At 34.6% G+C, this 72,089-nt stretch overlaps 3 protein-coding genes and 1 pseudogene across 3 annotated transcripts; 2 read left to right on the top strand and 2 right to left on the bottom strand.

Moving 5' to 3' along the window:
• Window positions 1-23,989: 23,989 nt before the first annotated feature.
• Window positions 23,990-31,542, bottom strand: LOC130949127 (uncharacterized). Its single transcript, XM_057877944.1, has 5 exons — window positions 31,450-31,542; window positions 26,489-26,809; window positions 26,346-26,402; window positions 24,757-24,858; window positions 23,990-24,643 (listed from the first exon to the last, which is right to left on the bottom strand). Exons 1-5 carry the CDS (start codon window positions 31,540-31,542, stop codon window positions 24,131-24,133), a joined length of 1,086 nt encoding a protein of 361 aa, XP_057733927.1. The 3' UTR covers window positions 23,990-24,130.
• Window positions 31,543-34,182: 2,640 nt separating this feature from the next.
• On the top strand, window positions 34,183-36,275 carry LOC130951204 (cytochrome P450 CYP82J17-like). The gene is made up of 2 exons (XM_057879839.1): window positions 34,183-35,151; window positions 35,270-36,275. The coding sequence occupies exons 1-2, from the start codon at window positions 34,210-34,212 to the stop codon at window positions 35,888-35,890; spliced, it is 1,563 nt and encodes a 520-aa protein (XP_057735822.1). The 5' UTR covers window positions 34,183-34,209; the 3' UTR covers window positions 35,891-36,275.
• Window positions 36,276-38,645: 2,370 nt separating this feature from the next.
• LOC130949129 (nematode resistance protein-like HSPRO2) lies at window positions 38,646-39,811 on the top strand (annotated as a pseudogene).
• Window positions 39,812-40,936: 1,125 nt separating this feature from the next.
• On the bottom strand, window positions 40,937-45,653 carry LOC130947806 (phenylacetaldehyde oxime monooxygenase CYP71AN24-like). Its single transcript, XM_057876516.1, has 3 exons — window positions 44,657-45,653; window positions 41,688-41,975; window positions 40,937-41,444 (listed from the first exon to the last, which is right to left on the bottom strand). The coding sequence occupies exons 1-3, from the start codon at window positions 45,596-45,598 to the stop codon at window positions 41,106-41,108; spliced, it is 1,569 nt and encodes a 522-aa protein (XP_057732499.1). The 5' UTR covers window positions 45,599-45,653; the 3' UTR covers window positions 40,937-41,105.
• Between the last annotated feature and the right edge of the window lie 26,436 nt (window positions 45,654-72,089).

Consider the following 72,089-nt stretch of genomic DNA (forward strand, 5'->3'; position numbering starts at 1 on the left):
CCGACCATGATGAAAACCAAATTCATCGTTTGATTTTGACAAAGGTCGACAAAGTGAAAACCAAATTCACTGCTCTACAAGTTCTCAAGACGCATTAATCTGAAGCATTCATCGTCTGATTATAAAGCAACAGATCAACAAAAAGTGAAGAACAGATTCACTGTACGATCTCGATAGGAATGACCGTCCGACAAAGGTGAAAATGCGATTCACCTAAAGGACGATCAAACCGGGACAGAAACCACCATCTACAAATCGGCAAAGATGAACACAGAATAATGCAAGAAGTTATCGAAAGTGTTCCCAAAAAGAACCTGACGAGGTCTTATGGATTGCTATATAATAACTTAAAAAGACTGGCCGACACTAAAAAGTCGGACCAAGTCAACCCAAGTTATCAGCAAATCCCTTGAAAGAGGTCTGGTCAACCCTATTAAAAAGGAATTGCTATAACTTAGAAGAGATCGACCTAACGAAGTCGGTCTCCTACAAAACAAGTTATAAAAGTAATCCCTGAAAGAGACCTAACAAAGGTCCAAGAAAGAGGATTACAAAATAACTTAGAAGAGATCGACCTAACGAAGTCGGTCTCCTACAAGACAAGAGTTATAAAGTAATCCCTGAAAGAGACCTGAACAAGGTCCAAGAAAGAGGATTACATAAATAACTTAGAAGAGCCCGACAAGACGAAGTCGGCCCACTATGCAAAAGTTATAAAAGTAATCCCTCAAGAGACCTGATAAGGGTCCAAGAAAGAGGATTACTAGAAATAACTTAGAAGAATCCGACAAGAAGAAGTCGGGCCAACGAAAGCTACAGCTTGGACCGACAAGAAGAAGTCAGACCAACAAAAGCTACAGCTTGGACCGACAAGAAGAAGTCGGACCAACGAAAGTTACAGCTTGGACCGACAAGAAGAAGTCGGACCAACAAAAGCTACAGCTTGGACCGACAAGAAGAAATCGGACCAACAAAAGCTACAGCTTGGACCGACAAGAAGAAGTCGGACCAACAAAAGCTACAGCTTGGACTGACAAGAAGAAGTCGGACCAACAAAGCTAAAGAAAGATCGACAAAAGAAATCGGCCCAAGCCGACCAAAAGCGACAAAGTTATAAAAAGTAAATCCAAGGGATTACTAAAAATAACTCAAGACGAAAGGCGTGCGCTAGAGGAGACATAGCTCTACCCAAAAAGCCACGGCTCCACGACAAGGCTATCAAAATTGTTCAGATTGACTAAAAAGTGTTCTACACAAAAAAGTTGTCGGACAAGTTAGCCCCAAGGACCACCTCGACCAAGTAGAAAGGGGACAAAATCAAAAGTGATCAAAAGAGGTCGGACAACAAAGTACCGACACTCTACAAAGATCCACAAAAAGGGACAAAGACATCTCGCAAACGGCCAGAGGAAGGCCAGGAATGCTTCGCTGAAAAGTATGAAGTCTTGAAAAAAGACACTACTTAAAAAGCGAAAAACACGGTCTCAAAGACGGAGCTAAAAAGTCATCCAAATAAACTATAAAAAGGTTCCTCACCGGAACACTACCTAAAAAGTTGTTGGATTATGACTAAAAAGCCCGAGCAGTGAAGACAAACAAGTCGGAAGAAAGGCTGAAAAGCCATCTCAACAAACTAAAAAAGGGCAATACCAGACTCGCACAAGGAGAAACTACTCAAGATCGACCAAAGTCAGGATGCTTGAGCACGACTTCCCCAAAAGAGATCGAAACTCTGAAAGCACGATCTCACGGAAAAGTCCGAACTCAAGCAGGGGCAAAGTCATACAGGTCGACGTCAACTAAAGAAGAGGCGCAAATACGACTTCAAAAAAGAACAAGCCAAAAGGTGGGGAACCAACTTAAGGCTCAAATGTGCTTAGCCAAAAGGGATACAACTCCACTCAAAGAAGGCACAATCTCAAACAGGGCTACGAACGTCATCCGAGACCAAAAAAAGCTTCTATATAAAGAACACGAAAAAGTCATTGGACAAAAAGCCCAGATATCAAGCCGCAAGGACAACTTCACCAAAGCAGAGGGTTGTCAACACAAACTTAAAGCAAGGCGTGATCCAGAAAGGCAAGGGTAGAAAACCCACACTACCACTCAAAAGAGGTTGGACTGTGAAGTACCAAACATCTGCAAAAATTGCAAAAGCAATGAAGAAACAAGCCAGAAAGATGCTTGAGAACGACTTCCAAAGAGATCAAAGCTCTGAAAAGCACGATCTCACGGAAAGATCAAACTCAAGCAAGGACACTGTTCATACCCTGGGTCAAGCTGTCTGACCCGGGATGTTTAGCGACAAGCCGACCGACCTCTTCAGGTCATACTATCCGACCTTGGTGCGCGAAATTGTGATCACTACAACTTCACACAACTAACCAGCAAGTGCACTGGGTCGTCCAAGTAATACCTTACGTGAGTAAGGGTCGATCCCACGGAGATTGTTGGTATGAAGCAAGCTATGGTCACCTTGTAAATCTCAGTCAGGCAAACTCAAATGTATAATGGTGATGAACGAAAATAACATAAAGATAAAGATAGAGATACTTATGTATATCATTGGTGTAAGAGCTTCAGACAAGCGTATGAAGATGCCTTCCCTTCCGTCTCTCTGCTTTCCTACTGTCTTCATCCAATCCTTCTTACTCCTTTCCATGGCAAGCTCGTGTAGGGTTTCACTGTTGTCAGCAGCTACCTCCCATCCGCGCAGTGAAAGCTAATGCACGCACTCTGTCACAGTACTGCCAATCACCGGTTTGGTTCCCTCCCCTACCGGAATAGAATCACTCTTTTGCGTCTGTCACTAACGCCCAGTAGGTTACAGGTTTGAAGCACGTCACAGTCATTCAATCATTGAATCCTACTCAGAATACCACAGACAAGGTTAGACCTTCCGGATTCTCTTGAATGCTGCCATCAGGTCCTGCCTATACCACGAAGATTCCGATTAAAGAATCCAAGAGATATTCACTAAGCCTCAGATGCTTGTAGAACAAGAATGGTTGTCGGTCACCTTGTTCATGGGTGAGAATGGTGATGGGCGTCAATCATCACCTTCATCATGTTGAAGAACAAGTGATATCTTGGATAAAGAACAAGCGGAATTGAATGGAAGAACAATAGTAATTGCATTAATACTCGAGGTACAGCAGAGCTCCACACCTTAATCTATGGTGTGTAGAAACTCCACCGTTGAAAATACATAAGAACAAGGTCTAGGCATGGCCGTGAGGCCAGCCTCCCATTGATCTAAGAACTAGATGTCCAAAGATGAAAATACAATAGAAAAAGGTCCTATATATAGAAAACTAGTAGCCTAGGGTGTACAGAGATGAGTAAATGACATAAAAATCCACTTCCGGGCCCACTTGGTGTGTGCTTGGGCTGAGCAATGAAGCATTTTTCGTGTAGAGACTCTTCTTGGCGTTTAACTCCCGTTTTGGTGCCAGTTTGGGCGTTTAACTCCCATTCTTGTGCCAGTTTGGGCGTTTAACGCTGGGAATTCTGAGGGTAACTTTGAACGCCGGTTTGGGCCATCAAATCTTGGGCAAAGTATGGACTATCATATATTGCTGGAAAGCCCAGGATATCTACTTTCCAACGCCGTTGAGAGCGCGCCAATTGGGCTTCTGTAGCTCCAGAAAATCCACTTCGAGTGCAGGGAGGTCAGAATCCAACAGCATCTGCAGTCCTTTTGAGTCTCTGGATCAGATTTTTGCTCAGATCCCTCAATTTCAGCCAGAAAATACCTGAAATCACAGAAAAACATACAAACTCATAGTAAAGTCCAGAAAAGTGAATTTTAACTAAAAACTAATAAAAATATAATAAAAACTCAACTAAAACTACCAAAAACATACTAAAAACAATGCCAAAAAGCGTACAAATTATCCGCTCATCACAACACCAAACTTAAATTGTTGCTTGTCCTCAAGCAACTGAAAATCAAATAAGATAAAAAGAAGAGAATATACTATAGACTCCAAATTATCAATGAAACTAAGCTCCAAATTAGATGAGCGGGACTAGTAGCTTTTTGCCTCCGAATAGTTTTGGCATCTCACTTTATCCTTTGAAATTCAGAATGATTGGCTTCTTTAGGAACTCCGAATCCAGATAGTGTTATTGACTCTCCTAGTTAAGTATGATGATTCTTGAACACAGCTACTTATGGAGTCTTGGCCGTGGCCCAAAGCACTCTGTCTTCCAGTATTACCACCGGATACATACATGCCACAGACACATAATTGGGTGAACCTTTTCAGATTGTGACTCAGCTTTGCTAAAGTCCCCAATTAGAGGTGTCCAGGGTTCTTAAGCACACTCTTATTGCCTTGGATCACAACTTTATTTCTTTCTTTTTCTTTCTTTTTCTCTTTCTCCCCTTTTTTTTTCGTTTTTCTCCTTCTTTTTCTCTATATTTTTTTTTTGTATTCACTGCTTTTTCTTGCTTCAAGAATCATTTTTATGATTTTTCAGATCCTCAGTAACATGTCTCCTTTTTCATCATTCTTTCAAGAGCCAACAATTTTTAACATTCATGAACCACAAGTTCAAAAGACATATGCACTGTTCAAGCATACATTCAGAGAACAAAAGTGTTGCCACCACATCAAATTAATTAAACTACTATAAAATTCAGAATTCATGCAATTCTTTCCTTTTCAATTAAGCACGTTTTTATTAAGAGAGGTGATGGATTCATAGGACATTCATAACTTTAAGGCATAGACACTAAGACACTAATGATCACAAGACACAAACATGGATAAACATAAGCATAAAAATCGAAAAACAGAAGAATAAAGAACAAGGAAATCAAGGAACGGGTCCACCTTAGTGATGGCGGCTCTTTCTTGCTCTTGAAGATCCTATGGAGTGCTTGAGCTCCTCAATGTCTCTTCCTTGTCTTTGTTGCTCCTCCCTCATGATTCTTTGGTCTTCTCTAATATCATGGAGGAGAATGGAGTGTTCTTGATGCTCCACCCTTAGTTGTCCCATGTTGGAACTCAACTCTCCTAGGGAGGTGTTTAATTGCTCCCAATAATTTTGTGGAGGAAAGTGCATCCCTTGAGGAATCTCAGGGATCTCATGGTGAGAGGGGTCTCTTGTGTACTCCATCCTTTTCTTGGTGATGGGCTTGTCCTCATCAATGGGGGTATCTCCCTCTATGTCAACTCCAACTGAATAACAGAGGTGACAGATGAGATGAGGAAAGGCTAACCTTGCCAAGGTGGAGGTCTTGTCCGCCACCTTGTAGAGTTCTTGGGCTATAACCTCATGAACCTCTATTTCTTCTCCAATCATGATGCTATGGATCATGATGGCCCGGTCTATGGTAACTTCTGACCGGTTGCTAGTGGGAATGATTGAGCGTTGTATGAACTCTAACCATCCTCTAGCCACGGGCTTGAGGTCATGCCTTCTTAATTGAACCGGTTTTCCTCTTGAATCTTGCTTCCATTGTGCGCCCTCTTCACATATGGTTGTGAGGACTTGGTCCAACCTTTGATCAAAGTTGACCCTTCTAGTGTAAGGGTGCTCATCTCCTTGCATCACAGGCAAGTTGAACGCCACCCTCACACTCTCCGGACTAAAATCCAAGTATTTCCCCCGAACCATAGTGAGATAATTCTTTGGATTCGGGTTCACACTTTGGTCATGGTTCTTGGTGATCCATGCATTGGCATAGAACTCTTGAACCATCAAGATTCCGACTTGTTGAATGGGGTTGGTAAGCACTTCCCAACCTCTTCTTCGGATCTCATGGCGGATCTCCGGATATTCACCCTTTTTGAGTGAAAAGGGGACTTCGGGGATCACCTTCTTCAAGGCCACAACTTCATAGAAGTGGACTTGATGCACCCTTGAGAGGAATCTATCCATCTCCCATGACTCGGAGGTGGAAGCTTTTGCCTTCCCTTTCCTCTTTTTAGAGGTTTCTCCGGCCTTGGATGCCATAAATGGTTATGAAAAAGCAACGCTTTTACCACACCAAACTTAAAATGTTTGCTCGTCCTCGAGCAAAAGAAGAAAGAAGAGAGTAGAAGAAGAAGAAATGAGGAAGAGGGGGAATGTGGTGTGTTCGGCCAAGAAGGGAAAGAAGGGGTGTTTAGGTTGTGTGAAAATGAAGGGTTGAAGAAGGGTATATATAGGAGAGAGGGGTGTAATGGTTCGGCCATTATGGGTGGGTTTGGGAGGGAAAGTGGTTTGAATTTGAAGGGTGAGGTTGGTGGGGATTTATGAAGGATGGATGTGAGTGGTGAAGAGAAAGATGGGTGGTGCGCGAAATTGTGATCACTACAACTTCACACAACTAACCAGCAAGTGCACTGGGTCGTCCAAGTAATACCTTACGTGAGTAAGGGTCGATCCCACGGAGATTGTTGGTATGAAGCAAGCTATGGTCACCTTGTAAATCTCAGTCAGGCAGACTCAAATGTATGATGGTGATGAACGAAAATAACATAAAGATAAAGATAGAGATACTTATGTAATTCATTGGTAGGAACTTCAGATAAGCGCATGAAGATGCCTTCCCTTCCGTCTCTCTGCTTTCCTACTGTCTTCATCCAATCCTTCTTACTCCTTTCCATGGCAAGCTCGTGTAGGGTTTCACTGTTGTCAGCAGCTACCTCCCATCCGCGCAGTGAAAGCTAATGCACGCACTCTGTCACAGTACTGCCAATCACCGGTTTGGTTCCCTCCCCTATCGGAATAGAATCACTCTTTTGCGTCTGTCACTAACGCCCAGTAGGTTACAGGTTTGAAGCACGTCACAGTCATTCAATCATTGAATCCTACTCAGAATACCACAGACAAGGTTAGACCTTCCGGATTCTCTTGAATGCTGCCATCAGGTCCTGCCTATACCACGAAGATTCCGATTAAAGAATCCAAGAGATATTCACTAAGCCTCGGATGCTTGTAGAACAAGAGTGGTTGTCAGTCACCTTGTTCATGGGTGAGAATGGTGATGGGCGTCAATCATCACCTTCATCAAGTTGAAGAACAAGTGATATCTTGGACAAAGAACAAGCGGAATTGAATAGAAGAACAATAGTAATTGCATTAATACTCGAGGTACAGCAGAGCTCCACACCTTAATCTATGGTGTGTAGAAACTCCACCGTTGAAAATACATAAGAACAAAAGTGATCATTGGTTTCGGCCCCAGAGAGGGAACCAGAAGAACCAAGATGAAAATACAATAGTAAAAGGTCCTACTTATAGAGAACTAGTAGCCTAGGGTGTACAGAGATGAGTAAATGACATAAAAATCCACTTCCGGGCCCACTTGGTGTGTGCTTGGGCTGAGAAATGAAGCATTTTTCGTGTAGAGACTCTTCTTGGCGTTTAACTCCCGTTTTGGTGCCAGTTTGGGCGTTTAACTCCCATTCTTGTGCCAGTTTGGGCGTTTAACGCTGGGAATTCTGAGGGTGACTTTGAACGCCGGTTTGGGCCATCAAATCTTGAGCAAAGTATGGACTATTATATATTGCTGGAAAGCCCAGGATGTCTACTTTCCAACGCCATTGAGAGCGCGCCAATTGGGCTTCTGTAGCTCCAGAAAATCCACTTCGAATGCAGGGAGGTCAGAATCCAACAGCATCTGCAGTCCTTTTTAGTCTCTGAATCAGATTTTTGCTCAGGTCCCTCAATTTCAGCCAGAAAATACCTGAAATCACAGAAAAACACACAAACTCATAGTAAAGTCCAGAAAAGTGAATTTTAACTAAAAACTAATAAAAATATACTAAAAACTCAACTCAAACTACTAAAAACATACTAAAAACAATGCCAAAAAGCGTACAAATTATCCGCTCATCACAACACCAAACTTAAATTGTTGCTTGTCCCCAAGCAACTGAAAATCAAATAAGATAAAAAGAAGAGAATATACTATAGACTCCAAATTATCAATGAAACTAAGCTCCAAATTAGATGAGCGGGACTAGTAGCTTTTTCCCTCCGAACAGTTTTGGCATCTCACTTTATCCTTTGAAATTCAGAATGATTGGCTTCTTTAGGAACTCCGAATCCAGATAGTGTTATTGATTCTCCTAGTTAAGTATGATGATTCTTGAACACAGCTACTTATTGAGTCTTGGCCGTGGCCCAAAGCACTCTGTCTTCCAGTATTACCACCGGATACATACATGCCACAGACACATAATTGGGTGAACCTTTTCAGATTGTGACTCAGCTTTGCTAAAGTCCCCAATTAGAGGTGTCCAGGGTTCTTAAGCACACTCTTTTTGCCTTGGATCACAACTTTATTTCTTTCTTTTTTTTTTCTTTTTCTCCCTTTTTTTTCGTTTTTCTCCTTCTTTTTTCTCTTTTTTTTTTTGTGTTCACTGCTTTTTCTTGCTTCAAGAATCATTTTTATGATTTTTCAGATCCTCAGTAACATGTCTCCTTTTTCATCATTCTTTCAAGAGCCAACAATTTTAACATTCATGAACCACAAATTCAAAATACATATGCACTGTTTAAGCATACATTCAGAAAACAACAAGTATTGTCACCACATCAAGCTAATTAAGCTAGTTTTAAAGATGAATTTGAAATCCTGTACTTCTTGTTCTTTTGTGATAAAAACCGTTTTCATTTAAGAAAGGTGATGGATTCATATTCATAGCTTTAAGGCATAGACACTAAGACACTAATGATCATAAGACACAAACATGGATAAACATAAAGCACTAAAATTCGAAAAACAGAAGAATAAAGAACAAGGAGATTAAAGAACGGGTCCACCTTAGTGATGGCGGCTCTTTCTTTCTCTTGAAGATCCTATGGAGTGCTTGAGCTCCTCAATGTCTCTTCCTTGTCTTTGTTGCTCCTCTCTCATGATTCTTTGATCTTCTCTAATTTCATGGAGGATGATGGAGTGTTCTTGGTGCTCCACCCTTAGTTGTCCCATGTTGGAACTTAATTTTCCTAGGGAGGTGTTAATTTGCTCCCAGTAGTCTTGTGGAGGAAAGTGCATCCCTTGAGGTATCTCAGGGATTTCTTGATGAGAGGGGTCTCTTGTTTGCTCCATCTTTCTCTTGGTGATGGGCTTGAGGTCATGCTTTCTCAGTTGAACCGGCTTTGGATGCCATAGATGGTTATGGAAAAACAAAAAGCAATGCTTTTACCACACCAAACTTAAAAGGTTTGCTCGTCCTCGAGCAAAAGAAGAAAGAAGAGAGTAGAAGAAGAAGAAATGGAGGAGATGGAGGTGGTGAAGAGGTATTGAGGTGAATGGTGAATGGGTGAAGAAGAAGAGAGAGTGGTGGGGTTGGTGGGGATCCTGTGGGGTCCACAGATCCTGAGGTGTCAAGGAAAAGTCATCCCTGCACCAAATGGCATCAAAAATCACGTTTTGAGCCATTTCTGGCGTTAAACGCCGGGCTGGTGCCCATTCCTGGCGTTTAACGCCAGGTTCTTGCCCTTTTCTGGCGTTTAACGCCAGTCTGGTGCCCCTTTCTGGCGTTAAACGCCCAGAATGGTGCCAGACTGGGCGTTAAACGCCCAACTGCTAGGCTTACTGGCGTTTAAACGCCAGCAGCATCTTCCTCCAGGGTGTGCTATTTTTCTTCCTGTTTTTCATTCTGTTTTTGCTTTTTTCATTGTTTTTGTGACTTATTATGATCATCAACCTACAAAAAAGATAAAATAACAAAAGAAAATAGTTAACTATAAAACATTGGGTTGCCTCCCAACAAGCGCTTCTTTAATGTCAGTAGCTTGACAGAGGACTCTCATGGAGCCTCATAAATGATCAGAGCAATGTTGGAACCTCCCAACACCAAACTTAGAGTTTGAATGTGGGGGTTCAACACCAAACTTAGAGTTTGGTTGTGGCCTCCCAACACCAAACTTAGAGTTTGACTGTGGGGGCTCTGTTTGTCTCTGATTTGGGAGAAGCTCTTCATGCTTCTTCTCCATGGTGACAGAGGGATATCCTTGAGCCTTAAACACATAGGATTCTTCATTCACTTGAATGATCAGTTTACCTCCATCAACATCAATCACAGCCTTTGCTGTGGCTAGGAAGGGTCTGCCAAGGATGATGGATTCATCCATGCACTTCCCAGGATCTTGTCTCTTTTGAGGTAATTTCTGCCTAGACAAGTCATCCAGTTCTTTGGTGAGCAAGGGAGGTTCATCTTCCCAAGTCTCATTTCCAAATAACTTGTCATTTAGCTTCATGATTGCTCCAAGGTATTTAGCAACTTGCTCTTCAGTGATATACTCATCCTCTTCAGAGGAAGAATACTCATCAGAGCTCATGAAAGGCAGAAGTGAGTCCAATGGAATCTCTATGGTCTCATTTTGAGCCTCAGATTCCCATGGTTCCTCATTGGGGAACTCAGAGGAGATTGGTGCACGCCCATTGAGGTCTTCCTCAGTGGCGTCCACCTCCTTTCTTTCCTCTCCATATTCGGCCATGGTTATGGCTTTGCACTCTCCTTTTAGATTTTCTTCTGTATTACTTGGGAGAGTACTAGGAGGGAGTTCAGTAATTTTCTTGCTCAGCTGACCCACTTGTCCTTCCAAATTCCTGATGGAGGACCTTGTTTCATTCATGAAACTTTGAGTGGTTTTGATTAGATCAGAGACCATTGTTGCTAAGTCAGAGGTATTCTGCTTAGAACTCTCTGTCTGTTGCTGAGAAGATGATGGAAAAGGCTTGCCATTGCTAAACCTATTTCTTTCACCATTATTGTTGTTGAGACCTTGTTGAGGTCTCTCTTGATTCTTCCATGAGAAATTTGGGTGATTCTTCATGAAGAATTATAGGTGTTTCCATAGGGTTCTCCTAGGTAATTCACCTCTTCCATTGAAGGGTTCTCAGGATCATAGGCTTCTTCCTCAGATGAAGAGATCCTCCAGCAGAGCTATCCAAAGACATCTTGGACAGTTCAGAGAGACCATCATAGAAAATACCTATGATGCTCCATTCAGAAAGCATGTCTGAAGGACATCTTCTGATTAATTGTTTGTATCTTTCCCAAGCTTAATAGAGGGATTCTCCATCCTTCTGTCTGAAGGTTTGGACTTCCACTCTAAGCTTACTCCATCTTTGAGGTGGAAAGAACTTTGCCAAGAAGGCATTGACTAGCTTTTCCCAAGAGTCCAGGCTTTCTTTAGGTTGTGAGTCCAACCATGTCCTAGCTCTGTCTTTTACAACAAAAGGGAATAGCATCAGTCTGTAGACCTCAGGGTCAACCCCATTAGTCTTGACTGTGTCACAGATTTGCAAGAATTCAGCTAAGAACTGATGAGGATCTTCCAATGGAAGTCCATGGAACTTGCAATTCTGTTGCATTAGAGAAACTAATTGAGGCTTAAGCTCAAAGTTGTTTGCTCCAATGGCAGGGATAGAGATGCTTCTCCCATAGAAATTGGGAGTAGGTGCAGTAAAGTCACCCAGCACCTTCCTTGCATTGTTTGCATTGTTGTTGTTTTCGGCTGCCATGTGTTCTTCTTCTTTGAAGAATTCGGTCAGGTCCTCTAAAGAGAGTTGTGCTTTAGCTTCTCTTAGCTTTCGCTTCAAGGTCCTCTCAGGTTCAGGGTCAGCTTCAACAAGAATGCCTTTGTCTTTGTTCCTGCTCATATGAAAGAGAAGAAAACAAGAAAATGTGGAATCCTCTATGTCATAGTATAGAGATTCCTTTAATTGTCAGAGGAAAAGAAGAGTAGAAGACAGAAGTAGAAAATTCGAACTTATCAAAGAAGATGGAGTTCAAATTTTGCATTAAGGGATAGTGTTAGTCCAAAAGTAGAAGGATGTGAGAAGAAGGGAAGTAATTTTCGAAAATTAAGTAAAAGATTTTGAAAACATTTTGAAAAACACTAATTGATTTTCGAAAACAAAAGTGGGAAAGAAGTAAAGTGATTTTTGAAAAAGATTTTGAAATTAGAAATTAAAAAGATTTGATTGAAAACTATTTGAAAAAGATGGTTAAGAAGATAGATTGGTTTCAAAAAGATGTGATTGAGAAGATATGATTTGAAAACAATTTAAAAAGATTTGATTTGAAAATAATTTTAAAAGATATGATTTGAAAACAATTTTAAAAGATATGATTTTAAAAATTAATGACTTGCCTAACAAGAAAAGATATGATTCAACATAAACCTTTCTCAACAGAAAGGCAAAAAATGTTCAATCAAATCATTAATTGTTAGTAAGTATCTTTGAAAAAGGAAAGAATTGATTTTGAAACATTTGATTGAAAAGATATGATTTGAAAAAGATTTGATTTTGAAAAACTTTGAAAACTTGAAAAAAAATTGATTTTGAAAACAAAATCCTCCCCCTTGTGCCATCCTGGCGTTAAACGCCCAGAATGTGCACATTCTGGCGTTTAACGCCCAAACTACTACCCTTTTGGGCGTTAAACGCCCAGCCAGGCACCCTGGGCGTTAAACGCCCAACGCAGTCTGTCTTCTTCAATCAATAACAATGCATGCAAGACACCAAACTTAGCAGTTTGTATATGGGAAACAACAAAACACTCAAGTCAATAGAATTCAAAGATCAAACAAGAAAATCATCAAGAACAACTTGAAGATTAATGAAGACACATGCATGAATGCAGTAAGAACAAACATGCAATTGACACTAACTTAAGATGAGACTCTAGACTCAAACAAAAATATTTTTGGATTTTATGATTTATAATTTTTTTGTGCTTTTTCGAAAATTAAGTGAAAAGGAAAATAAAGGTATCAAAATTCTTAATTAGAATTCCAGGAATCATGCAATGTTAGTCTAAAGCTTTAGTCTAAAGGAATTAGACATAGCTAGCTAAGCTTCAGCAGGACATTGCATTCAAGAGCTAAATTGATGATGATCAATCAGCTTTGGTGATGATAAGAACATCACCTTGAAACACTAGAATTCATTCTTAAGAACTCTGAAGAAAAAATACCTAATCTAAGCAACAAGATGAACCGTCAGTTGTCCATACTCAAACAATCCCCGGCAACGGCGCCAAAAACTTGGTGCGCAAAATTGTGATCACTACAACTTCACACAACTAACCAGCAAGTGCACTGGGTCGTCCAAGTAATACCTTACGTGAGTAAGGGTCGATCCCACGGAGATTGTTGGTATGAAGCAAGCTATGGTCACCTTGTAAATCTCAGTCAGGCAGACTCAAATGTATGATGGTGATGAACGAAAATAACATAAAGATAAAGATAGAGATACTTATGTAATTCATTGGTAGGAACTTCAGATAAGCGCATGAAGATGCCTTCCCTTCCGTCTCTCTGCTTTCCTACTGTCTTCATCCAGTCCTTCTTACTCCTTTCCATGGCAAGCTCGTGTAGGGTTTCACTGTTGTCAGCAGCTACCTCCCATCCGCGCAGTGAAAGCTAATGCACGCACTCTGTCACAGTACTGCCAATCACCGGTTTGGTTCCCTCCCCTACCGGAATAGAATCACTCTTTTGCGTCTGTCACTAACGCCCAGTAGGTTACAGGTTTGAAGCACGTCACAGTCATTCAATCATTGAATCCTACTCAGAATACCACAGACAAGGTTAGACCTTCCGGATTCTCTTGAATGCTGCCATCAGGTCCTGCCTATACCACGAAGATTCCGATTAAAGAATCCAAGAGATATTCACTAAGCCTCGGATGCTTGTAGAACAAGAGTGGTTGTCAGTCACCTTATTCATGGGTGAGAATGGTGATGGGCGTCAATCATCACCTTCATCAAGTTGAAGAACAAGTGATATCTTGGACAAAGAACAAGCGGAATTGAATAGAAGAACAATAGTAATTGCATTAATACTCGAGGTACAGCAGAGCTCCACACCTTAATCTATGGTGTGTAGAAACTCCACCGTTGAAATACATAAGAACAAAAGTGATCATTGGTTTCGGCCCAGAGGGAACCAGAAGAACCAAGATGAAAATACAATAGTAAAAGGTACTTATAGAGAACTAGTAGCCTAGGGTGTACAGAGATGAGTAAATGACATAAAATCCACTTCGGGCCCACTTGGTGTGTGCTTGGGCTGAGCAATGAGCATTTTTCGTGTAGAGACTCTTCTTGGCGTTTAACTCCCGTTTTGGTGCCAGTTTGGGCGTTTAACTCCCATTCTTGTGCCAGTTTGGGCGTTTAACGCTGGGAATTCTGAGGGTGACTTTGAACGCCGGTTTGGGCCATCAAATCTTGGGCAAAGTATGGACTATTATATATTGCTGGAAAGCCCAGGATGTCTACTTTCCAACGCCGTTGAGAGCGCGCCAATTGGGCTTCTGTAGCTCCAGAAAATCCACTTCGAATGCAGAGAGGTCAGAATCCAACAGCATCTGCAGTCCTTTTTAGTCTCTGAATCAGATTTTTGCTCAGGTCCCTCAATTTCAGCCAGAAAATACCTGAAATCACAGAAAAACACACAAACTCATAGTAAAGTCCAGAAAAGTGAATTTTAACTAAAAACTAATAAAAATATACTAAAAACTCAACTCAAACTACTAAAAACATACTAAAAACAATGCCAAAAAGCGTACAAATTATCCGCTCATCAATGGGATTTGATAGGTGAAGGGTTTTTGGGGAAGAGGTATTGAGGTGATTGGTGAATGGGGGAAGAAGAGAGAGAGTGATGGTGGGGTCCTGTGGGGTCCACAGATCCTGTGGTGTCAAGGAAAAGTCATCCCTGCACCAAATGTTGCTCAAAATCACGTTTTGAGCCTTTTCTGGCGTTAAACGCCGAGCTGGTGCCCATTCCTGGCGTTTAACGCCAGGTTGTTGCCCTTTACTGGCGTTTAACGCCAGTCTGGTGCCCCTTTCTGGCGTTAAACGCCCAGAATGGTGCCAGACTGGGCGTTAAACGCCCAACAGCTAGCATTACTGGCGTTTGAACGCCAGCTTCTTCTCCTCCAGGGTGTGCTGTTTTTCTTCCTGTTTTTCATTCTGTTTTTGCTTTTTTCATTGTTTTTGTGACTTCTTATGATCATCAACCTACAAAAAAGATAAAATAACAAAAGAAAATAGTTAACTATAAAACATTGGGTTGCCTCCCAACAAGCGCTTCTTTAATGTCATTAGCTTGACAGAGGACTCTCATGGAGCCTCAGAAATACTCAGAGCAATGTGGGAACCTCCCAACACCAAACTTAGAGTTTGAATGTGGGGGTTCAACACCAAACTTAGAGTTTGGTTGTGGCCTCCCAACACCAAACTTAGAGTTTGACTGTGGGGGCTCTGTTTGACTCTGATTTGAGAGAAGCTCTTCATGCTTCCTCTCCATGATGATAGAGGGATGTCCTTGGGCCTTAAACACCAAGGATTCTCCATTCACTTGAATGATCAACCCTCCTCTATCAACATCAATCACAGCCTTTGCTGTGGCTAGGAAGGGTCTGCCAAGGATGATGGATTCATCCATGCACTTCCCAGTCTCTAGGACTATGAAATCAGTAGGGATGTAATGGTCTTCAATCTTCACCAAAACATTCTCTACAAGTCCATGAGCTTGTTTGCTGTGGCTAGGAAGGGTCTGCCAAGGATGATGGATTCATCCATGCACTTCCCAGTCTCTAGGACTATGAAATCAGTAGGGATGTAATGGTCTTCAATCTTCACCAAAACATTCTCTACAAGTCCATGAGCTGTTTTCTTGAATTGTGCCATCTCTAATGAGATTTTTGCAGCTTGCACCTCAAAGATCCCTAATTTCTCCATTACAGAGAGGGGCATGAGGTTTACACTTGACCCTAAGTCACACAAGGCCTTTTTGAAGGTCATGGTGCCTATGGTACAAGGTATAGAAAACTTCCCAGTATCCTGCCTCTTTTGAGGCAGTTTCTGCCTAGACAAGTCATCCAGTTCTTTGGTGAGCAAAGGTGGTTCATCCTCCCCAGTCTCATTTCCAAATAACTTGTCATTCAGTTTCATGATTGCTCCAAGGTATTTAGCAACTTGCTCTTCAGTGACATACTCATCCTCTTCAGAGAATACTCATCAGAGCTCATGAATGGCAGAAGTAAGTCCAATGGAATCTCTATGGTCTCAATTTGAGCCTCAGATTCCCATGGTTCCTCATTGAGGAACTCAGAGGAGATTGGTACACCCACTGAGGTCTTCCTCAGTGGCGTCCTCCCTCCTCTTTCCTCTCCATATTCGGCCATGTTTATGGCTTTGCACTCTCCTTTTGGATTTTCTTCTGTATTACTTGGAAGAGCACTAGGAGGGAGTTCAGTAATTTTCTTGCTCAGCTGTCCCACTTGTCCTTCCAAATTTCTGATGGAGGACCTTGTTTCATTCATGAAACTTTGAGTGGTTTTTATTAGATCAGAGACCATTGTTGCTAAGTTAGAAGTATTCTGCTTAGAACTCTCTGTTGTTGCTGAGAAGATGAGGAAAGGCTTGCTATTGCTAAACCTGTTTCTTCCACCATATTGTTATTGAAACCTTGTTGAGGTCTCTCTTGATTCTTCCATGAGAAATTTGGGTGATTTCTCCATGAGAATTATAGGTGTTTCCAAAGGGTTCTCCTAGGTATTCACCTCTTCCATTGAAGGGTTCTCAGGATCATAAGCTTCTTCCTCATGAAGCATCCTAGTACTGTTTGGGCATGCATTCAGACAGACTTTGAGAAATCAAATGACTTGATGAGTCAATATCTTGTTCTGAGCCAATATGGCATTCAGAGTATCAATCTCAAGAACTCCTTCTTGACTAGTCCCATTGTTCACAGGATCCTTTCAGAAGTGTACATGAATTGGTTATTTGCAACCATTTCAATCAATTCTTGAGCTTCTGCAGGCGTCTTCTTCAGATGAAGAGATCCTCCACAGAGCTATCCAAGGACATCTTGGATAGTTCAGAGAGACCATCATAGAAAATACCTATGATGCTTCTTTAGGTTGAGAATCCAACCATATCTAGCTCTGTCTCTTACAGCAAAGGGAATAGCATCAGTCTGTAGACCTCAGGGTTAACCCCTTAGTCTTGACTGTGTCACAGATTTGCAAGAATTCAGCTAAGAACTGATGAGATCTTCCATTGGAAGTCCATGGAACTTGCAATTCTGTTGCATTAGAGAAACTAATTGAGGCTTAAGCTCAAAGTTGTTTGCTCCAATGGAGGGATAGAGATGCTTCTCCCATAGAAATCAGGAGTAGGTGCAGTAAAGTCACCCAGCACCTTCCTTGCATTGTTGGCATTGTTTGTTGTTTTCGGCTGCCATGTGTTCTTCTTCCTTGAAGAATTCGGTCAGGTCCTCTAAAGAGAGTTGCTTTAGCTTCTCTTAGCTTTCTCTTCAAGGTCCTTTCGGGTTCAGGATCAGCTTCAACAAGAATGCCTTTGTCTCTGCTCCTGCTCATATGAATGAGAAGAGAAAAAGAAAATGTGGAATCCTCTATGTCACAGTATAGAGATTCCTTGAAGTGTCAGAGGAAAAGAGAAATAGTAAGAAGAAGGAGAAGAAGAATTCGAACTTTAATTAGATAAGGTTCGAATTGTGCATTAAGAAGGAGTAGTACTCCATAAATAGAAGGATGTGGGAAGGAGGGAAGAGAATTTTCGAAAATTCAATTAAAAGATTTTGAAAACATTTTGGAAATTTGATTGATAATTTTCGAAAATTAAAAGTGAAAAAGAAATCAAGTGATTTTTGAAAAAGTTTTTGAGATTAGAAGTTAAAAAGATTTGATTGAAAACTATTTTGAAAAAGATGTGATTAAAAAGATTTGATTGAAAAGTTATGGTTTTAAAAAGATGTGATTGAGAAGATATGATTTGAAAACAATTTTAAAAGATATGATTTGAAAACAATTTGAAAAGATATGATTTAAAAAAATTGATGACTTGCCTAACAAGAAAAGATATGATTTAAACATAAAACCTTCCTCAACAGAAAAAGGCAAAAAATGTTCAATCAAATCATTAATTGTTAGTAAGTATCTTTGAAAAAGGAAAGAAATTGATTTTGAAAACATTTGATTGAAAAGATATGATTTGAAAAAGATTTGATTTTGAAAAACTTTGAAAACTTGAAAAAAAATTGATTTGAAAACAAAATCTTCCCCCTTTGCCATTCTGGCGTTAAACGCCCAGAATGGTATACATTCTGGCGTTTAACGCCCAAAATGCTACCTCTTTGGGCGTTAAACGCCCAACCAGGTACCCTGACTGGCGTTTAAACGCCAGTCTGCCTTCTTCACTGGGCATTTTTGAATGCTCAGCTTTTTCTGTATAATTCCTCTGCAGCATGTTCTGAATCTTCAATTCTTTGTATTATTGACTTGAGAAGACACAAATTAAAAATATTTTTGGATTTTTAATAATCACAATGCAACAAGAATCAAATAACAATGCATGCAAGACACCAAACTTAGCAGTTTGTGTACTACTGACACTATATGAGACACATAAATACTCAAGCCAAAAGAATTCAAAGATCAGAGTAAGAAATCATCAAGAATTACTTGAAGATCCTTAAGACACATGAATGAATGCATGCAATTGACACCAAACTTAAGATGAGACACTAGACTTAAGCAAGAAACTGCAAATATTTTTTTTTGGTTTTTATGATTTTGTAATTTTTTTGTGTTTTTCGAAAATTAAGTGGAAAAAGGTATCAAAATTCTTAATGAGAATTTCCAGGAATCAGTGCAATGCTAGTCTAAGACTCCGGTCCAGGAATTAGACATGGCTTCACAGCCAGCCAAGCTTTCAAAGAAAGCTTCGGTCCAAAACACTAGACATGACCAAAGGTCAGCCAAGTCTTAGCAGATCACTGCTCCAAAAGCAAAATTGATGAAAATCAACAAGCTCTTGTGGTTATAAGTTGAAACCTCGGTCCAATCAGATTAGACATGGCTTCTCAGCCAGCCAGATTTCAACAAATCATCATGAAACTCTAGAATTCATCTTCAAGAATTTCGAAAAAAAATAAATACCTAATCTAAGCAACAAGATGAACCGTCAGTTGTCCAAACTAGAACAATCCCAGGCATTGTTACCAAAAGCTTGCTCAAAACTTGAACAATCCCCGGCAACGGCACCAAGAACTTGGTGCGCGAAATTGTGATCACTACAACTTCAAACAACTAACCAGCAAGTGCACTGGGTCGTCCAAGTAATACCTTACGTGAGTAAGGGTCGATCCCACGGAGATTGTTGGTATGAAGCAAGCTATGGTCACCTTGTAAATCTCAGTCAGGCAAACTCAAATGTATAATGGTGATGAACGAAAATAACATAAAGATAAAGATAGAGATACTTATGTATATCATTGGTGTAAGAGCTTCAGACAAGCGTATGAAGATGCCTTCCCTTCCGTCTCTCTGCTTTCCTGTCTTCATCCAATCCTCTTATCCTTTCCATGGCAAGCTCGTGTAGGGTTTCACTGTTGTCAGCAGCTACCTCCCATCCGCGCAGTGAAAGCTAATGCACGCACTCTGTCACAGTACTGCCAATCACCGGTTTGGTTCCTCCCCTACCGGAATAGAATCACTCTTTTGCGTCTGTCACTAATGCCCAGTAGGTTACAGGTTTGAAGCACGTCACAGTCATTCAATCATTGAATCCTACTCAGAATACCACAGACAAGGTTAGACCTTCCGGATTCTCTTGAATGCTGCCATCAGGTCCTGCCTATACCACGAAGATTCCGATTAAAGAATCCAAGAGATATTCACTAAGCCTCAGATGCTTGTAGAACAAGAATGGTTGTCGGTCACCTTGTTCATGGGTGAGAATGGTGATGGGCGTCATCATCACCTTCATCATGTTGAAGAACAAGTGATATCTTGGATAAAGAACAAGCGGAATTGAATGGAAGAACAATAGTAATTGCATTAATACTCGAGGTACAGCAGAGCTCCACACCTTAATCTATGGTGGTAGAAACTCCACCGTTGAAAATACATAAGAACAAGGTCTAGGCATGGCCGTGAGGCCAGCCTCCCATGATCTAAGAACTAGATGTCCAAAGATGAAAATACAATAGAAAAAGGTCCTATATATAGAAAACTAGTAGCCTAGGGTACAGAGATGAGTAAATGACATAAAATCCACTTCCGGGCCCACTTGGTGTGTGCTTGGGCTGAGCAATGAAGCATTTTTCGTGTAGAGACTCTTCTTGGCGTTTAACTCCCGTTTTGGTGCCAGTTTGGGCGTTTAACTCCCATTCTTGTGCCAGTTTGGGCGTTTAACGCTGGGAATTCTGAGGGTGACTTTGAACGCCGGTTTGGGCCATCAAATCTTGGACAAAGTATAGACTATCATATATTGCTGGAAAGCCCAGGATGTCTACTTTCCAACGCCGTTGAGAGCGCGCCAATTGGGCTTCTGTAGCTCCAGAAAATCCACTTCGAGTGCAGGGAGGTCAGAATCCAACAGCATCTGCAGTCCTTTTGAGTCTCTGGATCAGATTTTTGCTCAGATCCCTCAATTTCAGCCAGAAAATACCTGAAATCACAGAAAAACACACAAACTCATAGTAAAGTCCAGAAAAGTGAATTTTAACTAAAAACTAATAAAAATATAATAAAAACTCAACTAAAACTACCAAAACATACTAAAAACAATGCCAAAAAGCGTACAAATTATCCGCTCATCAGACCTCTTCTCAAAGAGCTCGGCCAATGCCCGACCTCTTCACAAAAGCTCGGCCAAATCGCCATAGGAGCCCAAAGCAGGCCCAAATAAAGGAGCACGGCCCAAATCTAAAGGCGGTCAGAGCCCAGAAAGATAAGGCGGTTCCCTTGAAGATAAGCTGGCCTCACCCAAAGATAAGATAAGATAAGATAAGATAACTAACCTATCTTATCTAAAAAGGTCACTCCACACCTCTATAAATACACTGGAGCACCCAGGTATAACTCATACTCTGATTCTACTCAATACCTGTTTAATACCCATGCTAACTTAAGCATCGGAGTCTCTTGCAGGTACCCCCCACCCTCCGGTGACGAAGGATCAGCAGTGCAGCCAGTCCAACAAGTCGGACACGACAGCTCCGGCCGTCTCCCACCAGCCGAACACGTTAGCATCGACCAGTAAAGAAGATCTCGTCCGAGATCGACCTCCAGTTTCAGGTAACCCTTGGAACAGTCCCTGAAGGACTAAAGATATCTAAACCATCCAATGAATATTTGCAAGGGTTATACTCAGTCAAATTACAAAGATCTTTATATGGTCTAAAGCAATATGGACAAATGTGGTATAATCGTCTTACTTAGTATCTGGCCAAAAACGGATTCAAGAATGATGATATCTGTCCATGTGTTTTCATAAAAAAAACCGCATCTAGATTCATTATAATTGCTGTGTATGTTGATGATTTAAATATCATTGGGACTCCTGAAGAGATTCCAACAATTATAAAAACTCTGAAAGAAGAGTTTGAGATGAAAGATCTTGGAAGGACTAAATTTTGTCTCGGCCTGCAGATCGAGCATACAAAAAATGGGATCTTTATTCATCAAGCGACATACACAGAGAAGATCTTGAAAAGATTTTATATGGATAAATCACATCCTTTGAGTACCCCAATGATCGTAAGATCTTTAGATATGGAAAAGGATCAATTCCGTCCTAAGGAAGAAAATGAAGATATCCTTGGTCCTGAAGTACCATATCTTAGTGACATTGGAGAGCTAACATATCTTACTAATGATACGCGACCTAACATATCATTCACGGTGAATTTACTAGCAAGATATAGTTCCTCTCCAACCAGAAGACATTGGAGTGGAATCAAACAGATCTTTCGATATCTTCATGGAACGGTTGATATGGGGTTGTTTTATCCCTATGGATCCAAGTCACAACTAGTTGGCTATGCAGATGCCGGATACTTGTCTGATCCACAAAAAGGGAGATCTCAAACATGATACCTATTTACATATGGTGGAACAGCTATATCATGGAGGTCCATGAAACAGATGATAGCAGCAACCTCCTCTAATCATGCTGAAATATTAGCCATTCATGAAGCTAGTCGCGAGTGTTTTTGGCTGAGGAGCCTTATTCAATATATTCTGTTATCATGTGGACTGACTGATCATAAGATGGCTCCAACTGTCCTGTTTGAAGATAATACAACATGTATTGCTCAACTTAAAGGCGGATATATCAAAGGTGATAGAACAAAGCATATTTCTCCCAAATTCTTCTTTACTCATGATCTTTAAAATCAATGGACAATTGATATCCAACAGATCCGCTCAAGTAACAATCTGGCAGATTTGTTCACAAAGTCACTCCCAAAATCCTCCTTTGAAAGATTGGTACATGAGATTGGGATGCGCCGATTTCGAGACATTAAATGATGTCGGCAAGAGGGGAAGACTGTACTCTTTTTCCCTTGGTCAAATTTTTTTCCATTGGGTTTTTCTTGACAAGGTTTTTAATAAGGCAGTCCCCATCACCAAAGGATATTGTACTCTTTTTCCTTCACTAAGGTTTTTTCCCACTAGGTTTTTCTCTAGTAAGGTTTTAATGAGGCAATAATCCTAAATGGTCATCCAAAGGGGAGTGTTGTGATAAGAATGCTTTATCACATCTTATGTGGATGCCCATTCTCAAGGATGATTGTATTTAATATAGTTTGAAAAAGTAAAGCCTTGCACATATATAAATAGGGGCATAAGTTGAGGCTTTTTAGACAACAACAAGGAATAAAATACTCTTTCTCTCTTTTACATTGCAATACTTCTTTCTCTCTCTTTATATTTCTTTATTTTATAGTTGTTACCTCTTTCTTATTTATTTATTTAGTTATTTTATAACAGTTTGAAAACCTTTCTTCGCGGTGAAATTATTTTGACCTGTATTATAAATAAGAGACATGACCGAAAAATAAATTAATATTATATTTTTATTTGTTAAGTAAACAATTAATTACACACAAAAAAAAGTTAAAAATGGACATAAATTAAAATGAAAGGAGTATTCAATTTTAAAATAATAAGACAAGTACGTCTTTGAAAAATTTTAGAATTGATTTATGAATTTAACATGAATATACTATTAATGTAAAATAATTGTACACATATATTCAATTATATAATATTATATCAATAAAAATAATTTTTTACATTAACCATATGAATGGTTATTCAAAAGAATGAATATAATTGTATGATAAAAAATATTTTACACTGTCAGTATATCAAAATTAAACTCTTAATTTATAGGTCTTTAAGGAATAACACTACAAAAAAATGTCAAATACCATCGGATTTATTGCACTACTAGAAATGGGACTTTTTCGGACGAATTTTGAGACGAAATTGAAATAAATTTCGAACAAATTAGGGACAAAATTTTTCTTTCAAACAAAATTGGGACAAATTTTTTTTGTTCCAAAAAGCCTTGTTGCTAATTTATATTTCGTCTGAAATTTCGTCCGAAATTTTTTTCAGACAATTTTGTGACAGATTTCAAATAGACATTTATCTGCTAGATTTCTAACTATTACGATGTATTTTAGACGAATTTCAAACAGATTAGCCAACATAAAGACAGCGAATTTCAGACAAATTTCAAACAGAAAAATATTGATTTTTAGACAAATTTCAAACGAAAAATATACTCTATTTCAGACAAATTTCTAACGAATTTAGTCAAATATAACAAATTTTTTTCGAACAAATTTTAGACAAATCAAATATTTCTTTTCAATTAAATTTCAAACAAATTTAATTTAAAAGAATTTACGTATTCGAAACAAATTTCAAACAAAACAAAAAATTATTTTCACACAAATTTTCTACAAATTTAATATAATATTTCAAATAATTTTCATACAAAATAATTTGCTATTTAATATATAAATATTTTAGAAAATAAATTATATTCGATTTGCTTTCTATATTAAGACCATCATAATCTTTTTTTCATATTACATCATCGAAATTATAAACACATAATAAAGTCATGAAAAAGCCAATTACCATAAAAGAGTTAAAAAAAATATTTATTATTAAAATACTTGTCCATAAATGTAATCAAACTAAAATAAAAAAATAATTAAACTAAAACAAAAAAAATCTTTAAAAAGGTCAAATATCATGAATAAAATCAAATGTACTAACTAATTCACCTAAAAATTCCTTAATCTAAATCAGAAAAAACATATACTCCAGACATCAATCACTCATATTATCATCCTCATCATCACTGGAGCCTGTCCCAAGCTCATCATCCGCAAGAACAGACATGGTTGAAAGAAGTGGGAGATTCAACTTTTTATACAAAGCATGAATTGTCTTTTCAGTAGAACCAATTCTTTTTTGTTGAGCTTTTAGTTGACGTCCTTGATCCTTTAACTTATGCTCAGCATCATTCAACTTAACCTTTTGCTGTTCATTGATCATTTCTTGCTCCTTTGCCTTTTCTTTCCACATGTGAAGTTCTTGCTCAATATTTAGATTGTCTTTGGATGTCTCTGAGCAATTTCCGGAATCCAACTTTGAAGAGAGATCTAAACCAAAAGAACCTAAACCAAAAGTAGCTTTCTTTTTCTCCTTTGTCATAAATTCGTTCCAAATAGTGTAATCATCTGGTATATCTAGGCTTTCCTTAGATGTCTCAACATCTCCCTCATTATCCAAGGATAAATCTACTTGAGAAAGTTCTGTCTTTCGCTTCTTAAATTCGCCCTACAAAACCAATTCATTTTAATCACAACTAAATATGCCATAAACAAATACTAACACAGTGAAAATTATTTTTGAAAACGACAAAAGAAGAAGAACAAACTAGCATCACATACAATGACTTTCTCAGATCTTTCGTCAATCCAGCTTTTGTCCTTTTTGGTGTGGCATTTAGTATAAACCTCCTCTAGAGAAGGTTTTACTCCCGTAGCTTTCTCCTATAATATAATAGTTTTAATCGATAGGAAAGAAAAAAGAATAAGAAAACATTGCACATAATAAGAACAAGACTAAAAAGTTTGACCTGATCCTGACCTAACCTGTTTTCACCCCTAATTAAAATATTGAACCGAAAATGCCTTATAACTTTCTATAAAACATGCATTCATTATTGATTGTCAAAACCCCAAACTACTTATTCAAATCGATATCATTATATGAATTTTTCTAATATGATCATAATAAAAGACTATAATCTATATATGCATGTATCATATTGCCGTAACAATTTTGCTCCATAGAACAGGAGATAATGCTCCAATTGTAATAGCAATTCCATAAGCCATGAGTATGAAATGCTTAAGCTGCAGGAATATAAGTAATAAATGTCTTGACTCTTGATATAGAATGAGTGTACTTGATTAAGAATCTAGGATATTATTACTACAGATCTGCACCAAACATCATCAGCTAACACTATGATGATGATGATGAGTAAAAGTATTTCTGTATGTTCCTCTCAAAAGTCACAAGGGCCATAACAAAATTGAGTCCCTTTGGGCCATAACAAAATTGAGTCCCTAGAAGGCTATACAGTTTAGCTAGCTCAACTTGAGCAAGAACCAAATGAGCTTTAGTAATATTACAATTCACTTTGATCAATATGCAGTTTTAATAATTCAAAGACGAGCTTATAAGCAAATAATTGATATCACGAGATATATTGCCAAATCTGCTTTATTTTTATTGATAGCATGAATTTTTTATTTATTTGAGAAGATTGCTTACAAATTTAGAGAGAAAGAGAGGGGGGAGGGGGGGAAGGAACAGACAAATACAAGACATAAAAAAAAATTATCTGAACTGAAATTAAAACGAAAGCATTGCCATCATTGATAATGATAGTTACTCTGAGGCAACAGCTCTAATTTTTTGCCTCAACTTTCAATTATAATGTTCCTGTTCAAAGTTGATAAAATAAAAAATGAACATAAGTTACTAGTTTCTATCAAGTTTATTAACAAAAATTTTACAACCAAAGATCCTTGGTCTAAAAGAGAGGTAGCAGACACTCTTGCAGAAAGGTACAAAATCTCGCTCTATACCATTCAACTCGTACCACTTTTGGCTATGCAGGCACCAATGTTTTCAACTCTGAAGGATATCTAAACGGCTCAACTACAAGACAAAGCTGTTACTATATGCTATTTAACATTCAACATGGCAACATTATGACTCCAATTTGACAACATTCTGAATGTCAACAACTAAAGTGGGATAAACCAACACTTCAAACCGCATTTCATGGAAAGTTTCCCTTTAGAGTTTAGTCAATCAACAACACCTAAGGTTTAGGGTTATATGGATCAAACATTTAAAAAAAGGAAATTAACAATAAACAATGAGGAAAGGAAATTAACAATGAAGAAAGAAAATTTATGATAAACAAAGCAATGTAACAATCACTACTCACAAAAATTAGAACCTGGCAGTGGCAGAGGACGCACAGGGAGAAGAAGAAAACAAGGGCAATCCAGCGAAGCTAGAGGGTGGATGAGGTCACCTCAGGTGCGGTGTTTGAGGCTGGCAGGGGCGTGAGTTCTGAGACCGGCGGAGGCGCCCACATGCAGGAGGCAGAGCAGTTGTTCGCGATTGAAAGCTGTTACCTAAAGCACGAATCACAACGGTGGAGGTGGTCTGAGGTGCGGGATTGGAGGCTGGAATGGTGGATGTTTGAGACCAGAGGTTCGAAGGTTTGAGAGTTTGAGGGTTGTAGCGTCGAGCGCGAAGCACCAGCGGCAACCACAGACGGGAGGCAGAGCACGCAGAAGGAGGGCGAAGCACGAGCGGCGGAGCACGGGGTAGGAGAGAGGAGATCAAGAGCGTAACTGACCCTGAAGTAAAAATTGAGGGTTCTGATAAAGAAAGTTGGATTTTTGACAAGGTAACCTAGATGTGATACATGGGAGAAAGCACTCAAAAACTGAAATTTCTGAAACTAAAAGGCGATTTTGAATAAAGTTTTAATTTTTTGGCGCAAAGTAAATTAGGGGCTTTGAAATAACTATATATAACAAATTTTAAAATTAAAATTATATCTAATTTTCACTAACAAATTAAACATGAATTTTTAAAATTAAAATTATATCTAATTTTCACTAACAAATTAAACATGAATAAGATTATGACGAAAATATATTCAATAAGTTATGAAATATTGTTATCTAAAAGATAGATATTTAAAAAAATATATTTAATATTAATTTTAAAATGTTTAAATTAAATTATATTTTTTAATTTTTATTATATAATAATCTTTAAAGATAAATATTTAATAAAATCAAAATTTGAAATTAAATATCCCTTTTACATTAAAAAGAAAAATGAGCAATTCTCCACCATTAGATGTAATCTCACACCATTAAAAACACTACTGATGGCTAATTGATGGTTACAAATCACAAAATTTGCTGAACTCCTAGCACTCCTCTAATTTATTTTTAAGATTTTTATATATTTAATTCTTTTAGATACACTTTATCTTAAATTTGTTAAAAAATTAAATTTTGAATGATTATAACATAAATAATTAAAAGAATAAATTAAAAAATAATATGAGGTAATTAAAAAAAATCAAAATTAAATATAAGATGGTATATAACAATTTGTATAAGAAATTTAATATTACATATAATAAAAATAAAAGAATAAAAAAATAAGAAGATAAAGTATATAAAAAAAATAAGAAGATAGAGTCTCACAAGTTTAACTAAAAAAAAGTCAAATATAGTATACAATAATAGAAAAAAAAAACTAATAAAAATATAGTCAATTTAGTTCTAAAATTTATAGTTCTAAAATTTAGGATTATATAAGTATATTTGTTAAATTTTTTTATTTAGTACTGAGTACGTACTACCTGAATTAAAAGAGTTATGATGAATAATAGATTAATTTACTAGTCTTTTATTTTAATGGTTGATCTATAATAATTCAATTAATTATGATGGTTTCAGTGGCTAAGAGAAGGGGGGTTGAATCTTAGCCCCCTTTTTGCTTGCTAACATTTGCTGGACTTAGAGGAGACTTTTCTGTTTTTAGCTCGTCCCTAGCCACGAGACATTTTCATTTTGTCTCATCACTTGGCACGAGACATTTTTGATTTTGCATCTGAACAGTAAAAACAGAAGTGAAGTAGGAGAGAGAGAAGATTACACCCAGATATATCCTGGTTCAGCTGCTAAGTGCAGTGCAGCCTACATCCAGTCTCCATCACAACAATGATGGAATTTCACTATAATCATTCAGATTACAAATTGTAAAGTGCTAACACAACTTACAAGGGAATTCCCACAGAATCATGAAACACAACATAGATGAACAAAGGAACTCTAAGACATCTATGACTTTTTCTTTTAATTTTGCACTCTCTGTCTTTTTCCGCTCTATGGCTTTTTCATACAAACCTCACTGTTTGCCTTTTTCCATGAGACTCAAGACATGACAAAATTAAATAGAAAAATTACAAAACAGAAAACATTGAAGGAGAAGAGAAATCCGTTAGCTCAGGTAGCTCTGAGAACTATGTGCCTTGCACTCTCAAATCTTACTCCTTGAATCAAACCATGACTGTTCACCTCTTTTATAGAGAAGTGAAGCCTTCACAGTTTGAAAACACACACACCCGAGCTTAGCTTCCTTTCCTTCAAAACAGAACCGGTTCGGCCACAGAGAGAGAAGAGGTAACTCATGCAAATACCTCTAGTCCTTCCTTGGTCATCACTCTTCATCAATCCGAGCGCTCCATCCTTTGCTTCCTCTCCAAGATGGATTTCTGGTCCTTGATGCTTCATGATGATGATGGCTTCATCTGCTCCAATCTCTGCCTCTTCCATCACTTCGCCACTCTAGCTACTTCCTGTGGTGGTTGAGCAGAATTAGAGACAAGCCATGCCTCCAAGAATCTCACCTTGCTGGCCGAATCTTCTTCTTCCTTTTTGAGCATGAAGAGCTCGAGATTACCTCACCAAATCTAACCATATTTGGTGAAAATCTCAGACACTGCATACTTTATGTTTTCTTTTTCCTAACGCCATCATCACAATGGCCTCTTCCTTGCAACTAGCTTCTCTGTGATTTTTACTGATAGCTTGCTTCATCCCTCCTTTCCTGCTAGACAAGACCGAAAGAGAGAGAGAGGAGAGAGAACAGAGAAAAACTTGCAATGTAATTAAAGAAGAAAATGAAAATGAGTTAGGTTTATATTACCCATGCCTAGCCTCTGCTTCCTTCTTCAAATTACTTGCTTCTACCATCTTCTTCTCTGACAGTGAGGTGACCGTATGCAAAGAGAGAGAAAAGAGAGTAGAAAGAAGAAAAGCAATGGAAGTAATGTGTGATATAGATTATAATCAATTCAAATCAAATTCCCATGCTTTTGCCTTGTAACGTGCCCAACTCAATAAATGCCATCAAATCAGATTTTCTCTTTCCATATTCCAAGGCATTCATTAAATTCATTTAATTCAAAATTTGAATTCCAACCATAGAATGAGTTGGTGTCTGTGGGAAGCATTCATCTTTTGCTTTCTCTTTATTTTCAATTTTGGACCTAACCCTTGTTGGTCTTGCAAGGATTTTAATTGGGCTTGCTTCTTAAATTTTTGGCCCAATTATCATTTTAATAAATCAGCCACTTATATTAATATTTTGCACAAAGGCCGATTATTTTTGTCAATCAAATTGGACTTCATGCATTCTTTTGTGCCCATTGATGAAATCTGCATATAACAAAATTATTAATTAATAAGTGTGGATTAAAAATCAAATTAATAATTTTGTAATTAATTGTTTTAATAATATTTGATCATCATCAAATTAATTTGGAGTTTTCCAAACTCATCAAATTATTTTAAGATTGTAATTTATTTCATATTTGATATTATATAAAAATAAATTATTAACTTAATAAAAAATTAAATAATCAAAAGCATATATTTAATGAAAATATAATTTTATTTTTTAAAATATTAAAAAATATATTTAAAAAATAAACCAACTAAATTTTATGGTTGCCCCACCAGAAGTACCCATTTCGTTGTCGTCAGGCACAAAATGACTTCCCCACCAGAAGTTTCAATTGGCGTGCGCCCCTCCTGAGATGACGACTAAATCTATTTTGCGGGTGCTTTACGAACAATGGCCTTGCGCATTTTTGTAAAGCTTTCTGCATGCGTATTATGGGAATTAATATATTTTATTTACTTATTTATATAAAAAATTCTGCATAAATAAGCACTAACGTATCTATTAATCCAATTTTTAAAAATATGTATAATGATAAATAAGATGTTAATTGGTATGATGATTATTTTATATTTTGATCAAGAGGTTTTGGAATTGAAAGGTGCAAACAAAAACGGTACCTTTTTATAAGTTATATATAATTAAGGTTATTTTAGGAAAAAGAAACTTTATTTTAGAATAGTAAAAATATTTGGGACAAATGATAGACTAATTTAAAATATAAATAATATTTTTATACTAAATTTTAAAAGTTTTCAATAAATATTTGAAATTTGTTTGAAAATTGATGAACTTTCAAACGAAATTTACAAATGATGCTATTTTCGTCTCAAATTTGTGGAAAAAATTTTGTCTACTTCGAAGGGTTAGTTATAGTAAAAGCATTTAAGACTAATTATAGACAAATTTGGGATAGAATTAATATTTTTCAAAATGCGTCCCAAATCCGTCTGAAGTTAATGCGCATATTCAGATGGAATACGGGTGAATTATAGTTTTTGTCCAAAATGTGTTGCTAATCTGTATGAAAATTTTGGCGCCATCTAAAAAAAATTTGGCGCCAAAATTTGGGACAAAATTTAGACAAATTTAGGATAGAATATATTATTCCAATGTCTCCACTAAAAATTGTTCAACATTTGTCTCAAATTTGTCCGAAATGAAAAAGTCATTCAGACGGATTAAATTTTGTTTGAAATTTTCGTCCGAAAAAACCTTATTTCTAGTAGTGTTGGCGGATTTAATAAGAGACGTTAATGGTGAATTTAGCGGTGGATTATTCGACGATTAGGAGTAAAAATTCGTCCCTAAAAAAAATACTACAGGATTCCATAATCCATCCCTAAATCCGACGGTAAAGAGGGGCGCGAAAATTTATTTTATAAGCACCAATTTTATCATTGGATTTATCGTCGAAAATTTTCGACGATAATATGAATTAGTGAAACACTGCGTTTTTGACAACGACTAACACTTTACTGTCAGATTTATCCGTCGATAAATCTGATGATAAAATTGAGCTAAATTCAAATTCAAAAATCCGACCCCTCACTTCTATAACTTTTTTGCCAACAACCTCCGCACTTCCAGATTGAGGACTTCATTCGCCTCTATCACCAGCCCTATCGATCCTGATCGAAAACAGTGTCGATTTGAGAGAGTAGGTACAGAATCTCACGCTTACCAACAAGCTCAGCAGCTGCAACAATCTGAGTAGAGGTATAATGAGATCCTCACATGCGTGTCAAACACAAATTTTCTCAGGATGGAACTTAGGCAAGAACTGGAGCGGATTCAGCGGATGCAATAACAGATGGTAGTGTACCACGAGCAGATATGCATTGATGGTAGCGGCGCTGCTGAAGAGGTACCGACATCACCGCCTAGATCGCCGCCTCAGTAAGACTAGGAGGATGATGACGACAACGACTATCAAGATCCATAGTGATTAGGATTTTTTTTTGCTCTTTTGATTGTATGTTATTTATTTGACTTTTTATTTTGTACATACACTTGATATTTAATAAAATTCTTCTTTGATTTTTATTATTTAGAATTTGACAACTAATTGTGTTAAAAAAATTTAAAAATAAAAAGAATTGAATATACTATCAGATTTACTGAAAAAAAATTTGACGGTAAATCAGTGTGAAACAATATAGTAAGGCACTAAAATTACCGGCAAAAATATTTTTATGGTCAAAGAATTTCTCAGTAATTACCGTTGGATTATTTCCAGTAAAAATAAATCTAACGGTAATATATTTATCGATGAAGATAAATCTAACAGTGATATATTTTCTAACGATAAATTTAATAATATATTTGTTAGCAAATTATTTTTGTTATTTCGCCAATAAATTTAATAATATTTAACGTTTTTTTTTTGTAGTATAACAAATTATTTTATTTTTTTTAATTTTTTATAAATTTAATAATATTATTTTTCTGCTTCTATTTTATTATTATTTTGATGCTTATATTTTTTCTATGTTTATACGAGGGATGGCCGCCTTTAACTTATATTTCTATAGTTTCACATTTTTTATTACTTTGGAAAATAAAAAAAAGTCTAATATAATTATTTTTCTTAACGTATTAAAATAACCTTCTTAAGAGAGTAGATGATTTGTTTTTTTGTTCATTCTACCAAAAAAAAAAGTAGACAAATGCTACATCTATCTTCAACAAATTTAAGGTTTAATTATTTGGTGAGTTTTTATAATTTATTAAATTTTTAATTAAATTTTTATATATTTTTTTAATTGAGTCCTTATATCATATCAAATTTTATAATTAAGTTCTTACCGTGATAAAAATACTATAATTAATAGAATATTTTGTTAAGCAAAACGAATATGCCTAATACTTGACTGAATATTCTATATAGTTTAATAGAATATTCTGTTGATTTCAACGTTTTTGTCACAATAGAAACTTAGTTACAAAATTTGATGTGGTATAGGGACCTAATTAAAAAAAATAGTATAGGGACCTAATTGAAAATTCGATAAAATTATAGGGACCGATAGAGTAATTAAACCAATATTTAATTATTCAAAAAAGTATGAGAAGTTCTAGGAGGCCAGCGTATTTTGTGATTTGTAGCCATCAATTAACTATCATTAATGTTTTTAATAGTGTGAGATTACATCTAATGGTATAAAATTACTCACTTTTCTTTTGTTCATTAAGTACTGCCAAATTTTAATAAAAATACTAATCTTCTATACAATCTCAAAAAATATTACTTATTCAACACGTTCTACTTTTGCACTCCTAATTTTGTTAATTATAATTTACCATTGAATATTTATACCGAGTTGCAAAGGTTAAATAATATTTTAGCTCTTAAAGTTTGGAATTAAAATTAAATTTATTTTTAACTTTTTTTTAATTCAAAATAATCTTTAATGTTGCACTTTAAATTAAAATTATCTTTTAAAAATTTTTTGAACAAAAATATTCTTATCTTTGTTCTATATCTCAAATCCTATTATCTACCACCACCATTACTCTTACCAATATTACCATTACCAATTTTTTTTATTCCCACCAAATATAAACATTCAACAACAATAATACAATATTTAAATACAAATAATTATCTATTTCATCAATCACCACCAACAACAAAGTATTTAAATTTAAGAATAACACTAACAATAACATTTTTCATTGCAACCTAATTTTTTAAATTTAACAATACAGTATTTATTATTTTTAAAGAAAGAAAAAAAATTAAAACAAAGACAAAAAAGATGAAATGACGAGAGAGAAGAAGAAAGAAGAGCGAGAGAGGAGAAGGGGAGAGTTAGATAGTAGTAATGAGAGAATCCACTACTACTGTCGCTACTTGGGTCATTAGAAAAGAGAAATTGAAACAAAAAAGAGGAGAAAATTTGAGATCTGTTTCTCCTCCTCTACCTCTGCTTCTACCATCGCTAAAATTATCGTCGCTATTTTTTTAAACTGTCACCAAAAAGGAAAAAAAGATGATTCCAAGCTTCTTCAAACCAAAAACAAAAACAATAATGTTATTCCAAACTTCTTTAAAACGGAACAAAACACCAATATTTTTTATCAATTCTCCCTCGACGTCTAGAACCTATTTTAGAACTTTTCCTCAACTGCATTCTCCGCTTTTTGCTCTGATTCTGTCAACGAAACCACCACCATCGTCAACACCCGCATCGACTGGATGGAGACACTGAGGCGAGGAAGTTAATGTCGAAATCGAAAAAAAGAGGATGCTTCAGATTAGCGGCGAGAGGAGTAAGGAGAAGGAAAAAATAAATAAAAATAGGTGGTCTCATGAAAATGAAGATAGGATTAGTAAAGTAAGGATAAAATAATCAAAAAGTAATTTAAAAAATTTAAATAAAAGAATTAGAAATAATTTAGACCAAAACAATATTTATCTCCAAATTATAATTATAAAATTAAACCATGGTTTCCCACGAGACCAATATATAAGGAATAGGACACTTCTCAAAATCTTACTATCCAATCTTCAATCTTACACATAACTTAGACCACAAATAATGGATTTCCTTTCTCTTCCAACAGTAATGCTTGTAGCTTCAGCCTTGGTCCTTCTCTACAACATATGGAGGATTATGAACAAAACAAGTGAGAAGCAATTGCAAGCACCAGAACTACCTGGTGCATTCCCATTAATAGGTCACCTCCATTTACTAGGAACCAAAACTCCACTTGCAAGAACCTTCGCTTCTTTCTCCGATAAGTACGGCCCTATATTCCGAATCCGTCTGGGATCATACCCTGCTATTGTGATCTCCAACAAAGATGGAATCAAAGAATGTTTCACCATAAATGACAAAGCTCTTGCCTCGCGCCCCAAGTCTAGCCAGGGAGTATACATTGGCTATAACTACGCCGCTGTTGGGTTCGCTCCTTATGGCTCCTTCTGGACAAAACAGAGGAAGCTAGCTATGCTTGAACTACTCTCGTCTCGCCGCGTTGAATTACTGAGGTATGTATATGAATCCGAGATTGATACTTTGATCAAGGATTTGTTATTGTATACTGCAGGAAATTCGCCGGTTAAAGTTGTTGTCATTAGTGAATGGTTGGAACGGTTGACTTTTAATATAGTGACAAAGATGATAGCGGGAAAGAGATATTTTAGTTACTTGCAAGATGTAGATGATGTTGAAGCACAAAGAGTTGTGAATCTCATAAGAGAAGTCATGCATTTATCTGAAGGGGGTTTGGTTCCTTCGGATGTGATTCCTCTAATTCGATGGTTTGGTATAGAAGGGAAAGTTCTTAAATCCATGAAAAGAATTGCAAAAGATTTGGACACACTTTTTGGAAGCTGGGTTGAAGAGCATAAAATGAAGGGCAATATGGTAAATAGCTCAAGCGAGAAACAAGATTTTATTGATGTTATGCTTTCCATGGTTGAAGATGATCCTGATTCTGGCCATACACGTGACAATATCATTAAAGCTCAAATTATGGTAACCATGTTGATAATTATGATAATAATTATGCTCAAAATAAGTCAAAATTATATAATTTTTTCATTATTTGTGTTATTTTAATTAACCTATTAACTTTTTTTTTTCTTCAATGCAGAATCAGATATTGGCAGGGACAGACACAACATCATCAACAATGATATGGATGGTAGCTTTATTGTTGAAGGACAAACAAATTTTGAGGCGCGCACAAGAGGAAATTGATGTGCATGTGGGTAGGGAAAGAAAAGTAGAGACATCTGATGTGAAAAATCTTGTTTATTTACAAGCAATTTTCAAAGAAACTCTAAGGTTATATCCGAGTGGACCTCTATTATTACCCCATGAAGCAAGAGAAGATTGTTACATTAATGGCTATTACGTGCCAAAAGGGACACGTGTCTTCGGAAATGTGTGGAAGCTACATAGAGATCCAAGTATTTGGTCGGAGCCAGAGAAGTTTTCACCAGAGAGGTTTATTAATGCCAATGGAGAAGTTGATGAAGATCACCACTTTAAATACCTTCCATTTGGGTTAGGTAGAAGAGTTTGCCCTGGAGCCTCTTTGGCAACACAAGTGAGCCTCATCACACTTGCACGTTTCCTTCAAGCATTTGACTTTGATTCTCCCATGGATGAACCTCTTGACATGAGAGAAGGCTTGGGTCTAACCTTGCCCAAGTTGACTCCAGTCAAAGTTTACCTCACCCCACGAGTATCCGATAAACTCTATCCCTGAAGCAGTATCTTTAGTTTTACCTAATAAAAATAAAACGAAATATTAAAATTACTCAAGAGGGATTATGTTGCTATAGAATTATTTATGTAAGAAAAATTTTAAATTTATCCAAAAAAAAAAAGTTTTTCTTTGAAAAGTCAAGTTTTTGGTGTACTGAGAAAATTTTTTCTTCCACATTAAGAATTTTGTTAGCAACATAATCTTTCATGATAACTTTAGTATTTTTGTTAATATACTAATATTTGGGGACGGATCCAAAAAAAGTGAGTAGCGACCTCGATTCCCAAAATTTTAAATAATTATATCTATTTATAAGATATATATTTAAGGAAATAAAAAATATTATGTAATTGAATTATGTATTATTTTTATTATATAATGATAAATTTATGTCTCAATTATTTAATTTATTGATATTTTTACTTGACTAATTTAATATCATCACTCAATTATTTATACTTTTCAACTAGTTACTTTTGTATACTCATTTTTATATTTATTTTTAAAAAAATCATTTGTTGTTTTAATATTAATATATTTAACATTTATATTATCATATAAAATATTCATAATGGCTTACGATATAATTATGTTTTGGTAATCACATGCATTGTGTATCTTAGATATTCTTTTCTTGTAAAAAATATTCTTTTTTTCTAAACTTGCATTTTTAAAAGAAAAAAAAAAGAGCTTACTTTAATTTTCCATCTTACTTATTTAATTTTGACTATCATTTTATTTTAATATTTGTATCTTGTATATATTCTATAAAGATATTATGTCTTTTAAGTAACTAATAATTTATAATTTATTTTTACTTTTTTTAATTTTTGAAATAACTAATGTTAATTAATAAGTTATGTAATAATTTTTTAATTAAACACACTATAAATTTTTAGTATTTTATAATTTTATAATATATTATTGATATTATTATCTTTTATATGTAATTATTATATTAAAAATAAAATTATTATGAAAAAATTATAAGATTATTCTTTTCTTTGTATATAGATAAAACCAATTTAATAACTACATATTATGTTTAAATTAATTATATATAATAAAAAATATAATAAAAATAATTAAAAATTAATTTTAAATTCAACCTCTTCATATTAAAATTTTTAGATACGTCTTTGCTAATATTCATCTTATAACTAAAGTAAACAAAAATTTATGCTTCAAGTGTTCTAAAAAACATGTTAGCACATACTATTCATCTACCAATCTAGCACATGCAAACCTTTAAAAATTGTGGTATTGAATGTTCGTTAAATTAAATTAAAAATAATTTTTAATAAATACAATTAATAATAATTGTATTAATAAAACATTTTTTAAAATTTAAAAATAAGAATAAAAATAAATATAAAAATAAATTTTAATATTTATTAATATATAAAATTATATTAAATTTTTAAATTTTGATAAAATAAATTAATTTAAATTTTTTTAAAGTATTTTCAAAAGCACCATAATATTTAAAAGTTATTGTATAAATATATTTTTTTTTAATTTACCAAACATAAAATAAAGTGACATGTGGTTTTCAAAAAATACAAAAACAAATACTTCTTTAAAAATCTTTAGAAACCCAAATCTAACTATACGGGTGTTAAATCACCATTTTATACTTAAGAAGTTATGGACAAAAAATAAAAGACGGTAGTAGAAAGTTTATCAATTATATCGTATATTCGTATATAAAGGTTTTTTATATAGAAAATAATAGATATTAAATTAATCCCTACATATTTATATATAAATTAAATATATATTATTTTATATATTTTTAATATAATTTTATATTTTAATATATATTTTATATAAATAACTAATCTAGTAGTAAATTTTTTTAATATGCATAATATGTTTTGAAAAAATATACAGCCGAAATATATATAAAAAAAGTAATACCAATATTTTTTTTTCAAAATGAATTTTCCTAAACACGATTTCATATAGTTCAAGTGCTCAACTCTATCTGATGCTTGATTGCGAGTTTCGTTTTGGGCTCTAGAAAAGTTCAGTAGTTCGAATGTATATATAATGAATTTGGTTTATTTCCAACATTATATCTATAGTTAGCGCATTTATTATAATTAGAAACTCTAACTCTGATAATCTGTATCAAAATCACAGTCAATATCCTCACTATCATCAATATCGTCATTTAGGTAGTTGTATGATCAATTTGAATGTTGAAAAACCAGGTCATGATATATTAATAATTGTCAGATATGGATAAATATGACTTTGACTTCCTGCTACAAAATTTGTCAATTTATATATTAACTTAAATTATACGTTGATATAATTATTTTAATTTTATGTTGTATCAAGTCTATCTTACGGCTCTGCATCATTGATGAGTAGTATTTTATTGGCAAATGTTAATGTCATCACCCTTGGTGTTCTAAATTGGCAATAATGACCTCAGAGTTGGATTTATCCCAAAAATAGAAAAATGAAAGAGATTTATTTATTTATTTATTATTCGATGCGTTAAAGACTTATTAGTTAAAATATTTAATTTATTATTTTAACAACAACAACAAAAATTAAAATATTTATGAAGAAATTTTTAAAAATAACACTTTATATACCATTTTTTAGTTGAGCTATTGGCATACATCATGCATGTAGTATCAAAATATTATTTTATCATAGGAAGTTGATAACTGATATACATAACTCAATATTATTTTCATGCAACATCCATCATTATTAGTTATTTTATTTAGGTAGTTGTATGATCAATTTCAATGTTGAAAAACCAGGTCATGATATATTTTTGAAAAAATAATTTTCGCAGTTATCAGATACGGATAAATATGACTTTGACTTCGTGCTATTAGAAAATTTGTCAATTTATAAACAACAATGCTAATACTAAGGAAAAAAAAAAGTAAATCGGAGAAATATCTTTAGATGAATTTCAAAATTTTTACGAGTTAATTAATATATGAATGTTTCTTCTGTTAAGTATCAAAATATTTTTTTTTCATACTAAAAGATGTTCTTTTATATATTTTTTGAATTTTTTTATATTAGAAATGTGAATGTCTCTATTTCTTTAAGAATTTCATAATTTTTTTAAAATTTTATAGATATTTAATTATTTTTACTAAAATATAACTGAATATTTATTTTGTTAATTATTAGGATGTTTTTTTCATATTAAATAAATATTTTTTTTTATATTTCTGTAACTGTTCAAAGACTCCTTTTGGCTTAGATCAAGTGTATAGTTTGCAGTCTCTTTAATTATCAAAACGGCATCTAATATTCCAAAAGGCAGAAAACAACATCGTGATCACGTGGATAACTTCGAGAACTTGAATCTCCGCGCGACGCACCATATTGTGGAGTCCTGGTCACGCGCCGCGCGCGTGCTGCTCGAGTGTTGCGGAGTCGGTGGAAGGAAGAATGTTCGAGAAGGCCGCGAGGGAATGCTACGCAGTGGAGCGGATCTGGAAGCTTCTAACAGAGATCGAGGAGCTTCACTTATTGATGGATCCAAACGATTTGATAAAGCTGAACAAGCAGATCGAGATTCGGTGTTTCGGTGATACGGCGGCATTTTGCTTCCGGTCGAAGGAGCTAGTGGAGGTGACAAAGATGTGTAGGGAGATGAAGAGGATGGTGCCGGAGATATTGGAGGTGGAGGTTGATCCGAAGGGAGGGCCGGGGATTGTAGAGGCCGCGATGAGGGTTTATGCATAAAAGAAGGATAGTACGGTGGAGGTGTTGCAAGCGATGCAAGGAATAAAGGCGGCAATGAAGAGATTCTTCTTCGGTTACAAGCAGGTTGTGGTGGCGGTGACGGAGAGTGCGGAGGCTGGCAGGAACCGAGTTGGTTCCGGCGACTCGCTGATAGAAGAGGAGTGGGTCGCGGTGGGAAGCGAAGATGCCTGACGGTGAGAGAGGAGTCTCTGTGTGTGTTTGTTGGAGGTGGGTAGGTTAATATGAGAGAGAAGAGAAACGTTTTTATAGGTTTTAATTAGGTTTACTTAATCTTTTAAATTTTTTAAATTTTGAATTTAAAAAATTTAAAATTAATTAATTATTAATATAAATTAATATGATTTTGTTTATTTTTTGGCTAGTAACCTCTTGGTTCAGTATACTTTTTCATTTATAAATTATACATTGATATAATTATTTTAATTTTGAGAAACTATAGGGAGCCAATGACGTAAGCGTACAATGTGTACAATGAAGGTTTAGAAAGTATTAGAGATATGATTATTAGTGTTACATTGTCCTATTAGGTTATGCTTTTGGGATGAGTGGTTTCAAAACATGGTATTAGTATTCTAGATCCGGAAGGTCAAGAGTTTAAACCTTATTGAACCCAAAATTAGCTTTTTATAACATGAGATGTTTATTATCCCTGGTATCCGGATGGTTATCCGTGGATAATATGCCCATTGTACACATTATACGTTTAGGCCATTAACTTCCTAGCACTACTCTTTAATTTTATGTCGTATCGGTCTATCTTACGGCTCTTCATCATTGATGAGTAATATTTTATTGTCAACTGTTAATGGCACCCTTGGTGTTCTAAATTGGCAATGACGACCTGAGAGTTGGATTTATCCCAAAAATAGAAAAATGAAAGAGATTTATTTATTTATTTATTATTCTATGCTTTAAAGACTTTACTTAAGATGTTTAATTTATTATTTCAACAACAACAAAAAATTAAAATATTTATGAAGAAATTTTTAAAAATAACACTTTATATACCATTTTTTAGTTGAGTTATTGGCATATATCATGTATGTAGTATCAAAATATTATTTTATCATAGGAAGTTGATAACTGATATACATAACTCAATATTATTTTCATGCAACATCCATCATTATTAATTATTATTTTTTATAAGGTACCTAACATATTATTTATCAATTTATTATTAATAATAATTAATTATTATATTTAATCATATATATAAAGAGATACATTTAAAAAATATATCTATAAAAATACTTTTATTAAATACAACTATAGAAAATATATTTTTATTATACACATTCACAAAGATACTTTCATTAAATACAGCTAAAAACAAAAGTTGACAGAAATGCTGTTGATAACGTAGCGAAATTGTTTTCTTAATACGGTATACATCACAATAAAGCAAAGATAACACGTAGGGAAACAACATTAGCTAATATAATCACTTTAATAGTTTAATTAATTAAGCTCTAACATGTGCTATTGGTTTAAGGTGAAGAGGCACTTTCTTTGAGACAACGAGTCCATATACCTCACTCATATCAATGTCATGAGCTGATGAAATATTTTCTGGAAGCTTCCAATCGAACCAATAGAGAAGGCTAGCAAGAACATACTCAACAATAGCAACCCCAAAGAACACTCCAGGACAACCCCTTCTCCCAAATCCAAATGGAAGGAACTCAAACCATTGATCACCATTGAAATCAATTTCACTTTTCTCAAATCTCTCGGGCATGAACTCCTCAGGCCTTTCCCACAATCTTGGATCCCTTTGAATTGCCCATGCATTAGTTAGTACCTATATATGTTGCACCAATATACAAATACCCGATTATATATATTAAATATGATAAATTAAACAATTATAATAAAAAACAATATTATGAAAAGAATAATACTAGAGAATTTTTTTCAACTAATATCAGTCAAAATTTTTTAAATTATTTAATTAATTTTAAATTCTAGATCTAAATCATAAATTTTTTATTCTAAATTTTTAATTTTTTTAAAGAAAAAAACAGTTACACTTGTATATATTTACCATTGTTTTTGGTGGAATATCGAATCCATTGAGTTTGACATGAGCCATTGTCTCTCGTGGAGGCAAAACAGTGCAAGGTGGGTGCAACCTTAGAGTTTCCTTCACTACACACTTGAAGTATTGCATTTGGTTGATGTGGTTTTCTTCCACTTTTGATGAGTTGTTACATCTCACAACCCTTCTCACTTCTTCTTGAACTTTCTTCATAATTTCTGGATTTTGCACAAGTCTTGTCATTGCCCATTCTATAGTTGCTGAAGTTGTGTCCGTGCCCCCTACAAACATGTCCTGCAATAATTCATCAATTTATTATTATATATATTATCACTGTTTAAATATTTAGTATTGGCCATAATTTATTTACAAGAACATTTTGTAATTTTAGTAAGAAAAAGAAGGGTTAAAAGTTTATCCAATGTAAGATATCACATTGTTTGAAAAAATATTTGGTTCCATAATTTCTTTTGTCAAAAATAAGAAAAAAAGAAATTTGTATATTATTAATATATATATATATATATATATATATAATATTATCTGTCTGAAAATTATTCGAATAAAAATAGTTTAATTTAACTATTGATGTGGATTTATATATATATATATATATATATATATATATATATATATATATATATATATATATATATATATATATATATATATATACAACAAATGAAAAGGAAACAATTGAATAAAATATCAAAATAGTCAACAACTTCTAAATCAGAAATCATAATATATTTAGAATAGTTACTAGCGATATTATGATGAGCATGTAATAAACTAATAAGATTTTGAAGATTTTGCGTCTGACGGTTTGCATACGAAATCTGTTGTCCAGGAGGTTACGTACGTTGAAGTGGAGTATAATAATTAGACACTCGATTCAATCTAATCATTATAAAATCAACATGTTATTTATATATTAAAACCAGTTATTAAAATTAATTATTAATATAAAATATATTATATATACATAAAAAATTAATTTTAATAATTGATTTTAATATACATATAACATAGTTAAATAATTATATATAAAAAAATTGACTTTTAGCGTAGAGGTTATTTAAAAATTATAAAAATAGATGTCAACATAATATATAAAAATTTAGATATTTAAAAACAATTTCTCATTTCATATAAAAACTAAACATTCATAATTTAGATACTTACTCGATTAGAAAAAATAATATTTTTTTAAATATATATATATATATATGTTTGATAAGATATTTAAAATATACAATTTAACAAGAAAAATGGATTTATATTTATGTATATATAAAATTAATGATTAAAAATTATTAAATAATAATTTAATTAAATATATAATTTTTGTCTACTTAGCACATAATTAATAAATACAAGAAATTAAGGCTTAGCTTAAAAAGTCGGATTCTTTTTCTTTTATTTATTTATTAATTAATTAATAAAGTGAAAGATGAGACATATTCGTTCCCTTGTCTGTAAGGCACTAATAATATGACTCAGTTTCGTAAATATTGGATAAGAGATGAATGATCTGAATGAGATACGTAATATATCCTTTGACCTCATCTGTTGAATTCATGTTATGGGATAATAGATATGGGACAAAAGCATTACGTACTCCTTTCGGTTTCTTACTTTTTTCTAAATTTCACTTTCCATTTTTGTAATTGGCAATTTGTTTGTTTGGGTGAAAAAAATATATTTTTTCGAGTTTTTTATTAAAAAAATTTATAGAAAAATAAAATAATTTTATATTGACTCCAAAAAAATATTTTATTCATTAATTATAAGAAAATATTTAAAAAATATAAATTATAATTTTTTGAAAAATATTTTTTTTAATATTTTATTTTTATTATTAAAAATTTACTAAATATCCTAAAAATAAAAATTATCTTTTTTATTAATTTAATTAATGACACCCAAATAAGTATAATATGCGTTTAATTAGTATACTACTCCAACTTTTTATGCAAAATTTATTATTCAATTATGAGTTATGTTGCTAATTCGTAAAAATGTAGAAATCAAATATAAATAAGAGATTGCAAATCTAAATAATGAAAAAGAAATATGAACCTAAATATATAGAATATAATAATTTATGTCTCTATTTTTATCACAAGTGTGTGAAAATTATGTAATATATGAACGTAAATCATGGTTAGTCTATGTATAAAAATTAAATTTAATGCATTAATTATCTATTAGTAAGAAATTGTTAGTTTTTTAAAACTTTTATTTTTACTAATTAATTCTTAGTTATTAAAATTATAATTTTAATTAAACCAAGCTGACGAACATTCACTTAAAGTTATTTTCGTATAAAAATGATATTTAAAAAAATTTATAATTATAATTAAATAGTCAAATATATTAAACAATTTAAAATTTTATATTTGTGGTCTTTCAATCATATTACATATATAAAAAATTTAATTATCATCTTAATCACTAATATAAAATATATTTTAAAATATATAACAACTAATTTAATAATTAATTTTTAGTATTTATATATAACAATATTTTTTGAAAAATATTAAAAAATCAATAAAATTTATTATTTTTTATGACAGATAACTAACAACATTTAAATGTATAAATTAAAAGTATATTATCAAATTAAATAAATTAATAACTAAAGAAATTATGTTAATAATTAAAATGTTAGCAAAAAGTAATAAATTATGGTAGTCGGTGAATTTTTTCGTATATTTTTTTTGTGGGGTTGGTTACCTTATCGAGTAGCAGATGTATTATGGTGAAAATTCAAGTACAGTCAATTTCATGTAAAGTTAATATCCAAAAGTTGTTAGATAAAAATTTAATTAAATCAGTCAAATCATCTAACAGTTCTCGATTTTCAACTTCATGTAAAGTCGACTGCACTTTAATTTTTACCATGGATTATTGTTGGTTATGAAATTGAAAAGCTAAGAAGGGAGTAGAGAAAAGATAGATAGATATACCATGAGAAGTGATTTGATGTCATTGTTGGTAAGCTTATACTCTCCATCAACCATAGCATCTTCTTGAATTCCAAGTAGTACGTCCACCAAATCCTTCTTATTATTACTACCATCACTTTCTTCCTTCTTTGCCATTTTATGCTCTTCAATAACCTTATCAAACAATCCATCCAACGTTCTAAAAGTCTCTCTATACCTCCCAATCTTCCCACTAACCACATCAACCCAACCCAATGCCGGAAAATAATCCCCCACCGTAAACGCCGTCAAATAAATCATCACTCTCCTCGCCAAATCTTGAATCCCACCTTCTTTTCCGTACTTTCTTCCCAACGCGCACTTACAAACTATGTTGTTCGAACTCGAAACCACCATCTCCCCCAAGTTCACCGCTTCGTCGTTTGAACTCGCTCTCACCAACACCCTCACCATCTCTTCAACTTCCTCTTCTCGGATCGCTCTGAATGATTGCACTCTTCTCGTGCTAAGAAGCTGAAGCACGCATATCTTCCTCTTCTGCCTCCAGTCATCTCCGTAGAGCCCGAACCCGACGTCGGTGGCGCCGTACAACAAGATCTTCGTGGCCGTGTTTTGTGGCCGGTTTGAGAAAACTAGGTCGTAGTTTTTGGCTATCTTTTTTGCAAGCTCGGCGGATGAAACTACCAGAGTTGGGTTGGGTCTTTGACCCAATTGTAGCATCATGATGTCGCCGTAAGTTTTGGAGAGGTTTCGAAGAGAAAGGTGTGGGAGTGTGCCGAACTGGAGGAGGTTTCCGATGAAGGGTAGTTTTGGTGGTGATGGAGGAAGGTTCATTGGATTGGGTTTGCGTTTCTTTGTGTGGTTGAAGACGAAGAAGACGGTGATTGAAAAGAGTAGCCATAGGTGAATGTTGGAAAAAAGGGGTTCTTGGATTTGGTCGTAGATCCAAGTCTTGAAAGCCATTATTATTGTTAACTTCTTTCTTAATTCTTATTATGTATATCCTTTTGCGAAGCATATATAGAAGCCCATAACCCACTTGTATATATAGTCATGTTAGCTCTATTCATTATCATAAACACCAGTAACGTGCACACACTCCACTACTTTTTTATTATTGGATGCAATTAGATATTCTTTAAAAATGGTCTATTATTCAATTTTAAAAAAATTAAAAATAAATAATTTTTTTATAAAAATAAATATTTAAATTAATTAAATAATATTATTTAAATTAAAAAGTGAACTAATTTTTATTAATATACTAATATATGATTAAATAAATAAACAAAATAAGCGTTTGTTATGGTACGAAACTACATTTAAGTATTTACACATATCAATATGACAATACTGTGGACAAATGAAAATGTGATGCATAGAGTTAGAAACAAGAGAATAATTAAAGAAAAAATTTTGTGTATTATTTAATCTGAAAAAAAAATAATTTACAAGGGTTATATATAACTGCTAGAAGAATCAAAATAATAAAAAGTATAGAATCTTATAATTAATATATAGATATATTATATAAATATAAATAATACTAATTGGTCTAATTTGATTTTAATTTTTTTTAACACACAGATTACATTATTTTTTAAAGTATTTATTTAAAAAATATACTAAAATGTACTTATAATTAATTATAAAAAAATAAAAATATCATTTTAATTATTTTAAAGAAAAAAACTTAAATTTTTTTTGCTTTGCATAACGAGCAACGACACAAAGTACGTAGAATAATAAAGCATTATAGCATAACACAATTTGGAGTGAAGAGTGGGTACTTATTGAACAACAAATGTAAAAGGAAGTAATTAGGGGCAAGAATTGAAGCAGTAGGCGACAAGAACAACAATGCCGGCAGCACCGTGTCATTGTTAGGGATGTTTACAGATCTGCAATTGATTCAAATTTTGGAGAATGAAAAATGAAACGTTTTTCGAGGTATAACTTGTTTCATTGATGTTCAAATGTATTTTTTTTGGAGTGGGAAAAAGGAACGTCGTTTTCTTCTTATTAGGACGGCGGTGTTAGACATCTACAAAGAGACTCTAATGCTTAAATAAATAAGAGTACGAGAGTATTTAGAGTAAGAATGAAATGAATTGCGTACCTGTAACTTTGTTAGTCATCAGATATTGGGTTTTCTTTAAAGCAGTTATTCGTATTAATTTGACGGAGTCATTTGTGATATTTCGGTTTTTGAAGCATTAGTGGTTCAGTTGGAGAGATTCTTGGGAGAAGTTATATCCTTTAGGAGATTCGATTCCGAAGTTGTTGCAGTGGACCAGTCTTAGGTAATGGATCATAGCCTCCAAAGTTGACCTGTTTTGTAGAACCGAGCTATAATAGGTCGAACTTTTGTATAGATCGGAATCGGATGTTGTGGTAGCCCCCAAGGTCGACTTGTTTGTTGCGAAATTTGAAAAATAAGTCAAAATTAGTACTTTGGCAGTAACTTAATGAGGGCGATTGGAGGAGAAAGAAACTTTTGGAAAAGACATCTGCAGTTAATGTTGTCTTGGGGAAAGGAACGGTTGCGAATGTGATCCGTTGATTTGTGAAATGACTTTTGTGATCAACGGTTGGGATTATTTGTGGGTTTTAACTTGCTCCATAAAGGGATGCTTAATGGGCTAGTGGGTGGATTTGCTGGACCTTTGATTATCCATTTCTGTCTTACTTCTTCTCTGCGCTTGCTGAAGATGAGCAGGAAAGGTTAGTGAATTTTGTTTTCAGTTTCTTCTCGTCTAGTTTCTTTCATTACTTTTTTTTTTTGGATGGAGAAAGGAAAAAAGATTGTGTTAGAGAAGAAAGTTAATGGTAAGAGAAAGAAGGGAATAGTTAATGACAAAGATAAGATTGTGGAGGAGGTCTTTGTTTGGGAATCAAACAATCCCTATGGATGGGTGTCTAATTCGGTGAAGAAGTGGGTTTTTGATTTTGATGATGATCGAAGCGTGTCTCAGTTGGGTTTGGCATCTTCCTGGGTTACAGAGGGTGGGGGTATTAACCTTAGGTTTTTACCATGCAATACCGTTGATCGTGTTTACCATCGTGGTGAGGATTTCGAGTACTTTTATATGCATAGTTCTGTTTTTGTTGAGTTAGATGTTAGATTTTCTTTTTCAGAATTTGAGTGTGGAGTGCTGATACAATTGAAGTGTGCACCGTCACAACTGCATCCCAATTTTTGGGCTTTTGTTAGAGCCTTTGAAATCCTGATGGGTATTCTGGAGGTTGAGCCGTCTTTAGAAATGTTCTTTGCATTGTTTTAGTGTAAGAGTGTGAAGAGGGGTTGTTGGTTGAATCTGGCTAGTGCCCCTGGTCGTATTATCTTTAGCTTGTATCGTTCTTCGTTTAAAGGTTTTAAATCCATGTTTCTGAAAGTTAGCATTATTGAGAGTGAGTTTCCTTAGTACATTGATGAGTGTTTGTTAGAGAGGTTTCCCCTATTTTGGGTTCCGAGACCTAGGCAAATACTAGGTATAGATAGGATGGAGTATAGGAATGAGATGATTGTTGAGTTGCTGGTGAATCATATATCCTCGTTCTCTTTGTTGTCTGTTGTAGATCTTTTTGAACTTGAATCTGACTGAGATGCTTTATTTGAATATATAGGTAATATTTGAATAGTGTTTTCAATCTATCATTTGTTATTGGCATCGTGTTTAATTTTGTATTTGTTATACTGCAGCTGAGAAAGCTCCAAAGGTGACGTCAAGTGGCTTACTGACTTTTTTCTGTACGAAAAACATTGAGAAACAAGGTTTGAGTAGCCACGTCATGGCTGAGAAGGGTGCAGAAGTAGACCAGCCATCTCCGGTTAAGAAGGTTAGCTATAAGAGAAAAAGGGGAGAGGTCAAGAAGGAGAAGGATGCTGGCGTCACCGAGGATAAACTCGGTGGAAAAGAGGTTGATTTAGAACAAGTGAGGAAGTTTACTGACAACTAACGAAGTCTCCATGGGTATAGGGGTGATGAGGATTTGACATCTGTTTGGAGTGAACATTTCCCTTTTTCGATGGTGGCTGATGAATATGGTCATAATGCTTATGATGTAAAGCTTTTGCATGGAGTTGGTGATATGGGTATTGCGCAGTATCTTCAGGTCTGTTTGTTTTTGTATTTGGTAGACACGCTTATGGTTTTATATATTGTTTTATGTATTTTGCTTTGTTGTTTTGTTAGGTTATGGGGTCCTGGCTGATGTGTATAGGTCAGACTCAGAAGCTTAAGTGTGCTCAAGATTCATTTGATAGGGCGGCTGCTGAGTAGCTGATGCAGGAAAATGCTGAGAAAGGGAGGAAACTTTGTGATGCTTTGGATTTAGTGAATTTATTAGAGGAAAAGATGACTTTGGCTGATGGTGTTAAGAAGAAGCTTGAGGAAGAAAAAGGTGCTCTAGAGGCGAAGTTGGTGGCTCTTGTTACGGAGAAAAAACAATTAGGAACGGAGAAGGAGGACCACGACCTTGAGATGTTTGTTACTGGCTTTGATAGGGCGGTGGAGCAGGCCAAGCTTTTGGCCTCTGAGGTAGACTTGTCTGCTATGGACCTCTGCAAGGTTGTCATCGATGGTCAGTTAGTGGAGGATGAGGATGATGATGATGAGGAGCAGGGTGAAAATCCAGACGCTCCATAATTCTCTGTAATGAATTAGTGTTTATTTTGTGTTTGTTGACTATGTATTTTGGGATTGCTTGTTTATGGCCAAAAGACTATTTTTGATATAGTTGTTGGTTAGAAATGTTGGCTTATGGTTCTTTAGCCAAAAAACATCTTATTTCGTATAGAATTTGACATCGAGTTTGAAGTATAGATTTTGTTGGTCATTTGATTTTCTTGTGCGAAAATATTTTTGAGTACTCATATTGAGAGTTAGTATTATTTGCTTGTTAGTACTTGGCCGAGTAGGATAGAAAATAGGGGTAAAATAATTGACAGTTATTGTATTATGAGTTTAGTGATTGTAAGGGTGCGGGGTGGTGTGCCTCATTAAAACCTCTCCAACAAAACCTAACTTAGGGACAAAATTTGGTAGTAGGAAAAAGAGTGCATCACCGTGTCCGACTTATAGACTAACTGTAATACAGCTTTAAAGAAGAGATGTTCCAAGTATTTGGTAATACAGTTCCATTAAGTGTTTGAATTTTGTATGCTCCTTTGCCGACGACTTTGTATATTCGGAATAGGCCTTCCCTGTTGGCGCTTAGTTTGCCATGCCCTGGTGGCTTTCGTACATCCTCTACTTTTCTAAGGACGAGGTCTCCCTCTGAGAATGTTCAAGGCTTGAGTTTCTTGTTATATTGCCGAGCTATAGCTCATTTTACGGCGAGCTGTTGAAGGGTTGACTTGTTTCAATTTTTTTCGGCGAGGTCAAGCTCTGTTCTTCTGTTTTCAATGTTGTTGTCTTCATTGACGCTTGCAGTTCTAGGAGATTGTAAGGAGATTTTGACAGGTAGCATGGCATCACATCTGTACACCATCCTGAATGGGGTTTCTTTTGTTGAGGATTGCTCTATTCTGTTATAGCTCCATAACACTTCTGGGATGAGCTCGGCCCATTTCCCTTTGGAGTCTTCGAGTTTCTTCCTAAACCCCTGTAAGATAATCTTATTGGCGGCCTCAGCTAAGCCATTAGTTTGTGGGTGTTCCACAGATGAGAACTGTTGAACTATTTTGAAATTTTGTAAGAAAGTTGTAAACTTTTGATCTATGAATTGTCTACTATTATCAGTTATAATGGAATGGGAAATACCAAATCTACAAAGCATGTTTTTCCATACAAAGGATATCATTTTTTCGGAAGTTATTTTTGCTAGTGGTATTGCCTCTATCCATTTTGTAGAATAATCAATAGTAACAATTAAAAATTTAACCTGTCCTGGTGCTGGTGGGAAAGGTCCGAGGATATCCAGCCCCCACTTATTGAAGGGTCAACTTACCTCTGACGAGCGTAACTGCTCGGCTGGGTTGTGGATGGTTGGTGCATGGCGTTGGCAGTGGTCAGTGTTAAACCTTGTACATGCAATCTTGTTGTAATGTCGTCCAATAGTAACCAGCTCGGAGAATCTTGGAGGCTAGGCTCCGTCCTCCTATATGCGTTCTGCAGACGCCTTCGTGGACTTCGTCCATTGCTAACTTAGCGTCTGCCGTGTTTAGGCATTTTAGAAGAGGTCTTATGAAACCGTGCTTGTATAGCTCGGAGCCGAGCAGTGTGTAGAAGCCTGCTCTTCTTTTGAATTTTCTTTCATTTTTAATGCCGCTGGGTATATCACCTGTTTGTAAATAATGTATAAAAGGCGTTCACCAGTCCTCTTCCTGTGAAATACTTGAGATTGTCGTTAGCACAAAACTGGGTTCATCAAGTGTTAGTTGAGATAATGTAGGTGTTTTAGTTTGACTTCTTGTTGTTGCTAGTTTGGAAAGGATATCTGCTCTATCATTTTGTTCCCGAAGTATATGGAAAATATCAAATTTCTGAAAACCGTCAATAAGATTACTAACGATAGCATTATATTTTTCTAATAGTAGATCTTTTACCTGGAAGTTACCTGTTACCTATTGTACCACGAGAAAGGAATCGCAGTTGACACTTAGTTGAGTTACACCTATTGTGTTGGCTAGCCTTAGTCTTGGTATGAGTACTTCATATTCTGCTTGGTTATTGTTTGCATGGAAAGTGAATTGTAGAGATTGCTCCAAAGCTGTCCCGTGTTCATCCTCAAGCAAGATTCCTGCCCCGGAGCCTTTGCTATTTGAAGCCCCATCGACATATAGTGTCCATTTGTTATATGTGGGACTGGATTCTTCTATGGTGAGTTCTGCAATAAAGTCGGCTAGCACTTGAGATTTTATGGCTCCTTGGGATTGGTACTGGATGTCATATTCAGATAGCTCAATCAACCATTTAATTAGCCTTCCAGCTAGCTCGTGCTTCATTAGAATTTGTCGGAGGGGTTGTTCGGTTCTGACTATGATGGTATGGCTTTGGAAGTAGTGTCTCAATTGTTTGGCCATGGTTATCAAGGCTAAGGCGAGTTTTTCTAGCTTTGGGTATCTGATTTCTGCATTCTTGAGGGACTTGCTAACGAAGTATACGGGGTGTTGTTTTTTTCCTGCTCTGTTACCAAGACAGAACTGATAGCATGATTGGTGACAGATAAATAGAGCTATAGTGGTTTGCTTACTTCTGGTGTTTAAAGTATTGGTGGTTCTGATAGTATAGTCTTAAGCTTGGTGAAGGCTACTTCACATTCCTCATTCCATTCGAATTTCTCTTGTTTTCTTAGTGTCTTGAAGAAGTGATGTGATCGGTGAGCTATGCAGGGTAAAAATTTGGCCAGCGCTGCTAGCCGACCAGTTAATTGTTGAACTTCTTTGACTAACTTTGGGCTTCTCATGTTCAGAATCGCTTGGCATTTTTCAGGATTAGCCTCAATACTTCGACAGGTGAGCATAAAGCCGAGGAATTTCCCACCTTGCGCTTCAAAAGCGCATTTCTCGGGATTAAGTTTCATATTGTATATTCGAAGTGGTTAGAATATTTCTTTTAAGTCCTTAATGTGGTTTGCTACATGTAGTGTCTTTGCCACCATGTCATCGACGTAGACTTCTATATTTCGGCCGATTTGGTTTGAAAAGACCTTGTCCATGAGTCTTTGGTATGTGGCACCTGCATTTTTGAGTCCGAATGACATAACCTTATAACAGAAATTTCCATTGTCAGTAATAAAAGCAGTCTTATCCTGGTCAGCTGAATACATTAGTATTTGGTTATAACCAGAATAGGCATCCATAAAACTTAAACATTGGAAACTGGAAGAACTTTCAACTAGTTTATCAATGCATGGGAGGGGGTATGCATCCTTTAGACATGTCTTATTGAGGTCTGTATAGTCCACGCACATTCTCTACTTACCGTTATTCTTTCTTACCATTACCACATTGGCTAACCAAGTGAGTATCTGAGCTCTCTGATGAAGCCAGCGTTGAGAAGCTTTTGGGTTTCCTCCAGGGAGGTTGCCCTTTTATTTGTAGCTATCGGTCTTATTGACGGATTGACTGCTAACTTGTGATAGATGACATTGGGATCTATCCCTAGCATATCTGCTGGAGTCCACGCGAATAGATTGACATTTTGCCTTAATAGCACGGCCAGTTGTTCTCGTTCTTCATTTTTCAATGCATTGCCGAGGTATGTATATTTTCCTTCTTTGGCCATCAGTTGAACTTTTGTGAGGTCATCTGTAGGCATCGGTCATTCTTGATGGTTGGTCTGAGGGTCTAAGTCGGCCAGGGGGATAATTTTTCCGAATTGTATACTGCTTGAACATACTACTGTTCGGGCTATCTTGGGCATTCATTTTTCAGGCTGGCGTTATAGCACTGCCTGACTTCCCTTTAGTCTCCATGGATTGTTACTACTTTGTTATCTTGCGAGAGAAACTTGACACACAAATGCACAGTGGAAATAATAGCGTTGAATGCATTCAAAGAGGGTCTGCCTAGAATTATATTGTAAGGAATTTTGCAATCAACTACTAGATATTGTATGTCAATAGTTCTATGTTCAGGATAGTTTTCTAGTGTGGTCTGTAACCAGATGTAACATCGAATAGAGACTCGCTCACCTGAGAAAACTACCAGTTCTCTGGATGGTGGTTGTAGGGCTTTATCACTTAACTTTATTTTCTGAAATGTTGAGTATAATAGTACATCTGCGCTGCTCCCTGGGTTCATCAGAATTTTCTTAACCAATGGCTCTCCGACCTGCGCAAAGATAACTACGGGGTCGTCGAGGTTGCGGTCAGTTGCCTTATAGTCGTTGGGGAGAAAAGAGATCTCTGGTTTGTCTGGGATGACAGGTTGAGACAAGGTTGATGCTATCATAGTCATCATAGCTCGGTACAATTTCTTTCTTGCCGAGTTTGTACATCTTCCACCTGCAAAACCACCAGAAATGCAATTTATTATTTTGCGAGGTAGATTAGTATCATCGTCTACCTTTTTTCCCTTATCTCGGGGATTATCAGTTGTTTTAGAATGTTGGCCGAGGTCTTCTATGTTTCGTTTTCGTCCACAGCTATCAATATATTTGTCCAGTAGGCCTTGGCGGGTAAGCTTTTCAAGGAAATCTTTAGCTTTTACATAGTTATTTGTGAATGTCCGTATTTCTGATGGAAAGCGTAGTATTTGGATTTGTCTACATATCACTGGTCTTGATATGTGCCAGCCCTGTTTGGAGACTTGATAAGTTTTGAATGCAGGATGTCTTTGATAATGTCTTCTCTTTTGGTATTAAGGGGAGTGTAGCTGTCGAACTTGGGTGTGAGTCTGAACGACCTTTGGTCTGCCCTACTGTTTGTATGCTTACTTTGCCTTTCGTTCTCTCTATTCGAGGTGGGCTTTTTTGCCTTTCACAGAGCTCGGAGTTCTTCAATCTTGATCTGGGTTGTTACTTTTTTTCAGAATTCGGCTAGAGTTTTCGACTTTGCTATGACTATGGTCTCCTGAAATTTTCCTAGGCGGAGGCCGCTTTTCAGAGCGTTGAGGTTGACTTCTGGGTTTAGATTGGGTATTTCATTGGTTGCTTCAGTGAACTTGGTCATGTAGTCCTTCAAGCTTTCATTCGACCCTTGCTTGATAGTGCTCAAGTAGTCGGAATTGTGCACGTATATCTTGGATGCGGCGAAGTGGTTGACAAACTGGTCGGCCAATTCATCAAAGTTGGGGATGGAGCCTTCTGGGAGGTTGGAGAACCAGATCAAGGCGGATCCATCTAGGAAGGTGGGAAAAGTTCGGCATAGGATTGGGTCGTGTTCCTTATTCATAAATATTATTGTATAGAATTTTGTGACATGGATGTTTGGGTCGCCTATTCCTAGATAGGGTTTTAAAGTCGTTGGTAAGGTGAAATTTTTGGGCATTTCGAAGCTCATGATTTCCTTTGTGAAGGGGTTGGTTCCTTTGGTGGTTGTTTTTGGGGGATTAGGTATAGTGTGTTTCACCTCCGATGTGTGTTCATCATTGTTATCTTTGTCTTCAGCATTCTTGTGCTCCCCTCCCTTGCTATGACTGTGCTGCCTCTGACGTAAGAGTTCGGCCATTCTCTGATTTTTGACCCTGAGGGTCTCATTGATGGCCAGTAGCTCGGCGGGGTTAGGGTTTGAGGGAACGTGGCTATGTTCGTCCACCATGTGTCGTGACCTGCAAAAAAGATTAGAAGGTACAGGGAGTAGAGAACTGTGGGGTTAGAAAATCTAGGTCCCACGGTGGGCACCAAATGTTCCTGTGTGAAACGTCCTCCAAGGTATAGCTCGTTCTGCTGATGCTTAAACGTGTTTTCCTTGGAGTGAGAGGAAGGAATGTCGTCTTCTTGTTAGGACGGCGGCGTTGGACACCTGCAAAGGGACTCCAACGCTCAAGTAAGTAAGAGTATAAGAGTATTCAGAATAAGAATGGAATGAATTGTGTACCTGTGACTTTGTTAGTCATTAGTATATATTGAGCTTTCTTTGGAGCAGTTATTCGTATTAGTTTGACGGAGTCATTTGCTGATATTTCGGTTTTTGAGGCGTTTGTTGTTCGGTTGGAGAGATTCTTGGAAGAAGTTATATCCTTTAGGAGATCCGATTTCGAGGTTGTTGCGATGGGCCAATCTTAGGTAACGGATCAGATTTAAATTTATAATTTTTAACAAATAAATCCAAATCAATCCAAACTTATTAAAAATAAAATTCAAACAAATTAAAAAAAAATTAAAAAAATTATCTAAATATTATAAATATGTAATAATAATATTAAAAAAATCAATACATCATCAATTTAAACTTAAATGGCTATCATAATTTAAAATACTTTAGAATTAAAAAATAAACTTGTATACATATTATTAGATTTTATTTATTTTTTAATTAATATTAAACTAATTGGGTAATTGAATTATTTTGGGTTCCACTTAATATTCGAACTAATTAAGGTCGGATTTGATTAAGTCAGATTTGATTGTGTCCTGATTACCATTGGATCTAAAACTAATATAATTGAATCAAATCAATTTTAGACGAATAATCGAATTATCCATACCCGTAAACACCTCTACTTATTGTTGGTTATCTTGCATTTTCACTACTTTTCTTTTTCTTTTTTCATGATATAAAAAAAGCATGATAATATTAAGAAGATAATAACATAAAATTATTTTATATAATTTAATATTTATAATTTTATATATAATATTTATAATTATATGTTTATTACATTTAAAATTACTTATTTATTTTAAAAATAATTAATAAATATAAAATAAAAAATTGACCTATTTTAAACTTATTTTTATTATTTCTGGAATATATTTTTTTTAATAAAGTGCAACAACTAGAGCAATGAAAAATAAATGCAGTATTATGAACGTAACAACGTAACTTTCAGGTTTGTAAAATAGTATCACTTTCTTAACTGTAAATTATTATTAAGAGGGCACCCGTACGTTTTGAATTTAATACATTTAAAACTTGTAATTATTAAGACATTTTAAATAAATTTTGTAATTATTCTTTGTGATAGATATTGAATAATGCTACACATTCAAGTCTTTTTATATATGAATCAAGTCCAACCAAATTAAATAATAAAGTTTGGAGTAATTTTTAAAATACGAACACTTCGTTGAGTTTTCGTATCCGCATCTATAGGACACATTTTAGACACGATATTTATTGACACTTGTCCGACATACATATTTGTTGTATCCACTACAAGAAAAAGCTTATATTTCGACTCAAAAAATCGACGGCTATCTCTCCTGTCGATATTTTTTGATGGCTTGCTGTCGATATTTAAAAAAAAAAAGACAATTAAAAATAAAATAATAAAATTGACAATCCGGTCATTGATTTTTTTTATGTTGCATTAAACATTTTTTAACTATCGTCATATTGTCGACGAAGCAGCGGTGAAAAATACTTTTATTTTAAAATCGATGGCCATGATGTCTATTTTTATATTTAAAATATCGACGACATTTTCGTCGATAAATTTGAACGGTCTAACTTCCTTTCTAAAATCAAATGAATGGTGTGGATTTAATGTATAAAATAGACACAAAACACGTTACTTTTTTTCAAATTAAAATCGACAACAGTACCGTCAATTTTTATTGCTAAAAATCCCAACTCCGCGCCTACCTCCCGCCTCCAACTTCAGAAATACAATTTTATCCAACTGTGTCTTAATAAAAACTAAAAAATTATTTTTCAAACACGTTTAGACATACCTAAGTACCATTATGTATTAACGTGTCCAACCTTATTTTTTAACACATATTTTTAAAATAAAATTTAAAATAATATACATGATTATTTGTTAACACAAAAAATATTTTAAATATTTTATATAATTAAAATAAAACATTAAAAATAATTAAAAATTAATTTATATTTTAATATTAATAAAATATTAAAATATTATTATAATTTATTTAAAAAAAATTTTATATTTTATATATATGTGTATTTTTATATCTTATAAAATTTTTAAATTTATGTATTAGTATATTTCATATTGTGTTCATATTAATATCTGTACATTATAAAAAAATAATATTATTCATAACTTATTTTTGTTGATATTAAATTAATTTAGTTAGATTTAATTAATAAAAATATTTAAATATATAATATTATTCATAGATATTTGACTAAAAAGTTGAGCACATTTAAACCTGCCCATGATGTGGGGGCTCCTTATAGAGAGCAAATATTAAATGTGACCTAGGTATGCATAAGTGATGGTCAATTATAAGGCATTTTATACTTAAAAGGTTTAGAATTATATTTTTGTTAAAATTTGTACATAATTATTAACCACACTTTAAGTTTAAAAAAGATTCTTACGTAAAATCATATATAATTTAAGCTTTTAGAAAAGATAAAAAGTCACAACAATTATATTTAAAGCCAAACATGATTATCAAATTTGTAACTTAACTCGTAAATTCATATAAGTTTGAATTTAGGTAGTGTAATTGAGTTAATTCGGATACAAATTTGTTTTTGAGTAAATTCAGCTAGAGTCGCATAAACTATGTCAAAATCTCGAGTTTGAGCTCGAGTTAGTGAATTTGATGATGATACCTGTTTTGCCTTAAAATGGCGTCATTTAGGCCCAAAATCAAAAGAAAAATGCAACCCTAATCTCTCTCTCTCTCTCTCTCTCTCTCTCTCTCTCTCTCTCTCTCTCTCTCTCTCTCTCTCTCTCTCTCTCTCTCTCTCTCTCTATATATATATATATATATATATATCATTGTTGTGATTTCTCACCTCTGTTCGTTTGCTATCTGCCATTTGCCGTCGATCGATTACCTACGCGCACATCACTCCCTACTTTCTGTTCTGCTTCTCCTTCTCCCATTTTTTGTTGAGCCTGTTTTGTTTGGTTTCACTTCAAGTGGAGCATCTACCATCCTCTGTGCTGCTTTCGTTCGTCGCATTGCTAGTTGCCAGCGTTTGTTAACTCTTCTACTATCCGTCGTTGCCCCTTATTTGACTGCACAACAGTGACAACACAACTGCCTGGGACCTCTTTTCCATTCAGGTATGTTTTAAAAAATTTAAAACTTAATTAATTCCATTTCTTACTTGACCTCTTTTCTGTAATAGTTGTTAGTTCATTATTTAATTCATTGTTAAACTTAAGTTAATTCGTGATAGTTATTTTGTGATAGTTGATAATTATTACTGCGTTTTTTATTTATTAGTTGTTATTTAATTCATTGTTAAACTTAAGTTAATTTTGTGATAGTTGTTAGTTGTTACTGCTTTTTATTTATGAATAATTCTGAATTTAATTATTCTGAATACAATTATTTGTTAGTTGTTATAGAATATTTGAATTATGAATTTAATTATCCTAATAAAAATGATGTTTCTGATAAAGATGGTGAAGATGATGATGATGTCATAGAAGATGAAGATATTAGAGGATTTCAGTTTTAGATTTTTAGTTTATTAAAACATATAATTATTACATTGTTATTTTTTTCTGTTGTGTTTTATGATGAACTAGATGTTTTATTGTGAAGAATTTGAATGTATGTTCTAAAGTACTTGTTGTAATCATCTGAGAGGGAGGACAGAGTGGTCTGAAAATTTGATAGATCTGGTATTTATTCGAATAACTCATTTGTGCAGGTGTTGCAGGAACCGGTTCTCCCGAAGGAAATAACAAGCTATAGCTTCACAAGTGCAATTTGGAAGGGTTTCGTTCCACCAAGGATCGAGTTATTCTCTTGATTTGTGTTGGTGAGGAGGGTGAATACTAAGGACAGACTGTGTAGACTAGGTGTAATTAACCCAAATGATCGTACACGTGTCTTATGTGGTAAGTTTTTAGAGTCTGCTTTTCATTTGTTTGTTGGTTGTGAGATTTCCTGGCAAGTGTGGTGTGCTTGGCTATTCGCTCTTGGAAGGAAATGGACCATGCCTGGTACACTCAAACAACACTTTGAAAGTTGGACGAATGCTGCAGCAAGAAGAGGTGAGAGGAGGAGGTGGGTGATTGGCTTCTTTGCTATTATCTGAACAGTTTGGCTAGAACGGAATGATAGAATCTTCAGGAATCAAAGTTTACGTGTGGTGGATATTATTAGTAAATCCTTCTTGCTCTCCGATGAGTGGAGTGGTGGTGAACCCTATGGTTGTTGATGGCAATGCCGAAGATAACTAGGGGTTGTCATGACTAGAGTCGTCAGGTTGTTCTTCATTATTTTATATGCTCCACCTTGTTGTGTTGAGTTTTTTCCTTCAAAAAAAAAGTACTTGTTGTAATTATTGTACTAATGTACTATTTTAATTTATTATGTGTTTTGAGTTGAAAATTATTAAGTTTAAATGTCTATATTTGAGTAAGTATATTATATATATATATATATATATATATATATATATATATATATATTATAAAAAATTTATAATAATACGAGTTTACAAATTGAGTTTAGAAATCGAATTTAGGTCAACTCCACAAATTTACTTAAATTCGCGAGTTTGTCGACCTTAAAATCAAAATTATAAGTTATATACATACATCACACTTTTAATTGTTGATTTTGTATGAAAAATGAGTTTATAACTCTTATAATATTAAAAGTCATTGCTAATTTGGAAGATAGCGACCGCAAATTACCTACGATTTTTCTATCTGCCACAATTTGATATGATAGCTGCGATTTGCATCCAATCGCTTCAATGTGACACAAAATCAACTTGGATTAGCGTCGATTTCATGAAGCCCTGCCGCTAACCCTATCCCAATTTAGTGATTTCACAAAAAAATCAGTCTATTTGACCCAAAATATATAGTGGGGAATGCGTGAAAGGAGAGTAGAAGCAGCGAACCCCTGTTTTCTTCTCCACCGTGCACCATGTGTCACCCTGGAGTCGCCTGGTTGCCGACCCAACCTCCTCTCACCATTGTCAACCGTTCCCCTCTACTCTATAGTATATTAAACCCTAATCCCTCATTCACGGTGTGCATAACTCGCACCTGTTCTCTGCATCCCCATACGCGTCTGTGCCATCTTTGAGTCGTGTGGCTGCCCAGGCATTCTCCTCTCGCCGTCGTCAACCGTTCCCCTCTCCTCCACCCCTTATTGCCTCCTCCATCGTACGCGATCTGAGCTATCACGGCCTCTATCATGGTTCGTTCTTCCATTTGAATTTGTTCTCTATTTTCATCAAAATTTTCTATATCTTCTTGGTTCAGATTATACTTTCAGGTTAATTGGATTTAGATTTTGTCTATATCTTCTATTAATTCAGGTTAATTTTTGTTGTATAGAGTTAAAGAATTTGAAGGTACCACTATTGTGTTTTGAGTTGGTCTGATGGAATCGGAACATTAAGTTTGTATATAATTTCTCTTTTTTTTTCTTCTGTCTTCTTGCGTTTGTGAATTGTGACATGGGAGCCCCATTGTGGCTCATGTCCTTAAGTTGTTTGATGAAATGCCCCAACGAAGTGATACATACCAGACCAGCTATTAAACTTTTGTGTATTGCGAAATGAGTTTTTGTTGGCATATATTGTGTCAAGTCTACAATAGGTTAAATATAGAACTCGACATGGGAGAATAGCGCTTCTCATACAATACCTTGATAGATTTTATAGCTTTTTCTAGAGAGAGAAAAGAGAGTAACACAGTGTAGTGCCACTGTGTCAGATATCAGTCTTTACAATTATGATTGGACATTGAAACTGTGTAGAATTGAAGAAAGTCATGATTGTTGATTAAGAAAGAAACTTATAGCTTCCATAAGAAGAGAGAAGATATACAAAAGGGGGATCCAGTTAATGCTTGGATAATAGAAACCATATAGAGAATATTCAGATAGAATGGACCAAAAAAGCCTAACAATTTCATATGAGGAACTAATGGTAAGTAGCATTTGGTTTTGATTAAATAGAAATAGAAATTTAATTAAGAGAAAAGTTGTTTTCTTTTGCTGGCATTGAGATGTTAAACTATGCCTGAAGTTGTGTACTTGACTAGATTAAATTTGTGACTATTGATATATGACCATATATTTATTACATGTCAAGAATTATGATTCTTTGTATTAAGCTAGGAGTATTCGAACTTAAAGCTTGCTTAGAGTCATTAGTATGCTGAATAACTAGCATAAAGATCCTCCGTGTTCTTTAAGAATTTGAGCTTTTTAATAGGATTGCCCATGTAATTTTCAGAATGGAAAAGAAGTCATTTATCTTATAAAAGTGCCTCTTTACCACCTAAAAATATGAACTAAAACTGAGCCGTGGCAATACACATATCACATAATGGAGCTGGATTAATTTTCTTCAATTAGAAATTTAGAATGCTTTTATACTATATGCAATCCACTAGTTATTAATTAAATAGTAAGGCACATCGTTTGGTTTTGGTATGCATCTCATAATCTCACTAAGCATGTTGTTCTGTAGTTAATAAAAATAAAGTGAAACACACCAAGTCATGTAATTAATTTGATTTTCTTAATTAGAAAATTGACCTCAACAAAGAGTGTACACACCAAGTCATGTGATTAATATAATATTCTTTCTTATCTTTGTGTTTCTCATCGTTATTTTGATGCATGTGGTGCCTTGTGTATATTAGATTTTAATTAAATTGGTTTAGAAACTTGGTTTGTGTAGTTTAAGAAATGGTGGTGGGTGAAAAATTGCATAATTGATAAATGCTATATTAGAATGCATAACCTGTTGCAAGAGTTAGGCATGAGAATAATTCGACAAAGTTCTTCAAATGATCCATGGAAGTGGAGTAGCATATGGCGCAAAGAGGATTTTCAACGTATTATGTTTGGAAATACGGTATGTAGTTTTAAATTTTTTAATTTTATAGAGTTAATGGGTAATTAAAATATGTAAAACCCGGTTAATTAATGACTAATTAACCCATAAATTAGAATTTATTCTAGAAAGCAAAAAATGTGATTTTTATGGCTTAATATGATAGAGGAGGTTGAGACGAGAATTTCGATACCAATTTTATAGAAATCGGACCAAGATTGGACCGAACGGGCCAAACTGGGCCAACCGAACCCATAGTGGGCCCTTGGGCCAACCAAACTAAACCTAAAAGGCTAAAACCCTAATTTTCAGCACTCTCTCTCCTCACTTGACACTCATACACGCTGAAATGAGGAACATGGGGGAAGAGCACTCTCTCAAAGTTCTACCCCTTGTTTGATCTTCAAACCACCATAACTTTTGATCTAGAACTCCGATTGCTGCACCGTTTGCAGCCATGCATTCACCGCAAAGAGCTCTACAAAACTCACTACTTTATTTTTGAGGTAAGCCACGATTTCATCTCAGTTCTTCATCCTTTAATTTTGAATTTAATAGAAAAAAATGTTGAGATTTTGGGCTCTTTGATGTTATATGACCCAACTCTCTTGAAAGAGATGATTAATCTTGTCTCCTTGAACTTTGGTTGTGGTAAGATTCTCAATTCTAGTAGAATATGTTGGTTTATGATACTTGGGTATTGAATTATTATGTTTGGGTATGATAATTATGGCTTAGGTAGTGTGTATATGAATATTGAAGATTGATTGAGATTTCGAAAAGCTTGAAAAAGGGATTTGGTGTGCAAAAATCTGTTCTTGAAGGTGTTGAGACCTTGAGAGCTTGTAGAAAAGTGATTTTGAAGTGCTCCGATTGAGCGTGGAAAATCGGCTAAGGTATGGTCTCGGTTTCTTATATCTAAAATATAATGTGGTGTGAAAACTTAGGCTAGAAGTCCTAAGATAGGAATTGAATTGTTGATGTTGTTGAATGGTTGTGATGTATGGTATGGTCATATATGTGATTATGAATATATCGCCTTGATGGTATGATCCATGAGAGATATGCATGTTGTGATATATGCTTGATGATTGATTGAGGTTGAATTGTGGGTGAAACCATGTTGATGGTGAGTATGATATTGATTATGTGTAATGATGGTTGATTGAAAATGATGTTGTTGGAAATTGGTATGAGAAAGAGTATATGACATGAAAATGTATTTGAGATTGAGTTAATTGAGTGAGATGGATTAAAATGATGAGATGGTGTTTTTGTGAATTTTGGTAAAAAAAAAAAAGTGAATGTATGAGTTGAGGAGGCTTGAGGTTGATTTTTGGTATGTTTTGGTTGATTTTGAAAATTGTTGGAATTGGTTTGTTTTGAAAATGACACTTTGTGGTTTTGTGTGAAAATGTAGTTTTTGGGCATAATTTGACGGAGCATAACTTGGGCTCCAGATTCCCTATTTGTGCCAAACTTGTTTAGAAATAAAATTGGATCCGAGATGTTTATGCCGTTCGAATAACGAGCGAAAAATGATTTGAAACGGAGAAGTTATGCCCGTCGAAAAATTGGGGTTTGAAACTGGAAATTCTGCAGCTCTTAACTTAGAAAAAATTTTGGCAGAATGCGCACCCACGCGTAAGCATGGCTGACGCGTACACGTCGTTTTCACTACCCACGCGTGTGCGTGGGTGACGCATACACGTCGATGAACTGCACCAAATGCCCAGTCACATTCCCGAGAGTTATGCGAGAATTGTGCCGATTTTGTGCGTGGGGCACAAAACGCACCCACGCGTACGTGTGGCTGACGCGCATGCGTCACTCGGCTTTCCTCCCATCCACGCATGCGTGTGGGCGACACATACGCGTTGATGTACTTTGTGGCTTTCCACGCGTGCGTGTGGGCGATGTGCACGCGTTACCCTGTTTTCATCCCAAAGTTGATTTTTGAGTTTTAAAAGCAAAATTTCATACTTCTAAGCCTCCGATCGCACCCTTTGTGTCTTAAATTATTATGATGTGCTTAGCGATGGGAAATAAGCTAGGGAGTATGGTAACTTGTGAATGAAGAAAGGAGAGAAATAATGATCAATTTATGATCAAATATGATTGTATGAGATACGGAGGATGGCGGTGGAAGTGCTTTATGTGCCATGAGCCAATGGGCTGTATTTGTTAATAAATTGGCTGGATATGGATTGAATTGTGAGCCGAATGGCTGAGTTATTGCCGAGTTACGGTGGAGCCATTATTAAATTATGGCCGAGTATAATTGCATATATGATATTGAATGAAATATGAATGTTGCACTTCCACTATCTGAGATACGAGTTTCCCTGAAAGACAAGCAGTGGCTAGCCTCCACGTGCTCCAGGTGGATACTCGATACTCTGCTGACCCTATGTCGTAAGTGTGGCTGGACACTATGAAAGTTCGGGATGAGCTCGCCCCCGTGAATATACACTAGTGAGGGTGTTGGATATGAATTATGATTATGTTGAGTATAACTCGAGTTGGGATGCACGACAGAGGGACAGTCCAATGGTTAGTTACCAGGACTTGTCAGGTTGACTTTATAACCGACAGATGAGACTCATCAACCATTAGGACAGGCATGCATCATATGCATATTATGTGAATTGTTTGGAATTGCCTAATTGACTACATATTACTTGCTAATTGTCTAAATATTGTATCTATTTCCTATTTGTATATCTCTTGTCTGATATAACTGTGTTTGCCATATTATACTCCTGCTGGTGGTTGAGAGGTCTGAAGAATTTGGAAAGGGAAGTATTAGTTAGACTGAAGATCTTTAGTCAGTTGCCATTTGTGGTTTAGTCTGTTTATAAGCTTTGAATTATCTGTTGGAAGTTCTAGGATTGCCTTCGGCTTTCCCTAGACATTACATGTTAGATATGTGGACACTGTTACCATACTGAGAACCTCCGGTTCTCACCCATGCAGATTTTGTGGTTTTCAAATGCAGGACGTGAGGCTTCTCGCTGAAGCATGCTGGAGACTTCTGCATTAGCGAAGATCCTTGGTTCTCGGGACTCTATTTTGGTTTTATATGTTTTGCTTAGATACTTTTATCCCCATTAAATAATACAAACTATGATGACTTCTCTTAGAGGTGGTTTTGGAGAATAGGTTTTCTGTATTTTTGTCCCTTTGGGTTTTCTCTGGGTTTCTTACTTTATTTACATGTATATATTTTTATGCTCGGACCAGTTATCTTCGCAACCGGATCTTTAGTTTTGATATTCATATTTTTGGCACTCTTTTGTATATATATAATCTCACGTTAGCTTATTTCCTTTGTCCGTTACGTTTTCGATCGGAGTGTTGCGTTTTCGAGTTACGATTTTGTTTTACCCCTTTTTCTTCAAAGGCTCCTAGTTATAATCATTTTTCACACTACTATACGTACCAAATTTTATTTTTAGAGGTCGTAATACCTTGCCATCTCTGAATTATGAATTAAGCATAAGACTCTCTATGGTAAGGTGTTACAAAGTAATATAATATTTTTGTGGCTTTTTTGTATGTAGGTCATTGATGATGTTAAAGCCGTGCAATCGGCCGTGCAATCGATTGAACCATATGAAGAAAGAAATATGACATTAAGAGCAGAAACATTATCAAGAATGAGACGACTTGAATTTCTCAAAATAAAAAGTGTTAGTTTTTTCTGAAAGCTTTAATAGCATTTTTAGCGAATTGCTATATCTTGAGTGGGAAAATTATCCATTTACTTTTCCATCCTTTTGTAAGCTATCCAAGCTTTTGAAATTAGTCTTGCAAAGGAGGAACATCAAGCAACTATGGGATGGCATAATGGTACTACTAATAAATAAAACTTGTGAAATGGAGAGAATTGAGGATGTTAAATTGCCCGAAAATAGTAGAGAAGGAAAGGGTGAGTGGAATAGGTAGTTCATGGATGAGAGAGTACATTAAGGTGTGTGTGTGTATTGTTCTTCCCATTATTCCTGCTCTTGTTTACAGGGTGTGCATCTAATAATTAGGGTTGTTTGTGTTTTGTGGTTACAGGTACACAATGAATCCACTGATAGACTTGTTATTGTAATTCCAGGGAGTGGAATTCCAATTTCAAGGTGGTTTAAGCATCAGAATAAGGGGGTAGATAATTTAATGTAGATAGAATCATTTCCAAATGCCAATGACAACAATTGGACTGACATTGCCCTTTGTGCCGAGATTGTTGTTCAATTTGCACCACCGCCCCTTATTGAGCTCTACTTTTACGACCAAACAGGAAAAGCCAATCTCGTCAACTATGTTGGTTGGCTTGAAAAGGAAGAGGAGGTGACAGATGAATTGGTTCACCTCTGCCTATTCTATTTTTCTCGCTAACTACTCCTTCGGGATGAAAAGCAGTAGGGGTGTTCATAGGCCGGGTGAAACCGGGTTTGATGTGACTCAGACCCGGCCCAAAATATATACCGGGTCTATTTGTTAGACCCAAACTCGACTCTAAACCCGATGAAATCTACACACTTTTGGGTCACGATTATACCATGTGAAAACTGGGTCATTAACATTACCTTCTTGTAAGATAGCATGTGAAAATACCCAAATTTCCAAGACTCCAACCATTATTTGACATGGTAAAATCCATTTAGAAAAATATAACAAGAACCAACCCTTTCCTAAAATTAAAGCATAACCACAATCAATACTAATATTGTCTAATAACACCAAATATTTAAATCAATACAAATAATTTATGCATTAGTCTAAAATCTTATGCATTTTAAACATAAAACATTAACTTATAGTCTTATAATGACTAATATCACAAAATATTAAAGTTTACAATACTTAAATTCTACATAATAATATCTATCACCCATCACTAATAACACAAAATATTAATTGTGTATGATGACTGGGCCACCGGGCTGAGTTCGGGTGACTCGAGCTATGGCATGGGTCCGACCCGAAATAATGACCAGATCTATTTTTGAGACCCTTACCCGACCCTAGATCCGGTGAAATCATACCAAATTAGCCCCTAAAAAATTCAGTGCCGGGTCGGGTCTTCGGGTCTGGTCAGGCCATGAACACCCCTAAAAAGCAACATGATCTTGATGGATCCCGCTTTGAATTCAAAGTAGATTGCCACAACTATGTCGATAATGGGCATTTGTGTTTGGAAGTGAAGAAGTGGGGAATGTGTGTGGTGAACCAGGATTTGGAGTAACCCAACTTTGGCAGATATTGATTTAATTTAATTATTTCCCAACTCACAGGTATTCTTTCAACATTTCAATGTCCAATCTTTTCCAACCTTTGACATTCACATCACCAAATTAAACATCATTTTTCTGTTTTATTTTCCCATTCATGTAATAATTTTTCTTCAAGGTCTGTATGTCATTTTGAAATATAAACGATTTATCTATAACTTCTTTATTTTTTCTTTTCTTATCAGCGCTATTTTTCCATTTCAACCAAACACACACTAAGCTTCCAGTGGATTCTATTGGAGTACAACACAGGAGGCTTTTCTTCCCATGTTCTATATTTCTGCTATTCTTACTGTTATTGTCACTCTATGCTGCTATGTTATTTGAGTATGAAGCTTAAAGTTTGGCTGATATTATATAATCTATGTCCTTGTTGGAGAGAAGAGGATTGAGATATGTTGAGGTGATTCATAATTAATATGAGTAACTGGAACTCATAAGAGAATAACTTATTAGTGTTCATGCTACCATGTTGCTGAAACGCACTTGGCTTTCTTGGAACATTTGATGTAAATGGTGATATCCATGTTTCAAAATAAAGTTGCATTCTTTATTTATGTGTAGAGACATTTTTAGTGGTTATTGGCTTTTTTTTTTCTATATTTGCCTCTACTTGATGTTATCAATAAGTTGAGATTCTTGTTTGATTTCTATCTTTTTTAAAAAAGGAGACTGAAAAATGTGAATGTGATATAGTAAACTCCGTGAGGCAATAGAGTATTATATATGTTGTTGCACCTATCAAGTATCCATGGAAAATTAACCTTTTTGGTAGAATTGTTGTATCAGTTATGATTGCTTTGCTTCTACTAGTACTTGCATATTTGTTAGCCTAATTAATGTAAAGATTTTAATATGCTTCTGTTTTAATTTTACGAATCCTTAAAGCAATAATTTATATATTTGCAGGTTTTCTCTTCAATGACTATTGGAAGCATATAGGGACAATCAGGTCACTCTTTGAGATAAATTTAGCCCTCACCGAATATGTAAGTGTCATGTTTATCATAATCTAGCAGCAAGCAAGTATTTAATTATGTTTTTGTTTCCTACCAAAAATACTTCATTAACTAATTTTCATTGATTAGGATTTAAGATCAGTCACATTACGTTTGTAAATTCAGCCATCCAGGTTTTGCTTTTACGAAGCAGGAAAACCAATGTATACATCAAGGAGAAACTTACCACCATCGAATATTGACAATAGCAAGGTTAGTACAGAAAATAAATATAATACTAACTTAGTAGTATTTTATAACTAAGTATCAAAAGTTATATGTATCATTGGCTTAAGTGTGTGTTCAATTGTTTAATTAGACTAAAATATTGTTATTTATCCTTCTGCAGATTGTTGACTCAATAGTATCGCATGGATGAATTCCGTGAAAAGACAGAGTGAAAAATAGAATCTTAGGATTGAACTTCTTTTGACTTGAAGCAAACATTGTTTTAATTTGACTATGCAATTCTTAGCAAGAGATTTACTATGTTGATATTTTTATAAAGATATTATTTTGTTTTTCAGTTAATTTTGTTGTTTTTGCCATAAGTTTATATTCAATAGATGAAAAATATTAAGATTTATAGTATTAGAAAAATCCAAAAAAGGCCAAAAAAGTTATCTTTAAAATTAAACAAAAAAATCAGATTTTTTAAAAGAATTTTTTTTAAAAAGTTTGTATTGAAAATAGCGGCGGCTATATAACCGCCGCAAACAGTTATAAATAAAAAACGTAATAACATTGTGGCAGTTTGTAACCACCGGTAAAAAATGGACTAAATTCTAATACTTATATATTGTGGTGGTTTAAAACCGTCGCTAAACTAATTGCCGCAAATTACTGATTCTACGACGGTTGCTGAAAACCGCCGTAAAACCTAATTTCCGCCCCCATAATCAAGATGGTCCATTGAACCGTCGACCTTTAATTTTGTGATGGTTTAAAATCACCGTTATTTGAAAAATAAACCGCCGCTAAGCAACACCTCTGTTGTAGTGTTATGTGAAGAGACTATTTTCTTAGTCCCCACAATATGTAAATCTGTGAACAAAATGTTACATATCTATAAATTTAATGTGTAATTTTAAAATTCAATAATGATTATCAATAGGCTTAAAATTTAGAATGGTGATGAGATCTCTATTTTAAAGATTATCTAAGAAAGGAATTAGAACAGCCTGACGAAAAGAATGTGGTTAAATTACTAACACGAATGTTTAGATATCACATCTAGGTTTAGTTTGGTAAATTTTTTATTTTTTAAAAGTAATTTATAAAAAGTAATTTTTAAAAGTTAGTTTTTTAAAATTATAATATTTATATTTAATAAATTAAATTAAAAATAATTTTTAATAAATATAAATAACAAGCGTATTTGATAAAATAATTTTTAAAATTTAAAAATATTATAATAAATATTAATATAAAAATTAAATTTGAATATTAATTAATGTACGATGTTATATTATTAGACTTTTTAATTTTGATAAGTACAAGTTAATTTTAAAAATTTTTTTTAAATACTTTCAAAAGTGCCTCTAACTTTTAAAAGCTGCAAGTATATATACATGGACTTTTAAATTTATCAAACATAAAATAAAATACTTATGCTTTTAAAAAGTACAAACACCTTTTTAAAAAATTTTACTAATCAAGTTTTAAGTAAGGCAATTAAAATGAGTTAATAATGTAAAAAAAATTAATGGGTTTTGTTTTGATTAAACCGGAAAAAAATGAACTGACTCATAACTTGTTTAATTTTGTTTTAATTATTATTTTTTTCCAATCTAACCCAAACTCCCAAAATTAATTATTTCGGTTTTTCTTTATAGAAAAAAAAAATTGACAATATGAAAGAGGTAAACGAGTTTAGTCTGTTTAGTTTGATAAACCTTTTTTTTTAATGGCTCAGGTCACTATTATAGAAGCTTATGCATATTTAATATATGATTTATATGAATAGTTTAATCTACTTAAAATAATACACCAGGGTATAGTTGACCCGTGACAGCCCTACATTAGAGGACCAGGATGTCAAATTGAAACAATAGAAAATATTATAGGATCGAGTCATGTCACGCATTAAAAGATAGGATTAGTTTTATATAACAAAGAAGCAAATTTAATATATATTAAGCTAAATCTGTGGAAATATCAGATTCACAAAAATAATTTAACGATGCTAAGAACAGGGATGTCTATTGGCTTGCGCTAACCTACTACGTAGCCATAGATTTTTACCCAATCCAACTAGAAAATTATGGAGTCGTTTTATTGGTTCGTTTGAATTCAAAAAATTATCCATCTATAACATGAGGATTGAGTGGCGGTGGCATGGGTTTACTATTTTTTAAGGTGAAATATATGGTAAAGATGTTGTTTTAAAGATGTGCTTATGTGGTAAAATCTAAACCACACATTTTAAAACCACACTTTTAACTTAAAATCGTAACCCTTCACAAAGAAAAGCGTCACCTAATGGAAAAAAGTAAATTAGAAGATTTAAGAGAAGAAATAATTAAATTATCAAAACTAATAGATCAAAAATTAATGATTTTAACCAATGTTAATTGTAATAACACTGAATTCTTAAAATCAATACAAAATGATTTTTCTCAAAATCTTTATTTTACTATAAGTTTTATTGAGGGACTTCAAAAACCTGAAAAAACTTATTTTTCACATGGAATTTCTAAAAAATGCTACCATGGAAATGATTCCCCACATCTTTATCATACTTTTAACCCACAATTAAATTCTATAGTAGATATGCTTGAAGAAATATTAGTATCTATAAAATTTCAAAGAAATAAGGAAAAAGAGAATCCCAAAGAAGAAAAATTTCAAAATATAATCAACATAACAGACTTAAAAGTAAAACCACCATTGAAATTATGAATATTGAAGAAAAATTAGAAGAAGTTACAATGCTTTTTAAACAATTAAAAATGGCTCAAGAAAATAATATTATGGAACATGGTTTTCAAATAGAAGAAGAATTAGTAAATGATGAAAATATAGAAAATGAAGAACATATTCTAGACTATTCAAGTGACGAAGAACCAGCAATTCCAATACAAGTAAAAAATGAAGCTGGAACATCTAAGGATAATCAATCTCAATTTAAATGGGAAACAGGTTTTGATAATTATGCTTTTAAAAAAGGATTTATAAATAAAGATTCAAAATATACAAAAATACCATCAAAATACGTTCCTAAAATCCAGGAAATGGAAGGAGAAAGAATGCTCGATTTAGACTGCAAAAAGAACGAAAAAGAAATTTTCGAAAACTGGTTGAATTCCTTCTTATTAGAAGCCTTTACTAATCCAAAACTTAGTGAATTGTCTGGAAGAGACATTTGGAATTACATAGGATTTCATACTAAAGGAACTATAAGAGATTATATGACATCAATAGAAAACCAAATAATAGAAGAACTAGAAACAAAAACAACAGCTTATGATAAGATATTATATATAATGATGATTCTATATAAAGAATTTTTTGGAAAAAATATTATAGATCATAGACAAGAAGTCTATAATAAGGAATATCAAGAAGCAAAAAACCATTTAGCTAATATTCAGATATATGATTTATGTAATGTGGAGTCTTATATATGTGAATATAGAATACATTATTACAAATTAAAAGAAGAAGATAAAAATCATTATCTCAGTATGTATATAACAAAACTTCCATATCCTGCTAATGAATTTATAATGGGAAGATTTATAAGAGAAATAAATAGAGGAACAATTGAAAATAATTTTGGTGGAGCAACCTCTGCAATAAGAGAGGAAATAA

Source organism: Arachis stenosperma, chromosome 9 (genome assembly GCF_014773155.1).
Source record: "Arachis stenosperma cultivar V10309 chromosome 9, arast.V10309.gnm1.PFL2, whole genome shotgun sequence".
Classification (NCBI taxonomy): domain Eukaryota; kingdom Viridiplantae; phylum Streptophyta; class Magnoliopsida; order Fabales; family Fabaceae; genus Arachis; species Arachis stenosperma.

Bases quoted from the DNA above. Each gene is read 5' to 3' on its own strand.
- LOC130951204 (XM_057879839.1), top strand. From the start codon at position 34,210: ATGGATTTCCTTTCTCTTCCAACAGTAATGCTTGTAGCTTCAGCCTTG. The intron at 35,152-35,269 runs GTAACCATGTTG...TCTTCAATGCAG, and splicing joins TCATTAAAGCTCAAATTATG to AATCAGATATTGGCAGGGAC.
- LOC130949127 (XM_057877944.1), bottom strand. From the start codon at position 31,542: ATGTCGGTACCTCTTCAGCAGCGCCGCTACCATCAATGCATATCTGCT. The intron at 26,403-26,488 runs GCATGTGGGCGC...TCCACCCTCTAG, and splicing joins GAACAACTGCTCTGCCTCCT to CTTCGCTGGATTGCCCTTGT. The intron at 24,859-26,345 runs GTTCTAATTTTT...ATTATATTATAG, and splicing joins GCGTCCTCTGCCACTGCCAG to GAGAAAGCTACGGGAGTAAA.
- LOC130947806 (XM_057876516.1), bottom strand. From the start codon at position 45,598: ATGGCTTTCAAGACTTGGATCTACGACCAAATCCAAGAACCCCTTTTT. The intron at 41,976-44,656 runs GTATATCTATCT...GAATTATTGCAG, and splicing joins ACATCAAATCACTTCTCATG to GACATGTTTGTAGGGGGCAC. The intron at 41,445-41,687 runs GTAAATATATAC...CAACATATATAG, and splicing joins ATATTCCACCAAAAACAATG to GTACTAACTAATGCATGGGC.